Source organism: Echiichthys vipera, assembly GCF_963691815.1.
Source record: "Echiichthys vipera genome assembly, chromosome: 7".
Classification (NCBI taxonomy): Eukaryota; Metazoa; Chordata; class Actinopteri; order Perciformes; family Trachinidae; genus Echiichthys; species Echiichthys vipera.
This window is the reverse complement of record NC_139832.1, coordinates 15901680-15955724: the sequence shown is the minus strand read 5'-3', so window position 1 is coordinate 15955724 and position 54045 is coordinate 15901680. Positions and strand designations below refer to the sequence as shown.

General features: G+C 42.7%; 2 protein-coding genes across 6 annotated transcripts; both read left to right on the top strand.

Annotated features, from left to right (window-relative positions):
• Nucleotides 1-4326: 4326 nt before the first annotated feature.
• On the top strand, nt 4327-26729 carry LOC310949229 (sarcolemmal membrane-associated protein-like). 4 transcript variants are annotated; one of them, XM_083916591.1, is made up of 11 exons: nt 4327-4572; nt 4942-6812; nt 6976-7114; nt 14013-14330; nt 16899-16973; nt 18010-18312; nt 19499-19616; nt 20399-20675; nt 20852-20983; nt 22687-22799; nt 24525-26729. In XM_083916591.1, the coding sequence occupies exons 3-11, from the start codon at nt 7063-7065 to the stop codon at nt 24535-24537; spliced, it is 1401 nt and encodes a 466-aa protein (XP_083772717.1). In that variant the 5' UTR covers nt 4327-4572; nt 4942-6812; nt 6976-7062; the 3' UTR covers nt 24538-26729. The 4 variants fall into 4 exon arrangements, with proteins under 4 accessions (XP_083772717.1, XP_083772718.1, XP_083772716.1 ...); XM_083916592.1 differs by lacking the exon at nt 4942-6812; XM_083916590.1 differs by having other exon boundaries at nt 4327-6812.
• A 3499-nt stretch (nt 26730-30228) lies between these two features.
• Nucleotides 30229-53212, top strand: LOC310949326 (filamin-C-like). 2 transcript variants are annotated; one of them, XM_083916738.1, is made up of 47 exons: nt 30229-30936; nt 33343-33591; nt 35545-35642; nt 36812-36962; nt 37110-37228; nt 37362-37439; nt 37525-37687; nt 37814-38014; nt 38179-38295; nt 38908-39045; nt 39219-39345; nt 39435-39571; nt 39665-39858; nt 39968-40081; nt 40187-40330; nt 40606-40729; nt 41010-41170; nt 41287-41377; nt 41542-41711; nt 41825-41942; nt 42040-42302; nt 42408-43005; nt 43303-43476; nt 44254-44416; nt 44521-44849; nt 44954-45077; nt 45255-45411; nt 45492-45681; nt 45787-45810; nt 45910-46151; nt 46261-46360; nt 46486-46626; nt 46798-46926; nt 47037-47210; nt 47314-47478; nt 47607-47810; nt 47919-48071; nt 48189-48311; nt 48415-48663; nt 48825-49094; nt 49222-49359; nt 49512-49627; nt 50390-50522; nt 50652-50828; nt 50946-51164; nt 51584-51811; nt 52519-53212. In XM_083916738.1, exons 1-47 carry the CDS (start codon nt 30564-30566, stop codon nt 52704-52706), a joined length of 8238 nt encoding a protein of 2745 aa, XP_083772864.1. In that variant the 5' UTR covers nt 30229-30563; the 3' UTR covers nt 52707-53212. The 2 variants fall into 2 exon arrangements, with proteins under 2 accessions (XP_083772864.1, XP_083772865.1); XM_083916739.1 differs by lacking the exon at nt 38179-38295.
• The last annotated feature ends 833 nt before the right edge of the window (nt 53213-54045 follow it).

The following is a 54045-nucleotide window of genomic DNA, read 5'->3' as shown; positions in this document are numbered from 1 at the left end:
TGTCATTGGTGTAAAAAAGGAAACAAAATTAGGTTTGTTAACTCACTGTAACATCCTGAAATTAAGTGAAACTGATTTAAATTCACAGAAGAAATTGAATACACTCTTTATTAATACAACTGCAGATTTCTTCATTTTCCTTTTGGAAATTTGCACTTAGGAGAACGTACCGGGACAGTTTCTAATAATATACTGTATAATTGCTGTTCTCCAACAACTAAATACTCTCTCCGTCACCGCCACTAGAGGGTGTGGGTGCTGCACTGTTGACGCAACAGAGACCAAGAAAATGTATTGGACGGCTGCAGCATCTTACACTGATAGCCTTTGTAGAACCAATCAAATTCTGTGCATGTTTTATATCTAAATTATTTATTTCCATTCTGTCACAATCAAAGATACCACTTCGCACAATCATTAAGTCTACACCATCACAAAAGACAGAGATAACACTCTCCAGTTGCAGTAATACCACAAGCTATGTGGAAGAGTAGTGCCCCCTGCTGTTGAAACAAATTAACATTGAAACTAGAGTTTTCTACTCATCTCTACAATTTTGAGTGCAAGGCTCCATTGCAGCATATTTCTGTATACTTTCACTAACATTAAATCTAGGCCATCTTGAATGTCATGCTATGAAAATAAATGCTTTCTGTAGACTGCAACTGTGGCTGATGTGGTTCCCATCAGGGTGGATTTTGGTACCCAGGATGCAGATGATGAGAGTGAGATGGCTGGTAAAACATGCAAGAGCACAGCTACACATGTGAAATATCACCTAAGAATAACAGATAACATGTCCCACATACTTAACAGCACAGCGGCCTCAACATTACCGCTGCATATCGCTGTCAGGAAGCAGTTGGTACACACATACATATTCCGACAAAATGAAGGTTGCGCATGGTTTAACTCGGCAACACTGCAATATGGGTCACCTGGCACAACTGTGTGCACGGTTCATTCTGTGTGACTAGTGCCTGCATGCCAAATAGAGGCATAGGCACACGGTGAGGTGCAGGAACAGGAATGGGCACAATACACAGATAGCTTAACTGGGGATCTCTGAGACTCACACAGTGTTCCTGTACTTTATGAGAGCTTAAATTTAAATGGGATTGTGTGCGTAGTATATGCGTGTGTGTGTGTGTGTGTGTGTGTGTGTGTGGGAGTGCATTTGTGGAGCAGCTAAGGGCCTCTGGGGGAGAAGAAATATTCAGATTGGTGTGACGCAGAGATACTGACTAACACACACATGCACGCACACACACACACACACACACACACACACACACACACACACACACACACACACACACACACACACACACACACACACAGGCTCAAAAAACGGGGATTATGAGCTATATTTGTAGGTGTGAATGCAGAGCAATATTTTCTTTCCCTATCTCTCTCTCTCTTCTGTATTATGTGATCTGAAAAGTGGGCGCTCCCCTTTGATGTGTGCTTCGATCCTGCGTGTTTTGCATTGCACTCTCTCTTGTGGCTCCTGGAGCTTAGTTGGCCTATTCACTAGGCTCCATAATGAGCTGCTAATTATCCAAGGACCTCATCAAGTCTCTTTGGGGCTCTGAAGCTAAGCCTCCTCCTCACACAGGTTGGCATGGTGACCGTAGGGGATGGGACCTGCATGGAAGAGGCCACCAAAAGGACCGCCGCAGCTTCACTCCTGCTCCCTCCTGCTAGAGGTGGAGTGAGAGGGACACTTTTTATTCACTCCCCAGGAGACAGGACAGAGTGGGATGGGTTGATGAAATAAACTTTAAGTATGGCTGGTTGTAAAACTTTTGTTTAATGTATGTGTTTATAAATACGTGTGAGTTTTGTTTGTGTTTCAGACACTCTGTGTATTACTCTGTGTATGACCTCATATTGTGGGAAAGTTCTGACCTTTCTGGCAACTTCCACATTGATTTAGACCCCGCTGGCAGCACTGGGCCCTTCCCATTTCCTGTTTATGCTGTCATGGAAACAGGCCATGTTCCCGTCCTCTGCTTTTGCACTGTAACATAAAAATGTACCTGCATCTAGAAAAGAGCCACAGTCTCAACAGCAGGCGTGAGATCTGCAGCTGTGACGCTGCGGTGTCTGTGACCAGAATTAGAACCTCAGATGATGAATAGAAACGTCCGGTGGAATATTTCAGATTTATGGCAACATTTATCACCAAGGTCTTCATATAAATCACCTCTTAAAATGGCCTTATTCAAAGGCACCTCCAATTTCCTTTAGTTGCTAGGCAACCACAGAGCGCCACAGTGATGCTTGGAGTTAAAGGCTGGCAGCCCAGTGGTGTAAAGACGATTGTGGGATGAATCACTGTCTTTTATAGCTCTGAGGTTCCATTACATGGCCAGCTGACAGTGACAATGATACAGTGTCACTAGAGAGTAATTATACAGCCTGTTGATTCATCGGGTGTATCCGCAAGCAAATTATGTTAGCGCAATGGTTGTAGTGGGTCGTGTGCTATTTGACCACTGCCACCGGACAAGCAGTTAAACACAATAATCATTCGAACGGATCTGAGAGATTTAACAACATATGGTACTTTAGCTTTGAGCGTTGAACATTTGGTCATTGGAAAAACACTATTTAAACTTTGCTCTGTTCCTTAATGCCATATGTGATGTCTGCTATTTGTGTTTGCGTCTCTTTTGGCATTTTTTCTGTTTCATTTATTCAGATGTTGAGTGTTTCCTGTTGTATTTTGTTGCTCACCTTTCCTCTCATTTCAGGTCACTTCACTTCCTGTCTTTCTGTTTTCCCGCCAATTTTATCCCCATTCTATCATCAACTGGCAATGTGAGAATGGCCAACCTACCATCTGAGAAGGCGTCATTAGAAACTAATTGGGAAAGGTTAGGTGCGTTCAAAACATTGCTGGCGAGTGATTGGATGAAAGATCTGTCTATCAAACTCTTGTGGATGTCAGTCAGGAGAAGAAAGGAAACATCTTCTTCATGGAGAAAAGCCTTCAGTGCCGATCTCTTCTTTCAATTAAGAAAACTCTCCAGTTCCTATAAAACTGATGCTATTGCAGCATCTAAGCTAACCTCTTTAGGATAGCTTAGATGCACCATTGTTGTTTTTAACGATTGGTCTCTTGTGTCGTATCAGCATTTTACATCCAGTCAGTCAGACAAGCACCATCCTGGTTATTTCACCTGTCCTTTATTATTCCTGCTGTGCCCTCACCTGCTCACATATTCTCACTCCCCCAATCAGACATTCATCAAAAAAATAAAAAGATCATCAAACTTTTCCTGCTGCCTCATCATCTGTTGACCTGCCTTTGGGTTAGATCTGACATATTTTCTTAAAATCTGTTCTCAAAGCTTGATTAACCCACTAAGATACAAAAATATGCTTTTGACCTCCTGTTCCCCCTGCTCTCTGTGCATTATCTGTCACCTCCAAAGTCCTATTAACTGTGCAGAAAACATCATATTTCACCTAAAGTACTACCTCACCCAGGCAAGCTTACAATTTCCTACCAGACTATGTACTATGTTCTGCAGTTGTAGTAGTTGTAGAGACATTTCACTAAAAAACAACAACTGTCAACCTGTTGGTGGCACTAGAGGAAATGTTGGGATCACCACAGTCAGTAGAAATCCTATAAACATCTGTACAATTTTTTTTATGGCAATCAATCTGATAGTTGTTGAGACATTTCAATCTGGACCAAAGAGGAAGACAGACCAGTGGACTGACTTCACCATCCCCGGAGTCATGGCTTAGCCACATGAATTCCATGCATAATGTATTCATGATGCACATTTTTATGCAAATCCTTTTTAAACACTACCACTGAAACCCTCATTTTACACAAGATTACATGAATGTAATGTAAAAACCACCATTGCAAATACTTTAAGAAACTGTTGGCCCTTTGTACATTTATGTCTGTCCATTTGTGTTACATGTCAATTACAGGCTCACATTCCCGAGGCCTATGCTTTAGCTGTGGACGCCTTACGTATGACTCTGGACAAAGACCACAGTATGAGTGAAGAGATGATCTCACGCTCTGTGGGACAGCTCTCTCTATGCTATAGAACAAACAGCTCATCTCTAACACACTACTGCAGGATGACATTCTGCATAAGGAAAGCTATGATATGGGTGTGGAAATAATTGGACTGATTGTCAATGAAGTGTAGCTTCCAAGAGCCCAGCCTTCAATAATCATCTTAATATACTTTGGCAAACAACTTTCCATCCCGCCCATCTGGTTCAGCAAGCAGTTTGAAACCGTGAGAATTATTTTAGTGTTCTGTGCCCATTCTGCTCTCTGCAACCAAGCCTATGCCACACTAGAGTGACACGGGTGGATTGAAGCCAGACGTTGTCAGCTCATTATCAACACCTTGTCAGCCAACTCTCTCCACAGCTCTCCCTCCGTGTGTGTCTGTTATTGTGTGTGTTAAGGAGACTGTGGGATGACTTCAAGTTGAAAGATTCCTCTATTTCTCAGCCTCCTTGTCTGGGGATTACAGCTGCCTGAGGAAAGCTGTGCAGAGCCACATGGAGGAGAAGGAAGTGCTTGTAAGTGGACAACAGTCTTTTTCAGCCTGGTATCTTTTATCCCTTGTTACTTGTTGCCAGTCCCTTTCTGTTTATCACAGGTACAGACAATCACATGCTTCTTTCTACTTCCGTTACGCTAGGCCTTTTGTAACATTTCCTCTTTCAAATGTCTGCAGGTTTCATATGAGAATGTGTGTGACTATATTGTTTTGTGCGTGCATCTGTGTGCACTTCCTGCTCTCTCACAGTGCTGTGATAGGAATATCCTCCTAGTGGGCCAGAAAACGGTTAAGCCTGGCCCACCTTTCCTCTCTGTCTCTACGCTGACATATTTTCAGATTGTTTCATGGCACACCTCACATTTCTGGCTCCTTATGTTCTGCACAGAAGTTGCCAGATGTGATAGCAGCTGAAGAAAGAGAGAGAGAGAGAGAGAAAGAGGTGAGAGACCAAGACAGACTGAAATGTGTGGAAGGGTAGTGACGAAAATAGTGTGTGTGTGTGTGTGTGTGTATTTCAGTTGATGTTTATAGTATAGGAACCTCTGTTCATGAACTGTAAACTGAGAGAGAAATAACGTTAGCAAGAGGAAATGGACAATGGAAGGAAAATGATCAGTAATCTGCAATGGTAGCTGTCAGCCTTCACTGCAACAGTCTGTCTGGACCGCATTATGGGTAAATTCAGTTGGCCAGGGGCCGAATGTGTTTGAGGAAGCATGTTTGTATGTGTACATCTGCATACAAGAAGCAAAGACGGAGTTTGCATATGTTTTGGTGCTGCGATCATGAGCTCTTTTGGAAACCTGTTTGTTGTTTGTTGTCATATAGTGTATACCAAAATCCTCTTGTGTATACCAAACTTTGCATGATAAAACAGGCTATATATAGATTTAGCATTTAGCAGCTTTCACTGGACATGCTACTATGCTACCAACTCTTTCACACTGGTGGATTGAGCTCTCCCAAATAAGAGCGTACTCACACTGTCCTCCCTACTTGATAAGGTCTACTATGATATCAACAGGAAAATTTATTTTGCAAACAGTTTAAATAAATCATCAGCAATATGTTATTGTCATGGCCTGATATTTGTGAACATAAGCTACTCTTTCTCGAAGCCAGAAAACAGAGAAGTAAGTCTTAGGCCCCTTTACACCCTTTGCTCGTGCTCTGGACAGCATATATACAGGGGTTAGTGTAAATGAAAATTCTTCTGAAAACGGACAGGTGTGCATCATGATATTTTTGAAAAGGGAGATGGGGAAATGTCTGTTTATGCAATAGCTGGCCACGTCTAAACGTAGCCTTAAACTTGTGATGTCATAAGGTACTACATCTGGAGCTGCCGCATAGACAGAATAAAGCTCATTATACCCAAATGAGCTTTATTATATTCCAGTGTTCACTGCGCTGAAAGGGAAATGCACCCATATGCTAGGGTGCTCTTAGTGTCATCTAGAACATTTTTGCTAATTCATTTTCTATGGAGCAGCAACTCCACACTTTATACTTGATGACATTGCAAATTAGAGTTTTTGGATTTGGGAGGGAGTTGTTTATGTTTACCAGTATTTTTGGACAGTCGTAGACCATAGGAAATATCATGTATGAAATCTGACGCAGTTCCCCTTTAATATATATAGACCTTATTCTAAACTTCATCTTTGATGTATGTGGGCTATGTACAGTAGCCTGCATGTGGTTTTTGTGTGTAGGCCTCGCCATATATGACCTCTCTTTGTCATATGATGGAAGTGTAATGATGATTAGACATGTATAGATAGCCTATAATGGAGGGGAAAAGAGGAAAGCGGCACTGAAAAAAAGAGAAGTTGAAAGAAGAGTGCAAAAATAGAGTGTAAACCGGGGAGGCAGGGGGAGAGAGAGAGAGAGAGAGAGAGAGATAGAGAAAGAGAGTGTTTGTGTGTGTGTGTGTGTGTGAGAGAGAGAGAGAGAGAGACAGAGAGAGAGAGAGAGAGAGAGAGAGAGAGAGAGATAGAGAGAGAGAGTGTTTGTGTGTGTGTGTGTGTGTGTGAGAGAGAGAGAGAGAGAGACAGAGAGAGAGAGAGAGAGAGAGAGAGAGAGAGAGAGAGAGAGAGAGAGAGAGATAGAGAGTCTGAGCAGGGAGACGGAGCTTGCCGTCTGGAAAGCAGCATCTTTCCCTCCACTCAGCTCCTCCCCTCTTCCCCCTCGGCATCTCTCCCACGCTCCGGAGCTCAGCCTTCAGCTCCCCGGATCCTCCCAAATTCTCCCGAGGTAGGCCTACAGCCAGTGTGTGTGTGTGTGTGTGTGTATGTGTGTGTGTGTGTGTGTGTTTGTGCATTGAAGCATGCGCGTGTGTGCGAGTACTCGACGCTGTGCTCAGTACTTTCCGTTTGTTTCTCTCTCTCTCTCTCTCTCTCTCTCTCCTTCCCTGCAGCGGAGGTGGGCGTGCGGAGCCTCTTGACCCTCTCTCGCCCACTCTCTTTCTCTCTCTCTCCCTCTTTGCTGCTGTTACAGGGGGGCTATGGATGGACTGCGTTTACCTCCACTCATCGAGGAGGCTTTGGACTCTACAGGTCAGTGCAGCTGTTTGGTTGTTGTTTGTGTTTAATCAACGATTCAGTGCAGTCTTGTTATGGGCTATTTTTAGCCCCACACTACAGATCAGATATGATCAGCAAGAAAAAGGTAGAGAGGTCGATGTTTATCTCTGCTGAGAAACAGTGTGTTGTTTACTCCTGAGGTGAGGGGATGAGGTGGTGAAGTGAGGAGGTGGAGGGGCTGGTCAGGTGCTAGGAGGTGCGGAGATGATTGCGGGAGCTCTTATTTATTAGGAGCTGTGTGTTGAGCTGACAGTCTGACTGACGAGTGGGCATGGCATCTGTGGACATTTGATGGAGGCGACATGCTGCCAGGTAATAATAGACGGCTGGCACCCAGAGGCAGGAAATAATAATGTAGTCATTAGTCTGTGCTGCATGTTATTCTGAGGCTGATTGAGAATTGATGCAATGTGGAGTCATGCATTGTTGGATGTTATTTGAGTTTTTTTATGCTCAGGTTTGTTTTCAGCTCACAAATAAATTCTTGTGGTAGTCTCGGTTTGCATACAATGGTTGTGCTGAACAGCTGCTGATAAGCTTGTTTGGTAACTTCATGCCACTTTATGTTGCTGTATGACGTTTGGCACAATGCATCTTCACAGAATTGATTGTGTGTTCGGGGAAGAATGCATGGTATGTTTTCTTGTGTCTGTGTCCCAACGAGGAAGAAGAGTATGTTTTTTTCTCCATGTTTTGAATGGGCGTGCAGACAGAGTAGCTCTATGTGGGACACTGCCTGGAGGATGTTTATTGGTGTGGAGGGGCTCAGAGACAACCACAGGTCAGAAGCCCTTTGACCGATGGGCCAGGCTGCCAGAATCTCGCTTCCTTTTTCCTGTGTATAGTACTGTCCTAAAACTGAACTTTCACTCACCTTTCAAAGTCAGCTGTAAACTTATTACTTTGTTCTAAGTGTTCAGTGAGTAATCTACCTTATTATATTTATTATGCAGAAGCCTGCAAATTGATCATCATAACACTGGATGCTGTCTCAGGAGAAATTCGTCCTCCCTAACAAGCTTGTTCCTGTTATCTTAACTCTAGAGACCTCTTTCATCACAGCCTGAGGCATGCTTTTAAAGTTGGAAATTTAGCGTCTAGTGATGGAAAGTGTCTGGTTTAATGTAGCGTGAATCATAATCACAATAAGGATAAGACATACATCAAAATAAAACTGGACTGAGCAATGACTAGTGTAGCTTGTGTCATTTGAAATTACAAACACTCTGCGATCTAAATGGACTGAAGTGCATTTATTTTGTCCTGGTTGAGTAGTACTAGCTAGACAAAGGTATGGGTTCTTAGAAAGAGGTGACTTCTCTCTAAACAGTATAGTTGTATTCTAGGCTTTTTATTTGCAATGTTTTTTCAGTCAGGCTAGGAATTAATTCCACCCTGCACGGACTGGAAGAAGTACTTGTAAAACCACTTTCCACATCTACCAACACGGAATACAGATGCTTTCACACAACACACATGCTCCCAGTGATCAATAAAACCCCATCAGAGGCCTGTTTGACATCTGTAAAGCTTTTTGTGAATCTTCCAACCGTCGGTCATGATATTGTTCCTCCCACCTGCAAAAGTCGTCAACCATATCTCTCTCTCAATCCTTCTCTCTGCTTTCCCACTCAATATCACTTCCCCCTCCTTCAATCGCAATCCTCTGCTCTCTTCAGCGCCCACACAGCCTCCAACACACACACACACACACACACACACACACACACACACACTCACACACACACACACACACACACACACACACACACACACACACACACACACACACACACACCTACACCTTTGAACCTGCCAGTGCCTCAGCCCACACATCATTTCTCTCCTGTCCTCTCCCGCTTTTCCCTCCACTCCTCTCCAGTGTTGTGCCCTCATGTTGTGAAAGTCACATCAGCACTGATACTCCCAAAGGGCCAACGCACATAATTTCTGTGAGCTCTCCGGAACTAATAAACAACAAAGTTGCTGCCGTAGACAAACTTTGTAGATCTTGGAGCTGCAGAGACCTCTGAGAAAAAACAACAATGTGAGCTTCTCACATCAGTGTTTAAAATGCTCAGTCAAATGAAAACAAATCTTGCATGCCTTCCCACCCTTAGGCATTACAAGTTCTTCTTCCTGCACCACCCGGGTCCCTGACAAAACTGAGTGTGCCACATGTTTTTTTTGTTCTCTCTTGGTTGCATAATGGAAAAATTCCTAAAACTTTTGGGTGAATAGAGTAGGTCCATGAACTCATGTGGATGGCTCTATGGATTCAAAATAAAAAGTCTTCCACCATTGCAGAAATGCTCGGCAGTGTCAACCTATCATTAGCGCACTCTCTCTCTCCCCTGGGTCTTTATCCTTTTTGGAAGTGGCAGCTACATGATGAGCTGTTGTACCCCCTCGTCCCTCCTTGAATTAAGTGATATAAAACCTTCTACGGAAATTGCTTTCAGGTGGGAGGCACAGATTTGTGATCAAGTGGATTGATACTTCTTTGTTCTCTGTCGATTTTCATATCCCTTGATGGAATAGCTACACAACTAGCATATGAACACATGCACACACACTGCACGACAACACAACAGCACAAATTTCCATAAAAACACGTTCCCTGAATCAGTCACCTGCAGCATGTACACACTGACACAGATTTTGTGCACGCTCATCTAATAAGGCCAAATTAAAGCTAATTCTACATTGCATCTCTATTCTGATGACCCACTTTCTCTTATTTCCCTTTGAAAGTGCAAACATGGATTTTCCATTTAAATAACAGAGCGGCTCATTAAGTCAGTCCAACTCTTTGGAGCTAATGGTTCCTTTTCTTTTCTTGTCCTCTCCTGCTGCCATTGTTCCTTACTCTCTCTGGTGTTTTCAGGCTCAAACTACAGAGAGAGAGAGAGAGAGAGAGAGATAAACTCACATTAACCTCATGAGATCTCCACCCCTGTAGCCTGCTCCTCATCTCAAACTGTTGAGTCTCACACAGTTTGTGTCAAAACATCTCCTACGATGGTGACTTCATTACGTGGGTTTCATGAAAGGACACCTGATAGGGTCACTCAGGCTTCTCTGTGGGGAAAACAAGTAGTGTAAAGAAAGATTTTCATTCTGAGCAAAAGTGTGGGCAAAACAGCTTCACTATCACAGTGACTTTAAATATGGTAAAGCCTTATGCAGACGTCTCCATGGAGATTAACTAGTGTATAGCTTCACCTGAGTCCCTCTAGTTTCACGAGAAAGTGAGCAGCTCGAGTGCCTTCAGGCGGCATCATGATTCCTCCTTTCTTGCATCTCTCTTATTGTCTTCTCCTCCTTTTCCTCTTTTGCTCTTGCACAGTCTCTCCATCTTTTTCCGACTCCCCCTCCCTGTCCTTGAATTATGTGTTGCTGAGGAAGTGTGCCAGTGCAGGGGAAAAGCTTCTACATCAGTACTGGACTGGCTTCAAAGCTTGGGGTAGATGGGGTTGGTGTGCATTATGCATGGCTTCCTACACAGCTGCAGAGATTCATGGCATATATACACATACTGTGCACATGCAGCTCAAACATGGCACATATGTGTGATCATATATGTGCATAGGCTCATCAGACAGGGCCTAAGAGATCATACAACACAATTATACACAAGCCTGCATGTCACTGTAGTATATACAGGTATGAGCGCATATCACAAAATTGAAACACAAAAATGCTGCACACACAGACACACAAACCACAAACACTGCCAGCACCACCAGCTCCACCAGCACCACCTGTCTCCTCAATCCCATTTTCAAGCTCGGTTGAGCACACATCACACTACACTTGTACACAGCCTCCAGCTCTTGTTTCACTGAGCCGTCATTTCTTTTCACAGCTGACCTGACTAGATGTTCTTCTCAAAACAGAGAAATTAAATATTTAAGGGCTAGCATGGAAAAAACTCATTCGACAAGTTCTCTTGATTTGTGCCACATTTTAAATCACGTGGCAGCTGATCACACAAAGCAGTATGAAAAATGAAGATCAAGATTATAAAAACTCCTTTTGCTGACAAATCTTTTTCATTACATTGCTGCTTACTGTGCCACACTGTAAGATTGAATTTCAGTTTTTGCTGCATATTCAATGTACGTAACTACACATAGTTGTACATACATATAACTATACTAACTGCAGAATCACAATGAGTGTTTTATGGAGACAGGCTTGCCTGTAGTGCCAGGTAAAAGCAGCCTTGTCCCACATCCACTCCTCTGCTAGCATGCCTCTGTTTGCTAAAATCCTCACTCTGCTCCTCAATTTTACAAATTTTATTCCACTCCTCACTCCATCACTGAACACCAAATCAGAAGCAAAACAAAGGGCTTGTGTTGCCACATTGATGTTTAAATTTAAGCCCTGACAGCTATTTTGATATACCGACAAACAACACTCAGGCAAAATGTTTGCAGTGACATACTCAATGTGTTTCACTGCAATGTGATTAGGAAAGAATGTGCTGTGGCTAGATAAAGCCATCCTCTCCCTGGAGCTGTAACACTGCTCCTCAGATGAATCTCCTGCCCGTCCCTGCTCTTGTATGCAAGCAGTGTCCATGTCTAATGCAATCCCAGCATGACTAAAGACCAGCACTGTGCCAAGTATGCCGTGGAGTGATCACAGGTGTCACTGCATCGGATTCTGCTGCACAGTGTGTTTGACATTCACTCGCAAGGTGAGATGATAAAGCTTCCTTAAGGACTGAAATGATTAACAAGCTGTTGGGAGAAGCTGAAAAGGCAGACTGAAACCACTGGACAGATATGTTACGGCTCTGTAAGGAGGTTTTATAGAGTGGATGGGCACAGAATAAAATACCATACCATAATAAGTTAGAGGCCAAATCCTTTGCAAAGACACAAGTGAAGGACATTGAAGACATTTAATTTTTTTTCTTTGCTTTCATATTAACAGATGCTAACAGTTTCTCACCACATATCAGCAGTAAAGAAAGTATGTCAATATGTTAATCACAGTTTGATTCTGATCTGCTGTAGTTTGTGACCATTGGAGGAGAGTCCTAATGCTACATCTAAAAAACCTAAAACACAGCACAAATGGATTGAGCCAAAGCATTTCAAGTTATCACACCCATAGCTACACATCCTGAAGGATTTAGATGAGAGTTATATTCAGCGGGGAGCTTTTTGTCTCTTGATGGCCTTTAGCAGCCTCTGGCTACACAAGCAGCTCCAGCTCTCTCCCTGCCATGCAGCTCCAGCTCTCCTCTTTAAGCCTAACTCATTACATCAGCATCAAAGTTTAATGACAAAATAGCCCAGTGCTCATGAAACCTCTCACACTCCGCTCAGGAACTGTATTGTTCAAATTAACATTATTAGAAGACAGGAAGGATGGAGGCTGCTGCTAACGACATTCATATATGATTAAAAAATATGTTGCAAGTGCTTGGTTGTGATGGAAATAGTTCTTTTCAAATCTTGTAAGGGGAACAACAAGGGAGAGAAATAATTACCACAAGATATGGAAGCATCCCCTGAGCCGAGATTACACCGGTGAGCATTACAATTAATTAGGTAGATCTGTAGTTAATGCTTTACTGTGTCCCCTGCTGCACCTTTTTTTTCCTTGTCACGTCTCTATTTCGGCCTATTTTAGAAAACACCATACTCCTCTTTCATCCTCATGTTGCTCTCTGAGTACAAACAGCAATTTTGAGGCAATCATGGACCGCTCAATCATGAATTTGTGATTCTACACATCAGTGTTTTCCTGAAATTGGTCTTGACCCTGGAGGGCATCGAAGAGAGAAACAATCACAGGCCTATGTGTGATGTAAGCAGAATTTCCATGGATGAGACAAGAGATCTCTTAACATTTTATCTGCACCTGTGAACAAACTAACACTGTGGATATAATCTACACTTAGCTCTGGCCTTTCCTGCCTTACAACAAATTCCATTGGACTAATGGAAAACGACTTTTCCTCCCAGTCAGATTTGTATTTACTTGCTTGTTGTTGTGCTGCGCTCCATTTTCTGACCTGCTTTGCATTCATCTTCACAGCTCTAACAAATCAAGTCAAATTAAGTTTAGTAGTACAGCCCTTCATCATATACAATGTCTCATTGGACCGTTTACAAGGACGAGGAAAAAACAAACAAAAAAAGCAAAATAAAACGGCAGACAACCACATAATGTTACACAGTGTAATACAAGAGATTGTTTGCCACATATCTCCTACTATGAGTGCTAGCTTGTGCTATTATGGACTTGGAGGTGCATTGCTGAGTGGTGAGTCATAGTGATTGCTTCAGCATACAGGCTCTCCTCCCTCCTCTCTCTGCAGTATGTCAGCTAACTCACTCCACCTACTGGTCAGAAATGTAAATTCAATGTGATAGAGGAATGCAAATCATAAACTATGTCTTCAGATTGTCATCAGTTGTCATAATCATGTGTTATGTATGAATAATGTCTCACTTAACAACAACATAGTTTTAAAAATTTGAGGCATGATACAGTTTGGCATGTTAAGGGATCTAATCTGATGCATTCTTCCTGACATAAATTGATTTGTTTCCCTTTTCTATGGAAATCTCAGCTCTAACCTCATAAGAGGGTTGTCAGTAGTTATGTATGTTTAAGTGAGTGTGTTAAATTAAGGTACACAAGTTGAACAAAGTTTACAAAGGATGCAATGCCCCTTTAATCACAAGATGGTGCTGTTGATTCAAAATAAATCTGTGTTGTGTTTAAAGTGTGACTGAACTGGTTGATGACAGAGAGGTTTGTCATCTGTAAATCTCTCTTCCTGTTTCTCCCTCTTTCCCTATCAGGTATCCCTTTTCTAATATCACTGTCATCTTTTCATCAGATGACCTGTGCGATCTGAAAGCAGAGTGCAGCCCTACCATGGACAACGAGATCACAGCGAAGGAGAGAGGTGTACTGGAGGAAAACAACGAGAAAGAGGAGATGGACCAGGAGAGAGCTCAGGAGGAGGAGGGGGAAGAGAAGAAGCTGAAGGAGGAGGAAGGGGAAGGGGAGGAGAAGAGGAAGAAGGAGCAGGAGCCGCTGACAGAGGAGCAGGAGCTGGAGGAGCTCAAGGCCCAGGTGCTGCAGCTGCTGCTGGAGCTGGATGACGCCAGAGAGACCTCCAACAAACACCAGGAGAGTTTCCACGAGCTGCAAGGTGAGACCTCCAGCCTTGGATTTGACTGTCACCACTAAAACGGCAAACTTTTATTCATTAACTACAACCATCTGATCTGAAATCAAGATCTAGGGAAACCAAATACAAACAACATCCTCCATGTACCTTAAATCCTGTCATCCTGGGCAAATTTTCTGGGAAGGGAAATCTTTGCTATAAAGATTTGTGAAATGCAAACTTCAATCCACTATTGGGGGAAGGAGCCAAAGAAGCTAAAGCTTTCCCAAACCTTGCTGTAGGTCTTACAGTTAACTGCATAGCACATGCAGCACATTTAGCCACAGCTGCAATCTCCTGTTACCTTCAATCATATAATGTCAATTCACAGTGTGTCCTCAGCATAAACACAAGCGAAACTGAAAGCGAACACCAGAACACAGAAACACCAATATGCATTTTACTAAGGCAAATCAGACCAAATTAAAGGATTATTAAGACATGGGATGTGGATGTCAGTATAGTTATTGGTGTAAATGTGATTGTGATGTGTTGTTATTTGCAATGTTATTTCACCCCATAGACACTCAACAAATCCGCCAAAATAGCCTGATATTGCTATTTCAGACTATACCAAATACATTAAAAAGTAAGTCTTAAGGTATTTATTATATTCTGACTTTGGAAAAGTGGGAAATCAAGTAAAATTCCCCGGACCTACTGTATCTCTGAACTATATCTTGAACTACGTGATCCTCTTTTGATAATCAATGTAATAACTAAAGTTTTTTCACTTCCATTAACTGAGCCTGCCCTAAAACAGTTTGGAGGCCCACATCCCACATCCAATCCCCTCATCTAGACCAAGTGAACAAAATGTAAGAGTAAGATTCAGATACCATTTTCCCTGATTAATGAGCAAAACAAGTTAAAAAAATCATTAGCAATCAAACACTAACATTTATGGCCCCTCTGCCATCTGGAGTCTATGAATTAACTTAATTTATGTAGTAAGATGTCATAATTATGGATTCAATCGTAACTATAATTGTAGTAAAATAAAACAAATAATGCACTTTGCATCTCAGTGATTAGATACAGTCTCTCAATTCTTTTCACACAACCACAGAAGAAAATCCCTGTCCTCAACCTGAACAGCTTAACTTTCCACCCGAACCATCTCCTGTTCATCACAATTTACTTGAAAATGTAGAAGCGTAAATGTTTATATTCGGTCACTGACACGGTCAGTTCCTCATAGGTACTAAATGGACCATCACATCATACCTTAGAAATGATGAGCTTAACGTTCGGGGACACTAGCAGTGAGTAAGGCCTTGGGTATGGGCCTACAGTGAGCTCAGTATGTGTGTGTGCATTTTCATGAGTGTGTGTATATGACTGTGTGTCATCCTAAAAGACATGGCGTGCTGAGCTCAGTTGTTTGTCTGGCAGCGGTAGAGGAATTCCTCAGACAACTGCGTGCATGCTGAGGGAAGCTTCCAGAATGGGTGTCCTAGACCACAACGAGAAATCACTATTGGCCGACTCCCACTGGGAATAGTCAGCTGTTCAGGCTGTTGGCAGCTGTTCAGGGGTGGAGCTGTGGAGGGGGTCTGGGTCCTGAGTTTACATGGTCAGAGAATGAAGTGTAGGTAAAAATCAGTCTAATTATTAATACCTCATACTTCACTCACCAGTTATATACTGCTTATATCATGAAAACAGGGCTTGACTTCATGCTGATTAAAGGATCCAAATGGAAGTTGTTGATAGTCTGTTTTAAATGTTGTTTAAACAAGACTAAGAGTCTATGGCCATGTGTGCATCTCTGTGTGGCTGTACTGAGGCTAAAGGCTGATGTCAGCATGCTAACATGATCACAGTGAAAATGCTAACATGCTGATGATAGGCCGCATTCACACCAAATCAGGCGTTGCGTAAAAAACGCCATCCTGACATTCATTTAAATGTGGGCTGTGGTGGCGGGGACAGCAGGGGATGCAGAAATGACGGCACTATAAAGGAAAAGTCAGGAGCTCACCAAGTCAGTAGATTTCATCCTCTCTGGACCACTAATATTTATTTCATAGATATATCAGTCTGGATTAAAGTGGTTGACCGACTGACCAACACATGCAGTAGTGTCTAAAAATGTGATATTCATTTTAAAAATGTCAAAATGTAAATATATCCATGGCTTTATACCACTATGGCTAAAAAATATTTTCTGTTTTTTTGTAATTGATTCTTAATGAATATGCAGACTCAATTGACCTTCCTGTATCCGACTAGCAACTGTGAATCTGACCGAAGTATGCTAGAGAAATTACTTGGCATTATATACTGAGGAAACCAAAAGCTGTGAAAAGAACAGCCAAAATAAATAGTTTTGTTTTGTTCTGAAGAGAAATCGTTTTTTTTCAATAACAAATGTTATACTAAAGTCAACACACAGACGGACACGCAGAACCGCTTGTGTCAGTCATGCCTCAAGGTTGAACATCTTATCACGTTGTCATCTTTCTATTGGCCGGCTAGACCGACATTTTCCTCTTATCTCTCTCCTCACTCTCCTCCACTCCCCTCCACACTTTATCTCTCCACCAGGTCTGTTGGAGGATGAGCGTCTGTCCTGTGCCCATCAGGCTGAAGCCTTCACACGTCAGATCCAGAATCTACAAGGTATCAACATAATAAAACACTAAGCAATGCGGTTCTGTCCAGTCAGGTATGCATAATACATTTATCATGTTTGTCAATAGTAAAGGCCAATGCCAATTTTACTCTGTAAGTTAGTCTGCTAGTTAGGAAGAATTGGTTAGCATTATTCAACAACACCTCTATGTTGTACAGACCTGTATGGATTTCTATTGTTCCACTAGCTCGCTATTGAGTAGTGTAAGACAGAAAGTGCTACATAAGTATGTTGGGATGTTATTGACTGGAGTACGTTAAATGCTTGCAATCATTTAGCTCATTGATTTGGAGACATTGTCTTATTTGTGACAATTTTTAAAAAATTACATTTTATATAAAGAAATCATTCACACAGAAACCCAATTACTCCTTAAAAAAGCCTAAATTGTATTTTTCGGTCAATCATGAGTGGTCAATAAAACACAACTCAGAACCACAGTATAACTATATATGGAGTAAAGGAAGGAGAAAAAAAATAAGAAAAAGAACAAAGATGGAAAGGAAACCCAGAGAAGACAAAGAAAAATAGAAAAGGAGGAGCGGAGCATTGTTTTTAAAGCTGAAACTTATCTTTCTGTCAGTTGGGGGAATGCCAAACTATTTCATTACTCATTTGTATGTGTACAAGAATTATCTCTGAACTTTTTATTACTGGTCTTAATTGCCATTACCGTGTTATTGCTCTTATTGTTGTCTTAGTGAGAGGTGGGCAAGGCTTTCCTTTCCTAAAAATACTAACTAATAATCTGAATCTGACCCTGAGAAAAAGGTCTGTTACCATCAGTTACATCAGTTCCCACACATTCAGCATGCACACACACACACACACACATACACGTATACTGCCCACACATACACATGCAGGCTCACTTTCGCAAAACCTCAGGTAAGCTTACCCACACACACACGCACACGCACGCACGCACACGCACACACACACAGACACACACACGCACACACACTGGAGTCCCACCCACACATCCACCATAAAGAAAACATTCTCTTCCTCCTTTGCCCACAGCCCAGCTACGTTCTGTGCAGGAGGAGATGGACAGTCTGGAGGAGGAGAAGGAGAGCGAGCTGGCTGAGGCCCAGGAGGAGCTGCGTGTTGCTCAGGAGGAGGTGATCCTGCTCCAACAGGCGGCAGAGGAGGCGGCAGCGGAGAGGGAGAACGACATCGCCTCGCTGCAGGAGGAGCTGTGTCGCCGGCGGGCCGAGCTGGAGCGCCTCAGTGAGGAGACCCAAGAGTATGAGCTGGAGATCACCACGCTGAGAGCCGAGATCAGCATGAAGAGCCAGCGCAGGGAGGCAGAGAGGAGAGAGGGTGAGGGATGAGGAGCATGGAGAGGAGAGATCAGCGTAGTTATAGAAGAGAAAAAACACAAAGACGACAGTTAGAGACGGATGCCAGAGCGCAGGAGGTGGTTTCAGTAGCTTGAACACATCCCTTCTCCTCTATTACAACATTGTTTTACTAACAGAACATCAAAGTTAAAATACAATGATTTTTCACCTTGTGTAAACAGCCATCAGCAAGAGGACTATCTCTGCGTGCACTATGGGATTTATCCTGCTTATTACTTGCACAAATAGCCCACAATCAGTCTTTGTGCCTGATATTATGAAAGTAAATCATGGTCTTATGGATGTTCTTATTCCATGCTCACATCATGTTAGCATCCCCCAGTCAAGCACATAACTCATTTGTTGGGTTTAATAAATATTACAAATGGCTGATCGCGCAAGGGGAGTGGCATGTGTGTGTATATGTGTGTGCAGATGTGCGTGTGCATTTAGGATACCAGGGACATGGAGTCATGAGTGGGAGGAACACACACTTCTAACACATGATATCATTGCTGGGCTCTGCCTCGGGTGGGAGAGTTCTTATTATTTCATTGTTGAGCTGTTTCTTGAAAACATCACCCAAAATCTATTTCATATCCAAGTTCAAGCTACTCACAGTATGCATGTATGTTAAAGGAGTAGTTTGACATCTAAGAAAACACGCTTATTTGTCTTCTCTCTGGCACGATTTTGTACGGCAAATTCTTGTTTCTACCCTTTTTGTACGGATTAAACAAACATTATATCATATATTAATAAGTGAGCTTTAAAGGTGCTAGGGGGCGGATTTTGTTATCATTTGAGCTAGGCTAGCTGTTACCACGTATCCAGCCTTTATGCTAAGCTAACCAGCTGCTGGTGGTAGCTTCATATTTAACAGATAGACAGGCACATATTTCTAAAACTATAACAATTCGATTTCATTTTATTTACAGTGCTGAATCACAACAAAAGTTATCTAAAGACACTTTACATATAGAGTAGATCTAGACCACGCTTTATTATTTATGATTTACAGAGACCCAACAATTCCCCCATGAGCAGCAAGAAGTCAGAATAACTAACATGTTTACATGATGTTAACAATCAGTAACATTAAAGATGAGCTCAACTGACCTGCTTCTTCTCAATATCTTCATCCCTGACCTTTCTTGTTCTGTCAGGTGACATGGGCCTTCTGAAGGAGGAGTGTCGTACGCTGAGGGAGGAGTGTCAGACCCTGAAGGAGGACAACAGACGTCTCTCTGAGCGGCTGCAGCTGCTGCAGAGACAGAGGACATGGTGAGAGGTCAATGGCTGTTCACTCATCAGCTGTGCTTACTGGATCAGCTGGAAGGGATACCCTCTGGAATACTACCCCTCTTTACAGCCATTCACGTCATGTCTCCTTTAGGAAAGTCTGGCCACCTGTTTAATTACTGCAGGAAAACGGTAACACCATACCAGGGATTACACATAAGTGTGAAAACTATTACTTTATTCATTGGTAAGTAGATTGACAGAATATTAATCAGCAGCAATTTTGAGATTAGAAGCCCATGATCGACCCTGGAAACAATCTCCCCACATGATCTATGTAGTAGCTGTTATGACATTTATGAATGTATCACACAATCTTTCTCAGCAGAGGGGGAACTGGGCAACAAGTTCTGATGCACTGAAAGCAAAAACTTTTAGTGGAAGAAGTTACAATACCACCGTATAGAAAGGTCCTGCATATAAATCTTACTTAGCAAAAAGTACAAACGCCAAAGCATCAATATATATTTAAATTAATCATTATACCAATGCAAAACCACTCATTTCATTCTCTGTAACAAAGCAAATAAGGATATTTCCTCATATATAAAACTATTCTTTTAAAAGCCCAATACAGTACATCAGACTTTGTGTACGCCATGATGAAATCTCTGCATATTATATGAGACTACACAAGTCATATGGTTATCACATCTAATACCATAGCATCAGTGTTTAGCCTTGGAGCCCATTTTTGAGCTGTCAGCTATTTCCTCTGAAACTGAAAGCATGTTGTATTCTTCACTACTACATCTTTCGTCCAGCTCCAGTGTCTACTTGTCACTGAAGGAGGAAGATGCAGAGGAGGGCATAGAGGGAAAGGAGATGGCCACTGGCTCGGATGAGGTCATGACAGAAAGCTACATGACCATGGCCCAGTCTGGGAACTGTCGCCTGGTGGACGCCTCCATCCAGAAGAATATTTCTTTTGATGGGAAGCCTATGACACCAACCGGCTGGAACGGTGGCGTCGGGGAAATCTTTTCCCTGAGGGACCAGCTTAAACAGGCAGAAGAGAAAGCCTCACAGGTTCAGAGAGAGGTATGATGCATTGGGAGTTTATTATACTATGAATAAAACATGGACAGATTTAGGTCAACCACTATTGGCAATTGGTAGGATGATTTTAATCAAACACACAAAAACTTGTTTAAATAAATGCAGTCAGTCCACTGCTGTAAGTAAAAGACTGAGAATGTGACCTCTGTGTCCTCCAGTGTGACGGTCTGAAGATGGAGCTGCAGGAGCTGCAGGTACTGTATGACAGCAGTCAGAGGGAGAGAGCAGAGCTGGAGGAGGAGCTGCTGCGCTGCAAGGCAGAGCTGGAGAAGCTGTCAGGGGGGGCTCAGGTGAGGGACAGACATGAATAATACAATAGTGTACAGTTTGTATCAGAAGCAGGGCAATAGATGTTGACGCAACACGACTTTATGAGATTAATTAAGTTGTTTGGTTAGTTTTGCATTCCTAAAGCATCTATAGAGCAGTTTGTGTTGTCTCTTAAAATCTTTTATTTTGAAATGAGTGCGAACTTCAGCTAGAAGTCGTTTTTGAAAATTTCCAGTCATGATTTCTACACAAATAAAGAACACCTTTTCTTTGCACCCACACTGTCAACCAACAGAAAACACTCCTCACATCACACCTGCTGTACCCTGTGTCTGTTGAGCCCACTTCTTCTATGTGTCTCATACTGTAGCAATATATGTTTTGATATGAACTGACTTGGCCTGTCAGCCCATATCAGTGTGTATTGTGTGCTTTGGGCTGAGGAACCTTTCTTCTCTCTGTGTCTGTGTTCTTACTTCTCTGTGACAACAATGCTTTTATACTGTTGTTGAACAAAAACACAAACTCTGCAAAAAAGACATTCAGGCTTCAAGCAAAGAATGTCTATTTTATCAGTGAATCATATGTAGATGTCAGATATTGTTCAATAGAGAAAGAGTATGAAAGGACATTTTTTTAAATGATTTTTTCTACCTTAAGACCTTGGTTTCTGTTCATTTTAGTGTGAAAGTCAACTTGCAGTAAAATTAAACATGTATAAAACAACTAATTGAAACAATTTGTTTTAAAGCATGGTAGTTTTTATGTGTTTTCAGGTGCTAACCTCAAAATCCATTAAGTATAACCGTCTTAACGCTAGAAGCTAAAGTACCAAATTCATTGTCCTTTTGATGGTGTTTATATTTGTCCTCTGGGTTTGACTTTTTGACAACACAGTTTGCAGAACTACTTGACCGTTGAATGCTCCAACCCAAGGACAAACTGTGGTTTAAACTGCATTACCACGTAAGGACCAGACTGAATCATCTGCAAGTTTATTTTCATACAGTTTTAAAAGGAATGGATACTAATGGCTGTAAGGAAAAGGAAATATGCATCCAAAAATCTTAAAAAAAAAAAACAGAGACAAATACAAAACTATTGGTTGGAACTAACATAAATTAGGCTACTGTACTGTGATATGGTCCTCTATGTTTATATTCATATATTATATAATTAGAAACTAAAACTCTGTGTTTTGTCTACAACAGCCGTGATGAGATGTCTCTGCGTTGTGTCAAACTGTCTACCCGTGCCTGTCTCTGATGCTGTCCTTGTCCTCTGAATGTCCATGACCCTCTCAGCCTGTACGATGACAAATTTAGCAAAACATAAACATAAACAAACTATAAAATGAGGATAGAGAGACAGAAATACCACTGCATCTTTCTTTCTTTGTCATGACATCACACACAACCGATAAATGCCACACAGGACTGCTCACACTCACGTTGAGTTGATGTGTATGTCACCTTAAAGTTATGCATTGGGAATAGGGAATGTAAATCACTCCATCACAACCCTGTCCCCTTGATACCACAGCCATAGACCATGTCACATTTTTAATTTAGTGATTTGAAGTGGTTGTCCATTTGTTCTGTTGTCACACCCTTTTTTATCTGTGTTTTTTTTTCATTATTTTTTGGATACTTCAATCCATCCATCCATTCATTCATTCCATTCATTCCCATGGTCCTTGTGTTTGTTTTTATTCCTTCCTCAGAGATTCATCCATCCGTCTGAGCACCCTGTTCTCTCCATCCCCTTCATAGGAATGATTGTAATATTGGCTGTGGTCTGGTGCTGGTTGTCGGAGCTGGCGTCCCAGAGGGCAAGGTATGGGAGGAGCTGATCTGATGCACAATGCTACATATGGTTCTTACACACTGATTAAAGAGGCAGTTCACCCACACAACATAAAAAACATAGCGGATGCAGTACCATACAACAGGTCGAATTAATTGGTAAATTAATAAAACAATAGCACTCTGTAACTGTTTTAGAGACTATGTCTTCAGGAGAAAGTAGTTTCATGAAAACTGTAGACAGTGTATTCCGTGGATTATATATATTGAATTAAAAATGAACTGAGAGGAACCAGACTAATACCTATTTGCCATTAGTCTGTTGTTGCCAGTCTAGGGCCGGACGGAAATCATACTAACAATAGATCAGTTTTTATAAATATGCAGTTCTAAGTATCTGCAAGTTCTGCAAGTATCGATAATGTGTGGTAGTTGGGTGAACTGACCCTTTGATATAAATTATTGCTCAAGATTTATTCAGAGTGCTGGTTGTTATGGGAGGGTCTAAATTGCAGAAATTGCCTGGGGAAATCTCCAGGGGATGAAGGTAAATAACAACATTAAACATTTGTCAAAGCTGGACGGGTGACGGGTGGGCAGTTTGGCAAAGTATTTCCTTGAATGGCACTGAATACGTTATTTACAGGAATAGTAACATTTTGGTAAATATGCTTTCTTTCTTTTATGTTAGATGAGAAGATACAACCCTCATGTCTGTGTGTTAAATATGAAGCGACAACCCAGAGATACTTAGCTTGGCTTACAGAGGGAAACAGCTTGCCTGCATCTGTCCAAATGTTTAAAAAAATTGCTCCTACCAGAACCTCTGATGCTCAGTAGTCAAATTAACACGTTTGTTTATTATTAACAGTCAAGTCTCAGTTGACCTCCAAACTGTCCAGACTTACAAAATATATTTAGTGAAGGCTTTAATAAAAAGATATTAAGTGCATTTTTTGGTGAAACATGGATGCTTCACACACATCTTCAACCCGGTTGCACAGAAGATTTATACAATCACCACAGTTTCAAGATTAGTGTCACTAATTCAGTATCCGACCAAAATGTCTCCTCTTCTGTACCTGAGTTATTGGGAAACATTATGATGTCACCGCGAAGTTTACCTTTGACATTTTTGGGTATTCAACTTCCATCATTTTATCCTATTAGACATTTGTGTGAAATGTTCTCATAATTAGAATATTCTTGAGTTATGGCCAAAAATGTGTTTTGTTAGGTCACAATGACCTTGACCTTTGATCTCGAAAGTCCAATCAGTATGTCCTTGAGTCCAGGTGGACATTTGTGCCAAATTTGAAACTGGTGAACTATTGGTTAAGCTCTGTAACTTCTTTGATTCTTTGTCGTCACCTCAGCCAGCAGAGACAGATAAACTGTTCTCCCTCTAGGAATAGTAACAGCGCATAACAGGCCTATCCTAAAATGATAAATTGCCTTTTTATAATTCTATTTGTGTACATTTATTGGACTCAGCTATATTGGACACAGCTGGGCTAGCTGTTTCCCCTTGCTTCAGTTTTTATGCTAAGATAATCACCTCCTGGCTACAGCTCCATAGGCCTACTTAATGTACAGACATGAAGGCAGTGATCTTCCCATATCATTCTCTGTAACAAAGCAAATAATGATATTTCCTCATATACAAAACTATTCCTTTAAAAGCTCAATACAGTTGATCTGTGGCTGATTGATAGACTCAGACTCTTAACACCACTCTTTCCCTGTCTTCCTTCAGGGGAGTGAGGTAGGTTGGAACTCCATTTTGACTATCACTGCAGCCACAGCAGTGCTTCTAATGATGACTAGCTTGTTGAGAGCTCTCGTCCGATGTTGATTGGATGGGCAACAACCGCACAGGGACAGACGTCTGCTTCAGACCAGCCCTCGTTCTCTCCTGCCACGTCTATAGACTGAACTGGAATTCTCTAAATGTGATAGAGCGAACAATGTGTAGTAGAACATGTATGCTGTCGCTAATGAGAAGGTACTCGAGCACTTAGAACGATGCGCTCAGTCTCATTTGAGATTGAGGATGATGATGACGACTTGACCTGCAGAAAGTCTACATGAGGACTGATCTCACTCCACTAAATGTATGCTAGTGCTGTCTCACTGCTCCTCTGTGTCTGTGAATATTATGTTTCTCTCCTCTAGCTAACAATGTGATAAAAGGTTTTGATTATTAATGTGCACCAAATGGTTTTCAGTTTATTTAACCGTTATTTATTTATTTGTTTGTTTAAATATTGTTCATAGTTGTCTCTGTTAATAATGACAAAAATGGAGTCTGGACATTTAATGCACTGAAATCACTGAAATGTACGCATGCCCTTATATTAACAGAAAGTTCAAGTTGCAATAAATTCTACGTACTGAAAACTGCATTAAATGTCACAAAATCTCCATGAATTAACATCATTTTATCATTACCAGCCCTCTGCCACTGTATTTCTGCCCCAACAACTTTACAATATCAGATTGATTTCTGTAAACACCGTTAATGGCTAGCTGACAATCTAAGCTAAGGCCGATGTTCAACCCCTTGTGGGTGGAGCCAGCTCTTCTTCAAAGTGGTGTTAAGTTATGTGCTTTGCTCCTGACTCAGTCACTCCCGCCTGCCTCTACTGACTTGTGTCTGACTCTGAAATCAAACAACTCCCACCTTTCACTTTAATTATCAGTTTAACCAAGGAGCCAGAACATCTGCACAGTATTTCTGATTCATTACCTGCCCACAGCTCTCTTTGAAAATCTTAAATCTTACACCTACAGCTGCATTGTTACATTTACAACATGGTTTGCTGTAGTTTTCTTATGTCTTAGTAATTATATTACAGCAGCTTTGGGAGCCAATTGTAGGATGACCAAACTATGATTTCTAACATTTCAATGTGGAATCTTTTGGGATTTAAATGGACAATGTATTGATATTTAGATTCATGGCGCTCGCAGGTTGTTCCAGGTACTCAGTGTGAAAATGTTGACTGCCAGGGTTCCCTTGTTTACTGATAGCACACTTAATGTAACAAACTGCAGATCTGACGAACACACTTCTGAAGTGAAAGATCAGGTTGCCGGTTGATAAATTGATATGGTTCCAAAACATGACGGTGTCAGGAAAAATTTGTTTCAACATTAATTACAAACAAAAATATATGTATATGTGGAAAGACTCTGATTACTGTTTACATTTGTGAAACTTCTTGCGTGTGAAAATATTTCAGATCTAATAAAAGCATGCCAGAAAACATGTTTGTATTTCATGTAAATAGTTATGACATATAGTACTATGGGAGAGATTTTTTCTTAAATCCATTTGTACTAGCTTTGTAGAAAGTTGATTCTATTTTGAAAGAGCATCGTATATTTGATAGCCGAATGGTATGCTGTGTAAATGTTTATTTATGGTGATGTTATTCAGAAGAACTGCTAATAATTTCCAGTACCTCTTTGTTCAAAGGTGGTGTCATTATTGCATGCATTTAGACTGCATTTGACCTTAGTTGATAGAAAGAGCAATATGACTCGTTAATTTAAGAAATGTAATTTTTTTCTGAACCATTTTGTCATTAAACAGAACCTTGATAAGCAATGCCTGAGCAATGTTATTTCAGCATATGAAAATACACTAAGGGAATGATGTTCTACTGGACTGCAAATGTTGTCACTGTATAATTGAATTATGACCAATTTGCAGTCAAATTTAAATTTCCATTGACTGCAATGGTACACAAATTGTCTGATTCAGAACCCTAATTTTCAAATATTTTATGAATATTACCTTTATCAGAGTTTCACAAGCTTCTATGTTGCATCGTGTTTCTCAGCTTGTTGCTTTACATGTTGACAGCATTGTTGTTTTCAGTACGGTTGTGGTTATTTTGTTACCTGGAGGTCTATTTTGTACTGTAAATGACTAGAGAAAATAAATATACCTACCCAGCCCACATGATGTCTGACGGCTTTCTTTTCTTGGAAGGTGGCTTCACTGTCAGACACAGTCTAAGGGTCTAAGGTATCGCAGAGGCCCATTCATTTGTGGAGTCACAACCGGAGGGAGAACCATCTCTCTGCTGGGATTACATTACACGGGTTGTATGGATATTAATAACCTTCACTCCAGAGAAGTGACATAAGCTCACAGACACGGGTTTCTTACACTTGGCAGGAACTGGCCTGATGAGGCCCATAAACTACACTCATTACTCTGTTGCCACGACTCATGGTTCACTCAAGTGTGTCTAATTATCTAAAAGTATCAGGGTGCAGACCTAGTGAAGAAGTACAATTGGCTTAACCCTCATTAAATAACCTTCTATCACTTCAAATTTTACCCATTTGGGCGTACAAGTGAAATGTTCTCTGGGCTCAAGCACAAATCTGAAGACATTTTCAAATTCGGTCAAAAAAAGTGAAAAGTTGATTTCTTCCATATCATACTATATTTAGTTTTTGGACAAATGGGACTGCAGTTTTTTCTATATATTTCCTTATATTTTAAGAAAAAAACATAAGCCTAAATTAATGTGTCCACGACTAAATATAGTATGATAAGAAATTATGTCTGTAATCACACCTGTGAATATTCTAATTTGTCGAGGTCTTTGTTATCCCTCAAGAAATCCAAGTCAAAAGCAACTGGACTTGATTATTTGTCTAGAAAGACGTTTCACCTCTCATCCAAGAGGCTTCATCAGGTCATTTACGCCTCTGACCTGGTCCAACTTTCTGGTGTGGAGATCCAGGTATTTAACCTCTTGTGAGGGCGTACACAAGGCTGATGATGTCACTGGAACCCTTTGTGCTAAAAAAGGGTCTGTAATCAAGTATTTGGTATCTTTGAACTCAAAACACATTTACAAGAAAAACAATTTAATTAGGAAAATATTCAATAAACACAAATACAGTGTTAGTTATTTTCACTGTTACTCATTGCCTTCTGTCCCTGACCACGACCTTTGTCCAGTCCCTCCTGGTTTCTGCCTGCCTCTCTCCTGAGCTGTTTGGTGCGTTCCTGCAACAGCTCCTTGACTCCCTGTCCGGCATCGACTCTCCTTTCGCCTGTCCCTCATTATTTTCAAGTTCATTACTAACTGAACCTGCCTGATTGTGAGCTGCTATTGGGTCCTAAACTATACCCGTTACATCACATTTCAAGACTTTAACAGAACAGAATCACAACAGCTGTTGTGGTATTTTCCTGTCATGCTAAATAATTCAAGTGGATTTTACTGTAAGTCAAATAAGTTTAATTAGTTTTTAGAGTCTGCAAATATCCCCAACAGATTCTGAATTAGTTATGGTGAAATAAATTAAAAGTAACTTAATGGTCGAAAAGTCAGATCGAGATCACCGGTGAAACCTAATCAACTGGGCCTTGGCCCTGGGCCTATCTGTCAGGCAAATCCACCCCAAATCCCTTTTAAAATATTTAACATATTCACCTGACAGACTAACGGAAAAAGCGAATTAAAAAACTCAGATAGCTGACTGAGAGCAGCCATGGGCAGTCTCAGGGGATATATTGTCAAGTGAACAGTGTCCAGGTCAACAATAGCTCTGCAAGTTTGGTTTTTGGTTTAGTTCAGACTTCTTTATATTTGCTATCAAGAGTGGGGTTATAGGGTATTATTAGTAGTACTATCCAGTACACTGAGTCAAAAGTGTGTTTTTATTTTGTTTTCATTAAAAATACTTGGTGCAATGCAAGTAAAACACAAAAACCTCAAATATTGTACAGCTACAGTATAACTCTGCTGCATGTCAGTGGCAATTATTGTACATTTTACTCCACTACATTAATTGGACAACAGTAATATACAAATAAATATAGGTGTTATAGAAGATGTATGATCAGCAAATAAAATATGATGCAGTTATTGATAAGCCTACCCAACAGTATATTAATTAGATATGCTGCATACACAGCAACACGTAATAGATAACACTGACAAGCATCAAAAGTGACTTTTGAGTACATTTTGCTTTTAGTTTCACCTTCAAGTAAAAATGATAATACAGTGACTTTTTACTGGTAATGGAATATTACCTTCATTTTACCTGGATATATTGTGACTTTCACTTTGTATAAGGATGTAAATACTTCTCCCACCACTGTTTAAACATGAGGACTGTGCGCCATGATAGGTCAATATATGGTAACAATACAATTATACAGAGAGGTGGTAAATGGTATTATTGAATTATTGTGTTTTAGAACACTATGAGATAAAAACATGATTAAGTAATACCGGCAGTTTAATTTCCTACTTTTATAGAATATTAACATGCAAGTCAGCAGAAATTGACTAAAGTGTCACAGTTATTCTTTCCTCCCACTACTCCATCAAGGATTGTGCTGGCATCAGGTGTCACTGCCATGTCACTGACTGCTGAGTCATAACACTACAACAGCTCCTGAACCTGCAGTGAACATAATATTTACTGGAAATGACTCATTTTGTAAATAGAACATCAATTTTACTATGCACACACACACACACACACACACACACACACACACACACACACACACACACACACACACACACACACACACACACACACACACACACACACACACACACACACACACACACACACACACTCACTGTCAACTGTCATCTCTGTGTATTTCTGTACACAGCCTCATCTTTAGTCAATGAATGCTGTCATGTTGACACAGTTGGAGATGACACTAATTTGCTTTGAGTTAAGTCAAGAAGTCAGTTTGTCCTTTCTTGTTTAGTGGAAAAAAATATTCTTATGTGGACAGGCATTTAAATTGGACCATAAATTCTGATTTTTGAGTTGAAAGGCAATAACTCTCAATTCTTCTTGCAATATATCGGATGACTGAATTATTGTAAATCAAAATCATGATGAAGTGGTTTTCTTTCCATAACCTTCCCTGAGCTTGTATTGACCTTTGCTTGTCTACATAGAAATGCATTTCACTCATGGGTGTCAGATAGCTGAGAAACACACGTAATACAGTTGCTTCATCTTTGACCTCATCCTTTAAAATGTTTCTCTCAGAGAAGGACCTCAGTGACAGAACTGAACGTGAAAGATCAAACCTTTTGACCATTATTCTCTTTTAAAAGACACTTTATTGACAGAGAGACTCATTTCTCACTGTCTTTTCTTAGCTCAATTGTTCAGCCACTTGGTTCCTGAGCATGACACATTCGCAACTATCGTCAAGTCCCAGCCCCCCGCCGCCTAAATAGGAGTGCCTAAAAATAAGGAGCATGCCACAACTGTTGCGCTGCCTGGGGTCTGACCAATCACTGCCCCATTCTGTCCGTAAACCGACCCCAACTGCCGTTATCCGTATGGATTAGCAAATAGACTATGATCACAGTGGCTGAGTGACGCGGCCCTGGCCCTTTATATACCAAACTCTTTCCTCTCTCAACAGTCAAGTTAAACACGAACAGAGTCAACTGTAACTGTGCTGCTCCAGCTCTCCTGCCACGAAACTCCATTTTTCGAGAGGAACGACTTGTCAGGAGGGTGCCAATTAAAAAAAGCGGACGACCAGCTGTCTTGCACATTGTAAATCGGATATTTAAATCCATCACTGTCCTTCATCTTCGCATGTACATCCGAAAAATCTCAAGGCTGCCTTTCAAACTCCCCCAAGTTTGAACTTTCCTCCGCGAGAGCGCGCTTGCCATCGACCTGTTAAAGTTTTCTGCGCTGCCGAGCGCACAATCCAACACAGTAGTGTTACCGAGGTATAAAAGTGGACACGGAAAAAGCCACCAACATGAGCAATAACTACAGCGAGGACCAACTGCCTCCGCAGTACTACCAGGCCACCGACTTTGGGGAAGAGGAGGACGACGAGATGCCAGCCACGGAGAAGGACCTGGCCGAGGACGCGCCATGGAAAAAGATCCAGCAGAACACCTTCACCAGGTGGTGCAACGAACACCTCAAGTGCGTCAACAAGACCATCACCGACCTGCAGAGGGAATTTACTGATGGGCTGAAGCTAATTTCACTCCTGGAAGTTTTGAGCCAGAAGAAAATGTACAGAAAGTACCACACCAGACCCAACTTCCGTCAGATGAAACTGGAAAATGTGTCTGTGGCACTAGAGTTCCTCGACAGAGAGCACATCAAACTGGTCTCAATAGGTAAGTTAGACTTAAATGGCATCTGGAAACAATACAGTGGTAAACACACAAAGTTACCAGGCTACTAGATAGGAACAAGTTATAAAAATTATGACTTTATGATAGTTGACAGTGACAGTGTGCTTTTTGATGTTTAAAGCTGAACCTATACAGAATTTCATATCTTTTAATATTTTGAAATCTGTGATGCCTTCATATGCATATTCTGTAGCTGCTCTCTGGACATGTTATCAGTGAGACATGGGAATCACAGCCCTCTGGGAGCTGGGGGTCAACAGCTTATTGGAAAGTTACTGCAGAGATGCCACTGAGGTCATTAACTTGTGTCAGGGCCAAGGACTAGCGGCTCCATAGTGTCCTTTAGCTTATTCCTGCTGCGGCAATGTGGTCAACTCTGGGCTGGAAATTCGCTAGGCCTGTGCTAATGAGAATGACACAATTTTTACACGTGGACAGCAGGCACACACACACACACACACACACACACACACACACACACACACACACACACACACACACACACACACACACACACACACACACACACACACAAACACACACACACACACACACACACACACACCTCTGTCAGGTCAGGGGTCGGAATGACTCACCGGGGCTCTTCGCTGACAGCCTTTTGCGGTCCAGAGCCATCAGCAGTTCCTGTGAGGTGAGGATTAACTCTGGCAGGGATTTAGGGATCAGACTGTGGTACAGATAGCTGAAGTTACAATAAATTGTTGTGTATATGTGTCACATCCACAGAGTCACCAGAAGAGGACTTCACTCCACGAGGGTGAACAGATTGACACCTCTTAGAAATATTTAACAACTGAGGAGAAACTAGTAGCCTAATATGAAAAGCAGTTATGGCTTAATTATATGCATGTGGACAACCCCACAATTCATACAGGAGAAAAGTTATTAAAACTTTGACAGAGTATTTTTCTGTTTTGGTGACTAATGACCCCGCCACACACTTGAGTGAAATTCCTGGCATGGCTGAGGCTGAGGTCTGCGACGGACTGTGAAGGCCACAGTGTGTCCACCTGGACATACACTGTTTGTGTGCGTCTGTCTTATGGCAGGCTCAAATCTTAGGGGCCCTACTGGTCATCACAGGAACGCAAAGGTCACTATCACAGATATCAACTTAAAGTCTGCAAAGTGTGTGTCTAGGATAGCCTCCCTGGGATGTTATATGTTGTCCCAGCTGTACAGATACACACCAGGTCAGACTATTTGGACAGAAACAGGGCGTGATAATATAACTATTTTACTTCCTATCACCCTCTCCCTCCATGCAGCTTTAGTGGGTCAATGCAGCCCTCTTAGGATAATGTCTCAGTCTCATTACAGTGACCCAGAGACACTAAAAAATCCCCGCAGGGTTAGGCACACATGTGTCAGCGTGAAACCAGATACCATTTGATAGATGTCTCTTTGAGCACACAGTTGCCCTTAAATCTGGACACGACAGGTTCAAAACCACACTGTGCCACGGTGTGCCACCTGCCTGCGCCAGTCAAACAGTGTCACATCAAACACTACCCTCTGATAGGAGGCACTCATCTATGAAAAGATAAACAGTCTAAATAAAACAGTCTTGTGATAAACTACTGGCATTAAAGTCACCCTGTTATTAAAGTCTTACTGAATTAAGCGGAGTGTATCGCACAAGATTAGTCGATGAAACATTAAAGTCAAGTGCTCCTCAGAGGTGCTTTTGGCTTAAATGGCTAAATTTCTAAATTAGGTTGGATTTAAAATGGCTTATTTGAAAAACTTTTTCTTTAAAGAACTTCAGGAAATGAGCTGCTTGCTCGTTGTCAATGAGTCTAATCTGCACCTATTTGATTTATCACACTTGGCCGCTACAAGGTTTGGACGTAATTGAAATCCAAGTGGTGTTTATGCAGAGAAGGATCCACTTCCACATATCCTCAGCTGTCACTGTCTTCAGAGTGCCATTGTGACTGGATGACAGATTGTCAGGGGTCTTCAGCCAGACAGCTGTCTGAAAGAAAGGGGCTCCGGGGAGGCTGCGAGAAGCATTAGATTCTTGCCTCCTCAGCAGTCAATCATCAGTGTTTGTATTTCTGGTCAACTCTGCAGAACAGCAAGGAAAGACAATTTTGATATAATACACATGTATATAGATCTTAGATCTTTCTTATGGTTTAGCTTTGGGGTGCCTTTATTAGTGTAACAATAGAAAGAATGTAAACCAGTATATTAGTAGTGTGCACAAATGTCTCCTGAAAGGCCCATAAATAATTAACAATGAAAACACAGCAGGAAGATGCAGTTAACTGGTATACCACCAAATACTGAAGGACATTATTTTCAACTTTTTGGAAGTTATAAATCCTAATGAACATGTTTGTCTCTACTGTCCAACTGCAGATAGCAAAGCCATTGTTGATGGGAATCTAAAGCTGATCCTGGGTCTTATCTGGACTCTCATCCTCCACTACTCTATCTCCATGCCCATGTGGGATGACGAGGATGAGGAGGAGACTAAGAAGCTGACCCCCAAACAGCGCCTGTTGGGCTGGATACAGAACAAGGTGCCGCAGTTGCCCATCAACAACTTCAACCGTGACTGGCGGGATGGCAAAGCCCTGGGAGCTCTGGTCGACAACTGTGCCCCTGGTAAGAAGTGTGTAGTGGCATCAGATGAGGCCGGGTGGAGTTATTGCTGAGTCAGAGTACGTGCTGTGCCTGTTAAAAGGCTTGTTGTATATAGTGTTTTTCCTTGGTTTCTATGGAGGCTGGGGTCAGGCATGTGTCAGTCAGTGTATCTGATACAGTATCACCTCCTCAGGAGATTTTGTCTCCTTTGCTCCTCATCTAGAAATGAAGGCTTTATATCTGCCACACATTCTGCTACATTCTCTCTCTCTCTCTCTCTCTCTCTCTCTCTCTCTCTCTCTCACACACACACACACACACACACACACACACACACACACACACACACACACACACACACACACACACACACACACACACACACACACACACACACACACACACACACACACACACACACACACACACACACACACAGAGACACACTCACACACACAGAATCAGATGTCAGCCAGTGTAATCTGTCTCCAGAGAGCAGGTAGTGTCAGTGGGTTGTAGATGGTTTGCTGATGGTAGGGGGACGTCCCTGCCAGCTGTCCCACAATGACTGAAGCTCTCACTCTCACTGTTTCAAGCCCTGAGGCCCAAGCCCGGCTTTAGTGTTTATAGCCTTGCTGCTACACAACACCCCCAAATTTGGGCACCATTCCTTCTCTTCAGTCAAGGGGGGTGCTTGGCTCGGCATCAAAATACAGAGTTATCTGTCACAGGGAGGTGCCTAAGCCACATATCCAAGGACCACAAGGCCACAGTTTGAGTCACTGCCAGTTCAGAATGCTGCTTCCAACACCGAACATTAAAGTCCTCTCTGTGCATCACAGAGGGAAAGGTGGAGGGGTAGCAAGAGAAGCGTAGAGGGCCGTGTTTAACTGTGTTTATATGAGCCATTGATCTGTGGAGACGCATCTTTCAAACATTGCTGCAGAACTGGCCATACAAGGTTCTGTTGTTTCATCAGCTAATACCAAACAGCAGGGTAACTGACGAAACTCGCTCTATTCTGAAACACAGAAGCTCTGCTTTTAATCCAGATAGAAATGTAGAAAACAAGTTAATTGGCAAGACCAAGAAGAAACCAACATTCTCTCTGACAGACTTTGTATATCCAGTATTTTCTTATAAGACTACATAGGCTAATTAATTTCATTAATCCGATGATCATTTTTTAATCAATTAGTTGTTTGGTCCATAAGATGGTGAAAAATGTTGGTCATTGGTTCCCAAATTCCAATGTGACATCCTCAAATGTCTTATTGTGTCCAGAACCCAAAGATATTCAGTTTGCTGTCACAGAGGATTAAAGAAATCAGATAATTTAGATATTACTTCTTAAAAAACATACTCAGAATGATTAAAAAATTATCAAAGTTGTTACAACTATAGCATATGTCTGTCTTGCTTGGTACTACACAAATGTTGCATTATGAACTACATGGCTATGGGTTTACTCCAGAGCTGACATCACTGTTTGTAGAGCACTGATTTCCCATAGTAACATAGAGCAAGGCCCACCCTGGTGCCTCCCAACTGACAGCCCTACAAAGTTCACTCCTTCCTTCCGCAAATGGTTGTAAACTCAACCCTGTTAATACTGTGGGCCCATGTCTATATTAATTGGATAATAGTTTTCTATGGTGTGCCTGTATGGGGCTTTTGAGTGAGTTGCCATCACCAACACTAATCCAATTTAGGGCATTAGCAGCACGGAGGAGGCTAGCTTTAGCTGCAATGAAAGTGCCTGAGCGTCTCAAACGTTTGAACAGTCGAGAGACCATCGTCATCACACATAGTGCATTCACAGGAGTAATGTGGGTAAGGGCGTGCCATGCAGGAGGTGTTAGACAGATAGTAGTGACAGCTCAAGTGGCCTTATTATAGCAACAGCAGTGTAACACTGACTGCAAGTATGTGTGTGTGCAGAATTGTCTAATCGTCCTGTTTGCATTCTGTTAGGTTTGTGTCCTGATTGGGCTGAGTGGGACCCAAACCAGCCTGTGCAGAATGCCAAAGAAGCCATGCAACAGGCTGACGACTGGCTGGGTGTGCCACAGGTAAGATGCATGATAGATGTCAGCTACAAAGTGCTTTTCAGTTTGATCTAGCTGGATGTCAGATAGGTGAGGTTGATCTCACACATTGCAATAAGATAAGCATAGGTTGTTTTTGCTACTTTCTGATCTGCAACTTTGTTTATACTCAGTGGAATAGACGTTCAGTAAGCACCAAGTATTTCCAAGCAGTTTAAAGCAAGCACCAAGACACATTTGCAAATGAAAACATGCTTCACCGCATGTAGCCTACATACACCTTTGAGCCAGCACTGGACTGGAAAAAGGCAATACTGTGTGTAATATGGAGCCAGTGTTTTTCCAGGGAGATTATGCTGGAGGGTCTCATGAAATATTTATTACCCATCTCACTTCTAATATTTCCATTTACTTTATTGTAGCTCTTAGTAAGAGAGTTTGTAGGGGTTTTATTTGGTAGATTTGTTAATTTGTGGAGGTGTGAGATTCTGAACTCCTTCGGAGCCGGCCCCTGAAACAGAGTTGTAAATATGCCTGCGCTCATCAGAATAGCAATGTGAACAGAGAGAGTGTAATATTTCCATTCCCATTTGTAAGTCTGAGTCTCTGCATTGTAATGTGTTCTATGCTAGTTGTTTACTTGTTTGTCTGAGATACAGAGTTAGCTGTTCTCCATGAGGCTTAGCATCGTTGAGATAGCAGGGGGGTGTATGTCATTGCTCTGCAGGCTTGGGGGCTGGAGTATAGTGTGGTGCTGTTAAGAAGATGTGGTAAAGGTCTGGCTCAGGATAAATCCCCCCTGGCTGGCTTATTGAGGGAAACAATCCTTAACCCTGCTGTCCTGGGGTTAAATATAACCAGCGTGAAGTGTGGCTTTGTGCCACATGGTTTGATAGACAGGCAAACAAGTGCTGGAAGGGAGAGAGGAGCGTGTGTGTCGGGGGGTTGTTAAATCCCGCTGCACTAGGCTTAATAAGGGAAAGTTGTATAAAGACCATACCCTTCAAATGACAGTGCAGTCTATATAAACATAAATTAGGATATGGTGTTTTTTATGGTCAGGGTTGTTGCAGCATGTTGCATAAAAACTGAATAGTACTTTTTATGATGACTACATTTTTCAATTAAAACACAACCAGTTATTCACACACATTATTAATCGCTGTTGTGCTGGTTTTCTGTCTGTGCTGTAGGTGATTGCACCTGAGGAGATTGTGGACCCAGATGTGGATGAGCACTCAGTGATGACCTACCTGTCTCAGTTCCCCAAGGCAAAGCTAAAGCCTGGAGCACCTCTCAGGCCTAAACAGCTTTTCCCAAACAAGGCCAAAGCCTATGGACCTGGTGGGTATCCCAATAGTATGGCATGGTTCACAACAGTTCATATGAATAAAATATATATTTATTTGAATATATGAATATATTTCCTTTTGCTAGGGATGATGTATTTCTCCAAAACTTGCAGGATATATCACTCTATTTATATTACAGGTATTGAGCCTCATGGCAACAAAGTGCTGCAACCTGCTGTTTTCACTGTGGAAACTCTTGAAGCTGGCAGTGGTGAGGTTCTGGTCTATGTGGAGGATCCAGAGGGACACAAAGAGGAGGCAAGTTAAACCTGACAGAAAAAAGGAGCTTAGCATAGAGCCTGCTAGCCAACTCAACCCAACATTTTTTTTAAAGTGTAGCATCTGATCTTTAGTCTAACATTTTCTTTTTTTTTTACGTCTTATTCTCCAGGCTAAGGTTAAACCCAACAAGGACAAAAACAGAAGCTACACTGTCACCTATGTTCCTAAAGTTGAGGGTGTTCACAAGGTAAAGTCCAACTTTTTTTTTTTATGTCCACATATCACTTGGAGAAACTACTCTATTTAAAGGTGTGTTAACTATGTCTTCTTAGGTGAAAGTGCTGTTTGCTGGTCAGGATATTGACAAAAGCCCCTACACAGTGAACGTAGCAAAGGATATGGGCGACCCCAGCAAAGTCCATGCAAGGGGACCAGGTCTGGATCCTACAGGCAATGTGGCTAACAAACCCACCTACTTTGACATCTACACAGCTGGTTAGTATGGAAAAATCAAACTTTCAAAAAAGTCAAAAGTATCACTGGATTTTTTTCCCCAGAGACACTGAAGCTACAGCATCTACTTTGGCCTGTGATGACTGATTATTTTCCTGTCACACTTAGGTGCTGGTAATGGCGACGTCAGTGTGGTAATCGTCGATCCTCAGGGCAAAAAGGACACAGTGGAGCTCATCCTGGAGAATAAGGGCGACAGTGTTTTCCGTTGCACCTATCGTCCCATGATGGAAGGGCCTCACACTGTCCACGTACTGTTTGCAGGCCAAGAGATCCCCAAGAGCCCTTTCACTGTCAACATTGCAGAGGGTGAGCCATCTGTTTGTGTTGTGAATTACTGTCAGACAAATGAGATTTCTTATCATGCTGTTAGTGTCAGGGTGATCTATCCATCACAATCCACAGTCTCCTTTATTTCCCCTGGGAACAGCCACACAGCATAGTCCGTAACCCTTCCTATCTGTCATTTTTAGCTCCACCCGTTGCTCTTCCCAAGGGAGCGCCACTGCAGATAGCACCTAAGTCAGTGTGCACCCCTCCTGAAGCAAAAGGAGGGAAGGGGGCTCCCCCCCAAAAACCGGGCCGCCCAAGTTAGTATGGTTTGCTGGGAGGAGCCTGTGGCCTTTGCTAAGCTAGGCCCCTCCCCCCCAACCTGCGCGCCATGCTCTGCAGATGCCCCTATGTGCTTTCTCTAAGATGAGGGTGTCACGGCTCAATGACGTGCTTGGTTGCCTGCTCCATCTTCTTGCGTTCTGCAGCTTGATGGTTTCGTTATGTTCGGAGAGAGATGAGATGCAATGTTGTGCAAATAGTTTGCATTTCTGTCTACTTAGTTCTTCTCTGTTAAATATCTTTGCTTGTGCTGTTGATGTGTTTGTTTTTATCACATCTAAATTTGCATCAGCCAGCATTCGATTTAAGCCTGCAGTCAACATTTCGGAACGACTGACTGAAATGTTGTGAGATGCTCCCTTGATGCTCTCAAATGTGTCAGTGTCCTATTCAACATTCTGCACTCTATGTTATATGTCCTGCAAGAAGCATCATTCTCATTTGCAGGTTCTGTCAGTCAAGCTTTAAGGAATCCCACTTAAATTGGAAATGTTCAATGTCTTTGCTACTAACATTGCTCTCAACTGCTGGCTACTCTCAGTTGCCATTTGCCAAATATTTCTCTCTTTCACACTTGTTATTCTTTTCAGCGATGAACCCGAATGCCTGCAGAGCTACAGGAAGAGGCCTTCAGCCTAAAGGTGTGAGAATAAAGGAGGTTGCAGACTTCAAAGTTTTCACCAAGGGAGCTGGCAGTGGATTGCTGAGCGTCTCAGTCAAAGGACCAGGTGAGTCAGACAGCTCTCTCTTCGCTGCATCACTCCTCACTCCTCCTCATACATTTTTAGGAGTATTCACTTTGTTTGGGTTTTTGTTTGAACGGGTATTCATATATGATAAACAAAATGCATCAAATGTGTCTTCGAAAAATCCATATTGACTGTATATTATTCATCCTCAGCTGGAGCAGAGGAGCAAGTGAAGGTGCGAGATGCAGGAAACGGCGTGTATGAATGTGAATATTACCCCCTTAAGCCTGGTAAATACACAGTCAGCATCACCTGGGGAGGCCAGCCCATCCCACGCAGGTACGGTCCTATTGCTGCCTTAAGCTATTCATTAACATTGCACATTCACGTCCACGCTTGGTAATATTGTATAATCTTGTGTGTTGCAGCCCCTTTGAAGTTGAAGTCAGTGGGGAGGCAGGTTTTCAGAAGGTGAGGGCCTGGGGACCTGGTCTAAAGACTGGCATGGTGGGAAAATCTGCTGACTTTGTGGTAGAGGCCATCGGCACTGAAGTTGGAACTCTAGGTGAGTCATGTATGAGTGACAGAAGAGGAGTGGATTTTTAAAAATGTATTGTGAATGTGAAATCTGAAGGTTTGAGTTCTTTGGATTTTTTAGGCTTCTCAATTGAAGGCCCATCACAGGCTAAAATTGAGTGTGATGATAAGGGTGATGGCTCCTGTGATGTGCGCTATTGGCCCACTGAGGCTGGTGACTATGCTGTCCATGTCATCTGTGATGATGAGGACATCAAGGACAGCCCCTTCATGGCCCACATCCTTCCTGCAGCCAATGATGTCTTCCCTGAGAAGGTAATTTCCACTCACTTATTTATACCGTACACCATAAGTATAAATCATTTTACCATGGTGACCTGATCCTATTCTAAATAAAATTCATTAAAACAACAAAATGTTGCAGGTGAAAGCATTTGGTCCAGGCCTGCAGCCAACTGGCATCACTGTGAACAAACCAACTGAATTCACCATTGATGCCCGCATGGCTGGGAAGGGTCACCTCAAGATTTATGCCCAGGTAAGGAGAGCAACCGTTTGTGAAACATTGATTGTTTGATCATCAAAGCACATCATTGATATTACATGTACAGACCAGAGCTGACACACTTTTGTATCAACTAAGGACGCTGAAGGCTGCATCATCAACATCAAGATCACTGACAAGGGAGACGGCACATTTCTGTGTGTGTACACCCCTGTCAAGCCCATTAAACACACCATCATCATCACCTGGGGGGACGTCAACGTGCCCAACAGCCCCTTCAGGGTACGACACACACACTCACACACACACACACACACACACACACACACACACACACACACACACACACACACACACACACACACACACACACACACACACACACACACACACACACACACACACACACACACACACACACACACTAAACTGTGGAACTGTAGAATTCAGTCAGTTTGATATAATGATACTCCATCAAATATAAACAAAATACGAGGACTGCAGCAGTTGTACTTGAACCAACGGATTTTGCCTCAAGTACACTGTGAATTCATTAGGTGCTGGTTGGAGAGGGTTGTCATCCAGACAGAGTCAAGGTCTATGGGCCTGGAGTGGAGAAGACGGGGCTCAAGGCTAATGAGCCCACATACTTCACAGTGGACTGCAGTGAGGCCGGTCAAGGTGAGCGTGCACAAGGAGATGGTGTGGGTGGTTACAAAAACACTTCTGAGTTTAGCGGACTCTTAATAAATTTAATGCTGTATCATGCAAATGTTGAAAATTATAAAGCACGGACTGAACAGAATAAATCTGTGCAGTTAAACTGACAAAGTTGTAGTAAGTTATTTGAAATGTGCAAAACAACTTAAAATAAAGCTCTTGGCAGTGGAGCTTCTATTTATTCGAATCATCTATTTATGGATGACCTTCTTGAACTGTGCTCATTGCTATGCACTATTAGGGGACATCAGCATTGGAATCAAGTGTGCCCCAGGGGTGGTTGGCCCTGCCGAGGCAGACATCGACTTTGACATCATCAAGAATGACAATGACACCTTCACTGTCAAGTACACTCCTCCCGGCGCAGGCCGATATACCATCATGGTGTTGTTTGCTGACCAGGTAGGAATGCCTTTTCCAGTGCACAAGCGACTAATGAGTTATCTATAATAATTTTTTAAACATTGTATCAAGTCTTGGGTGATTCCTTATGATTATTATATCATTGGCCTTGTCAGGAAATTCCCATCAGTCCATTCAAAGTCAAAGTGGATCCTTCCCATGATGCTGGTAAGGTGAGAGCAGAGGGCCCTGGACTCAACAAAACAGGTGAGATCCACTGAAGACAAGAACCAGAATTAGTATACATATCGAGTACATCAAATGTATAGATATTTGCATTTGTAGAAAATACCCACTACAATAATTTGATGTCATAGAAAGGATTTAATTCCACTAGGATAGGTAGCACTGACAAAACACATGTGTTTCAGGAGTGGAGGTGGGCACTCCAACCCACTTCACCATCTACACAAAGGGAGCTGGCAAGGCCAAGCCTGAGGTGCATTTTGCAGCATCAGGCCCAGGAGAGGCAGTTCGTGACTTTGAGATCATCGATAACCACGATTACTCCTACACTGTCAAGTACACAGCTCTTCAACAGGTACAGTAGGCATCTGTTTGAAACCTGTTATCATTAGAATATGGATGCAGAGATTATTCACAATATTGCCTCACATCAATCCATATTCATTCTTCCTTTTTGTGTCTTTTCAGGGTAACATGACAATTTCAGTCACTCATGGAGGAGATCCCATTCCCAAGAGCCCCTTCCAAATCACAGTGGCTCCACCTCTGGATATTGGGAGGGTGAAAGTGGAGGGATTAGACACCAGTAAGTTACAAACACTAAATACTACACTTTTGAATTTACCATGTAAAAATAGTTAGTTGCAAGGTATTTAAGTGTTTCACATGAATCTTTTTTGCAGAAGTGGAGGTTGGAAAGGATCAGGAGTTCACAATCAACACAAAGGGTGCTGGTGGGCGAGGCGATGTGGGTGTGAAGATGACCTCACCCTCTGGCCGCCCAATCCCATGCAAGCTGGAATCGGACAAAGCCAAAGGCACTCACAGTGTCAAGTATATCCCGCCAGAGGAGGGGCAGTACAAGGTTGATGTCAGCTATGATGGCAACCCGGTGATGGGAAGCCCCTTTGGGGTTGAAGCAGTGATGCCTGCTGATCCTTCAAAGGTAAAAGTTCATGAAAGCTGCTGTAGTTTGACACTTTCATAACATACAAATACTTGATGTTTTGTATACCACATGTCAAAAACTGACCTGGCTGTTGCATCACAGGTGCGAGCCTTTGGCCCAGGTCTGCAGGGAGGCATTGTAGGTAAACCAGCTCCATTCACTATTGACACAAAGGGAGCTGGTGCAGGTGGGCTTGGCCTGACTGTGGAGGGTCCCTGCGAGGCGAAGATTGAGTGCCAGGACAACGGTGACGGTACATGCTCAGTGTTCTACCTGCCCACTGAGCCTGGGGAGTATGCCATCAACATCTTGTTTGCTGAGCAGCACATCCCCGGCTCTCCCTTTAAGGCTGCAGTGCGCGCAGCTTTGGACCCTAGCAAGGTGACGGCTAGCGGGCCAGGCCTGGAGAAGGCCAAGGCAGGCGAACCAGCGTCCTTCACTGTGGACTGCACCCGGGCAGGCGATGCTGAGCTCACCATTGAGATTGTGTCAGAGACCGGGGCTAAGGCTGAAGTGCATATTCAAAAAACTGCAGAGGGGACCTTTTCTGTTACGTACATCCCTCCCTTCCATGGCACACACACCATCACGATCAAGTATGGCGGCCAGATGATTCCCCAGTTTCCCAAAGTCCTGCACGTCGAGCCTTCTGTGGACACCAGCGGGGTGCATGTCTATGGGCCAGGAGTGGAGCCCAGAGGTAACGAGACCCAGAACCTCAGCAGCAGAAAATGAGTTAGCTCTTCATGTTAGGTTTTTAATAGACCTAGGTATTAGTCAATTAATGGCATAGTTACCAAAGCAATCTAAGTCATTTATAAAGCAAACATTTGCAGGTTGCTTTTCTTCCAGTTATGTATGTACTATTGTAAGTAGGTCAGAAATAGCTCATAAATCTGTTATAAGGATTTATAATGTCAAGTCTTCAAATGACTGAGTCCACTTAATCTTGTTTCTCATTGGCAACAAATCACCTGAAGGGCTTTTCTGTTTCTAGGGGTCCTCAGAGAAGTGACAACCCACTTCATTGTTGACGCTCGTTCCCTCAACAAGGTCGGAGGGAATCATGTGAAGGTTCACATTATCAGCCCCTCAGGCACCAACACAGACACCTACATTACTGACAAGGGAGATGGCACTTACAGAGTGGAGTACACAGCATTCGAGGATGGTAGGACAAAAATCTTACTTCATTTCATTTCACAGTGTTAACTGACTGAATCACTAAGTAAGATCTATGTCAAATTTCTAACATTAACAAACCTAACCCGCTGCAGGTACATCGATGATTTTACATAGGAAGGCTGTCTGAAAGAGAACATATAGACGGATGGAGAAATCCCTGACAGGTGCTGGCGTTGAGTGCCATTTGGGAATAACGCAGGAGAGTGGGAAAAGATAGGGGTAAAAATATAGAATGATGCAGTAAAGCAATGATGTGAGGGGTGGAGAGCAGAGAGGTAGAGAGTCAGACAGGCTGTGTTTTATAAATAGTGTGCTCTGGAACAGAAGCTCTTAACCAGGCAGGTATGTGTGCTGAAGGCTGCCTGCACACAGCTATACAGCAGGGGAATGACAGGGGATATTAATAGAGACCTATAACACAAAAGCAAAGAGATCACAGAGCACTTCTCCACCACCAGACGTGCTCTAATATCATAGCAGTGCTACTGGGAATGTGGCATATAGGACTACTGAGAGGGCTCTGTCAGAAAAATGTTGTAACAGAATAATGAATAGGGAACAGATGTAACGCCTTGTACGTTCACCAGAGCGTCTGTGCTCTAGATGGCATCTTTTATAAATAAACAGATGTTTATCTCCCTAAAAGGGAATTTGTCTGGCTCATAATTAAACGCAATAACGGAAAATATTTGCTTGCGTTGAGAACGTTCAGGCAGAGAGATATGACAGCAGACATTGAACTGATGCATCTGTTTTTGAGCAGGAATGCATCTGATTGAGGTGCAGTATGACGACGCGCCAGTGCCAAAGAGTCCCTTCAGAGTGTCTGTGGTGGAGGGATGTGATCCGACCCGGGTCCGTGCCTTTGGACCAGGTCTGGAGGGAGGAATTACCAACAAGCCCAACTGCTTCACTGTGGAGACCAGGTACTGTTGGATCACACTGAAAGGAGAAATGTGTGGGACATTGAATCAAACGTGTAATTAATTAAAAGTGTTGGCTTTTAATTAATTAGTGTCTTTTCTCTCAGGGGTGCTGGTACAGGAGGCCTGGGCCTGACCATTGAGGGAGCCTCAGAGGCAAAAATATCCTGCAAGGACAATAAAGATGGCAGCTGCAGTGTGGAGTACATCCCCTTCACTACTGGAGACTATGACGTCAACATCAACTACGGAGGTCACCCGATCCCTGGCAGTCCGTTCCGTGTACCAGTGAAGGACCCTGTGGACCCTAGCAAGGTGAAATGCTCAGGTCCAGGTCTGGGCTCTGGAGTGAGGGCCCATGTTCCTCAGACTTTCACAGCAGACTGTACCAAGGCTGGACAGGCCCCATTGGATGTCAAACTCTATGGCCCAACAGGTGAGGATATACTGCTTGACTATGACAACCCCTTGCCTCCTCTAAGCTGACAAGTGGCAGCAAGTTGGCGGTCTATGATTATTTCCATAATATCTTATTTCCAGGTACTGTGGAGCCAGTTGGTGTGAAGAACAACGGCGATGGCACCCACACAGTTCACTACACCCCAGCGCAGGACGGCCCTTACACTGTAGCTGTCAAATATGCAGATCAGGAAGTCCCACACAGGTACAGTATGAGTTTAAGCCAGGCAGTATGTGCAGAAATGTCTTAGTAAAAAGTTCTGCTCCGTCTGGATAGATTTAAAAATGAAAAGTGAAGTTCAGCAAATTTTCTGTTCCCATTTCTGTCCTTTGGAGACCTGGGTAAAGTAATTACTCTTCATATTCCTTCCTTCCTCTGCAGTCCATTCAAGGTAATGTCTCAGCCTGGGCATGATGCCAGTAAGGTACGCGCCAGTGGCCCTGGTCTAGACACAAAAGGTGTGTCTGCGAGCATGCCAGTCGAGTTCACCATTGATGCTCGTGATGCTGGGGAGGGACTGCTCACTGTGCAGATTCTGGTGGGTTCACCTACCTTTTACTCAATAGGTTTTAATCCATAAACTGCCATTTAAAATGACTAACTATTGTCTATTGACAGGACCCAGAGGGCAAGCCGAAGAATGCAACCATCCAGGACAATAGGGACGGCACCTACACTGTCTCCTATGTACCTGACTCTACAGGCCCTTACACTATCACCATTAAATATGGAGGAGATGAGATTCCTTACTCCCCATACCGCATCCAGTCCCTGCCCACAGGAGATGCCAGCAAATGTCTCCTCACAGGTGATAAAATCACTGTGGATCCATAATTGTTTGAGTAAATACAAATAATACTGTCGTAGCATTTATATATTTATATTCAACATTTGTATTTTTTTTTCTTTCCAGTTTCTATTGGAGGACATGGCATGTGTGAGTAACAGAGAATTTGTTTTCATTACTGTGACACCTTGCTGGCAAATCTTCTTCACTTCTTATAATTTTTCCTTATTCCCCCACTGTCCTTCACAGCAAGTCTTCAGAAGCTACAAACCTCCGAGGATACGGTTATCACAGTGGATGCCAAGGCTGCTGGGAAAGGCAAGGTGACCTGTAAAGTGCAGACCCCACAAGGGATGGAGCTGGACATGGATGTGGTTGAAAATCGTGATGGGACCTTTGACATTTACTACACAGCCCCTGAACCTGGCAAATATGTTATTACCATTCGCTTTGGGGGACAGAACATCCCCAAGAGCCCCTTCCATGTGGTGGTGCGTAAAGGAGTATTTAAACGGCTGCTACAGCTGCATGCTAGTTGCACTCTCGTTCTGACATTTAATTCTATAAAACCAATATTTTCTCTTCTCTGTGTATTGGCAGGCCTCAAATGAGCCAGTTGTTCCCCCGGATACTGTGGATCCTTTATTCCGTCCTGTTAACTTCCTCGTCCCCTTCACGCCACAGCAAGGAGAAATCACAGGTGTGACAAACAGCTTTTAAACAGTCAGAAAACCCTGCACACACACATACACACACACACACACACACTATAAATATATATATTTTTAGGTCACTGACATTGCTCCGAACGGCTGTTATTTCTAGGTGAAGTGCGGATGCCTTCAGGCAAGACTGCCCGTCCGCATATCACTGACAATAAGGATGGAACCATCACAATAAAGTACCAGCCCACAGAGAGAGGTTTGCACGAGATGGACATCAGATATGACGGCAACCACATTCCAGGTCAGAAACAAAACACATTTGAAGGAAAGAAGAAAGCCACTGTTAACTTTTGATATAACCTTGATTTATTGAAGGATTTTTGCTCTCTCATTTTTCAAAGTAAAATGCGATAGATGCTGTTCACAGTTATACAGTCTCATTACAGTTTGCCAATGATTATATCTCTTATAGGAAGCCCTCTGCAGTTCTTTGTGGATGCTGTGAACAGTGGATTGGTGACTGCCTATGGTCCAGGTCTGAGTTACGGCATGGTCAACAAGTCTGCCACTTTCACTGTGGTCACTAAGAATGCAGGAGAAGGTACTATATCTTACTTCCCCCGTGATATTTTCTATTTCACAGTGGATTTGTGGCAATACAGTTAACCCTTACTACACCACAGAAAAGTAAAAATGTCCCCAACCCCTCAGGTGGTTTGTCACTGGCAGTGGAGGGTCCCTCTAAGGCCGAGATCACCTGTAAGGACAACAAAGACGGTACCTGCACTGTGTCTTACTTGCCCACAGCTCCTGGAGACTACAACATCATTGTCAAATTTGACAACAAGCACATTCCTGGCAGTCCCTTTACTGCTAAGATCACTGGTAAGGAAATAAATAATTTCTTCCATAGACTTTAGACACTGTGGATATAATAAATCAGTAGTAAGGGGTCGACAAACATCTAAAGCACCTTTTTAATGTCAAGGGGATGATGCCATAACCAGGACATCACAGCTGAATGTTGGCACATCGGCTGACGTGTCCCTGAAGATCACAGAGACTGATCTGAGCTCCCTGACTGCCAGTATCAGAGCGCCATCAGGCAACGAGGAGCCCTGCCTGCTCAAGAGACTGCCCAACAGACACCTCGGTGAGATATTCACTCGCAAGATACTACACAAAATAACAGGAAGAGTAGAACACAGATAAGACGAATGCATTTGGATTTCATTTTTCTGGTCCTTTGTCTTGATTTCCCCCCCTTTTTTATGTTCAAAGGTATTTCTTTCACCCCTAAGGAGGTGGGTGAGCATGAAGTGAGCGTGAGAAAGAATGGCGTGCACGTTGCCAACAGCCCTTTTAAAATCATGGTTGGCCAGTCAGAGATCGGTGAGGCCAGTAGAGTGAAGGCTTTCGGTAAAGGCCTGGTGGAGGCACGCACTTTAGAAATGGCTGAATTCTTTGTGGATACAAGGAACGCAGGTAAGATTTAGAGACGGTTCACCTTTACGGCAAGCAGAAAAAATACTGAAAAAATACAAAGGCAGCATGTACTTTCTCAACATCTCCCTACTTCTCTTCTTCCTTTAGGTTATGGAGGTCTAGCATTGTCGATTGAGGGTCCGAGCAAAGTGGATATCAACTGTGAAGATATGGAGGATGGGACGTGCAGAGTCACCTACTGTCCAACAGAACCTGGAAGTTACATTGTTAACATTAAGTTTGCTGAAAAACACATCCCAGGTTAGAATCCTTTACTTGGACAATTTACAAATACAAAAACTAGACATCTTTTGACATCTTGAAAATAAAATAAATCTGAATATATTTGATTACTATATATGTGTTTGTCCCCTCCAGGAAGTCCTTTCACAGTGAAGGTGACAGGAGAAGGAAGGATAAAGGAGAGTATTACTAGAAAGAGACAGGCGTCTTCTATTGCCTCAGTAGGCAGCACATGTGGCCTCAACCTTAAGATCCCAGGTGAGTACAGGATCCAATCAGAAGTGGTAAGAGGGCAGTGGTCAACTATCTTAGAATAAATGCACTCACATTTGTATTCTTATATGCTTTTTCCTAACTGCAGGAAACTGGTTCCAGATGGTTTCAGCTCAGGAGAGGCTGACCAGGACATTTACCCGCAGCAGCCACACCTACACCCGCACTGAACGCACAGAGATCAGCAAAACCCGCGGTGGAGAGACCAAGAGGGAGGTCCGAGTGGAGGAGAGCACCCAAATGGGGGGAGGAGGAAGCCCCTTTAGAGATGTTTTTGGAGACTTTCTGGGCAGAGAGAGCCTTAGCAGCTTCGCTGGCATCACTGCCAGACCTGAGGGTAAGACTTTGAATTTCAGCACAATTTTTGAAACGTGAAAACTTGTATGCTTTGGTTTACCTCTATCCACTAAAGGGTATAACCAAGTTTCTGTTATCCTCTGAAAACGGTTCCTATGGTTGTATCTAAACACGTCATCTGTGCTGCTCTGTCTCATCCAGTTGAGAGTGGCTCCCAGGCCATGACGGCTCAGGTGACCAGCCCCAGTGGGAAAACAGTGGATGCTGACATAGTCGATGGAGAGAGCAGCACCTACAGCGTGCGCTTCATTCCCCAGGAAATGGGACCCCACACCGTCAACGTTAAGTACAGAGGCCAACACGTCCCTGGTAGCCCCTTCCAATTCACTGTGGGGCCCATGGGGGAGGGAGGAGCACACAAGGTCCGCGCAGGTGGACCAGGCCTAGAAAGAGGCGTAGCTGCAGCACCTTGTAAGTTCACTTTTTCCCACTTTCACTGGGGAGAACTGTGTTTTCTTCAAGTACTATTCAAGACATGGTTTTAAATGTTTCATGAAATGTTCATACTTAAGGTGAACCTTTGTTCCAACCTCTCTAGCTGAATTTAGTATCTGGACCAGAGAGGCAGGTGCAGGCGGTCTATCCATTGCTGTAGAGGGTCCCAGCAAGGCTGAAATCTCCTTTGAGGATAGGAAGGATGGTTCCTGTGGTGTCTCATACATAGTGAAAGAACCAGGTAAAACTTTTGTTACCCATAAGTGTAGAAGTTTGCTCATTTGAATGTTTTTTTTTTGAGTGTTTTTGTCTCTATACTGCTAAACTTTTCAGTAATTCTTTCATACAAGTTCATTTGATGGAGAAAGAAAATAACCTGTCTGCTTTCTCCAGGTGACTACGAGGTGTCAATCAAGTTCAACAATGAACACATTCCTGACAGCCCATTTATCGTTCCGATTGCTACACTGTCAGACGAGGCCCGCAGGCTCACTGTCACATGCCTTCAGGTGAGATCACACATGCACACACACACTAGTAGACAAAAGCCACATTCATTTGTTGTGTAAAACAACCACAGACATATGCACAGTCACAAAGTATAAGGGTTGAATTACAGATTGCATGTAACTCAATGTTTCAGTGGATTTAGTTATTTCTGTCTAATAGCACTTTGCCCTTGAAGTGTAATTGAAAGCCAATGTTAGCGCTGTATCTGCGAGTATAATACTGGGATGCTGGCCAGTGATGAAGGGCTGGATTAACTGTCCCTTTCTAATGTTGGGCACCACAAGCTCTGCTATGTGTGGGCAGTCAGCGAGGCTATGCGATTGTGTTTCTGTCTAAGCAAGGAAATATTCAGAGGAAGATATAGAGATACCTGTGACAGCTCACAATATTTCTCTCCTCTCTTCACAGAGTCTTGTTTTATGTGCTCCCACAGTTTGCATTACAATTACCAATGCTAAAAACATGTATTTTTAGTTGACTGAAATGACACTTCAGAGGGCTTTCCTACCACTAGAAGCCAGGTGAAGTGCAATATCAGACACTTATGTCGTCTCTTATGTCTGGTAGGACCGCTTGTCCGCCTGCAGGGCAAAAACACTAAGCGCCTCGTTGTAAACTCTGACCTTTTCTGCCTCTCACACCCAACCCCTCAATCTATTCTCATTCAGGCGTGATGAGTCACACTCTGTGTCCCTCGAGGTGCGGGCACATACACATGCACAAAAATATATTCTAATTACATTTTTCTCTGTTTGTTGTAGGAGAAGGACTTGAAGGTAAACCAAGAGGCGTCCTTCATGGTGCAGCGAAATGGGGCTCGAGGCGTGGTTGACGCCAAAGTTCACACCCCTTCCGGCTCTTCTGAGGAATGCTATGTCACTGAGCTCGACAGCGGTACGCACCGGCCTCACTTTGCAGTACAAAGTAGACTTTAGAAGACAGAGAAGTCAGCCTTTTAAAAAAAAGAAAATCTGCAAGCATCATTTAGGAGTAATATATCCACTTATGTTTTATGTTGTTCAGACAAGAATGCAATCCGCTTTATTCCACGGGAGAACGGAGTACACTCTATAGATGTCAAGTTCAACGGATGCCACATTCCTGGAAGCCCCTTTAACGTGCGAGTGGGAGCCCCGGGGCTGGTTGGGGACCCAGGCATGGTGACAGCACATGGTCCTGGACTGCAGGGAGGAACCACAGGTAGATATAACCACCACCACTACGAATACTCATTATAGTTTCTTTGTGATTTTTAATTGATTTAATATAATGTACAGCAACTGAGCATCTTTTTTTGCATTGCCCTCTTTCTCCCAGGTGCACCCTCAGAGTTTGTAGTCAACACTTGTAACGCTGGTTCTGCCACTCTTTCTGTCAACATCGACGGGCCATCCAAGGTCAAGATGGATTGTCGGGAATGTCCTGAAGGCTACAAGATCACCTACACACCCATGGCCCCTGGCAACTATCTCATCACCATTAAATACGGAGGACCACAGCACATAGTGGGCAGCCCTTTCAAAGCTAAAATCACAGGTCTGCTTGACAGTCACTCTCCCATCTGATCTGTGGATCTAACATGACAAGTGTCTCAATTATGAAACAAATGTTCCACTGAAAAAAAGTGTGAAAGTCAGGAAAATGTTGTGTCATCTCTGTCATAATGCTCAGTGTACAACTTTCATATAAAATGTCCTTCTCTAGGACTACGCTGATACATCCGTATCTCTATTTGGTGTTTACAAATTCCTTTTTTTAATGTTTTTATTAATGTGGCATAAAAATACTTTCAAGACATGGGAGAACACCATGGGTCCTGGAAGTTCACTTCATCTGAGCTGCAGCATCCTTGCTTCCCTCATATCTTTTTCCATACTGAGTGTAATTTATATGTGTATTAACAGAGCCACCATCACATTAGATAACCTCTCTCTCTGTGTGTCTCTCTCCTGCAGGAGCCCGGCTGTCGGGGGGACACAGCCTCCATGAGACCTCCTCAGTCTTGGTCGAAACAGTTACCAAGACCTCCAAAGTGGGCGGTGCCTACAGCTCCAGCTCCTCCTCTTCCACAACCTCAACAAAACTGCCATCTGATGCCAGCATGGTGGTTTGTCGTGGAACGGGGCTGGCCAAGGCTGTGGTCGGACAGAAAAACAATTTTACGGTTGACTGCAGCAAAGCAGGTCAGATAATGCACATACAGATCTTATATTCCTACAGTAAAAACACAAGTCAAATACATATAGTTTCTACATACACTATATAGCTTCAGCTTTTGAGCAGAGGAACAACCTGTAATCCCAATATCACCTTTTAAAGTTGTTATGGTGAATGTCACGTGTTAGCAAAAGATCGTCAACAGCATCCAGCAGACACAGAACAATATTAGCATTAATTTGGAGCTGTGTTTCTTGCAACCAAACCGAGTCCAGTATTCACTTTTCTTTGGGTTCTCTTGGGTCTGTACAAAATCCTAAGGGAAATAACTGACTCTTTAGCATCTAAATGAACCACTTTGTTCAGGAGCTAGTTGCTAAATTAGCCTGTCTGGTGTTTGGTGCTGGGCAGGTAGCATACCTTTTATAGAGCTTTCTACTGAAAACAGCTGCCTGCTGATGCTGAAAATGAGGTTGATGAGTCAGAGTAAAAAAAACATTAATGTTGCGGGCCTTAAAAACAAAATGCTGAGGTAGAGCTGAGTTGACTGCAAAATCAGTAGATGCTTCTCCATTGGTTTGTCACTATGAGGGACCCCAATTACATTATACTTAATCATATCATCTATTGGTTGCATCCAATATGTGATTAGTACATCTACAACTATGCAAACAGAACTGTGTAACCTTTGCCGACCACAATCACTAAATCCCTCTCTTCACTTCTTATGCAGGTACAAACATGCTGATGGTGGGCGTGCATGGACCCCAGACTCCTTGCGAAGAGGTGTATGTCAAGCACATGGGCAACAAGCTCTATAACGTCACCTACACTGTCAAGGACAAGGGCAGCTACACTGTCATTGTGAAATGGGGCGACGACAATATCCCCGGGAGCCCTTACAAAGTGGTTGTACCCTAAAACAAACTGCACTGCCCGTGTCCCTTCCACTTCACTGACCCACCACCCTTTTCTTGTCGTGTGCACGCATCAATCAAACTCCCTGGTACTTCTTTTCCGGCCCCCCTCTTCGCTCTTCGGCGGATGACAATGTACTCAACATTCACTAAAACCGGCAAGGATATTCGCTTACAGTTTTCTTGATGACAGAATATCTATTGTGCCAAAATTTTGCATTAACTCCAGAAATGACATTTACAACAAGTATACATCCACATTCAGAGTGATGTGAAGGCGAACAGTGTGGTTTACAAGTCTTTGAGTGATGTTTTACTCGGTCCATCAAATTTCCTCTCTCTGTTCTGTTAAACGAACTGCATCATATAAGAAATAAGAGTAATCAACAGTATTAAAGTGTGATGTAATGTGGTTTTGTATGGTTTAAGAATGAGATATTGAATTGTTTTGTTATATTAACCTATTTTTGGTAAGTCTTTGCAGACCTAATAAAGATTTAATGGCTAACTTTCCAGACAAAGGTGTTTGAATTTATTTGATTTCTCACAGAGTTAGCAGACCCTTCGCTGGTTCAGCAGGAGGCATTTCCTACTCAGATTTTCACATTGCAGCATACTCAGGCTCTCCTCTATAACTGTCTCATGCAGCTATTTTCTGACCACTGCTGGTTCTTCCGTCTGAGCAGCTGTCAGGATATTTTCTCTTGATGACACAGTCTCTAGACTGAGTATCTACAGTAACAGACAGATATCAAGGCTCTTAATATTTTGTTTCACACACCTGGGAATCTCATGGTAGTGAATCTCCTATAGCATCTAATTTACCTTTAACATCAATTCAAAACTACTGATTAGTATTCCACTGATGAAGCAATCCACACATCCTCTCATTTACATCCTGTATTTGTCCAGATGCAATCACAAGATGGCAGCATAGTCAAACTCTCCTCTATATCTATGGCCCAACCAAAAACACCATAACAAAATCTCCATTGTTCCCAGCGAAGATTAACTACTCTATCCTTAACACAAGGGAGCCTGCGGAGCATAGAAACCAGTGGCATCAGCTTCTATTGTGTGTGTAATTAATCCTGTTGGATCAGAGATGGAACACAAGTGGTTTCTGTTGTGGCATCCTAGCAGGGTGGGGTGGGGTACCCTGCTGAGGCTCAAATGGACCAGAAAGAAGGGAGTTTCAGCCTCTTGCTTGTGCGTGTTCTCGTGCATATGTGCCTTTCATCACTTGTGCCTCCTCCATGGCCTGTGCATGTGCTCTGTATGTCCTCTGCGTGATCTACAGGGCTTGGTCCCATTGTGAGCCAACCACGCAGTCTCCACACGCT

What these genes read in the sequence shown, in the direction of transcription:
- LOC310949229 (XM_083916592.1), top strand. Translation starts at nt 7,063, where the DNA reads ATGGATGGACTGCGTTTACCTCCACTCATCGAGGAGGCTTTGGACTCT. An exon ending in GGAGGCTTTGGACTCTACAG is followed by an intron (nt 7,115 to 14,012) that starts GTCAGTGCAGCT and finishes TCTTTTCATCAG; the next exon opens with ATGACCTGTGCGATCTGAAA. An exon ending in AGCTGTCAGGGGGGGCTCAG is followed by an intron (nt 20,984 to 22,686) that starts GTGAGGGACAGA and finishes TTCCTTCCTCAG; the next exon opens with AGATTCATCCATCCGTCTGA.
- LOC310949326 (XM_083916738.1), top strand. Translation starts at nt 30,564, where the DNA reads ATGAGCAATAACTACAGCGAGGACCAACTGCCTCCGCAGTACTACCAG. An exon ending in GGTCGACAACTGTGCCCCTG is followed by an intron (nt 33,592 to 35,544) that starts GTAAGAAGTGTG and finishes GCATTCTGTTAG; the next exon opens with GTTTGTGTCCTGATTGGGCT. An exon ending in GGTTGACTGCAGCAAAGCAG is followed by an intron (nt 51,812 to 52,518) that starts GTCAGATAATGC and finishes CTTCTTATGCAG; the next exon opens with GTACAAACATGCTGATGGTG.